At 32.9% G+C, this 63,321-nt stretch overlaps 1 protein-coding gene across 1 annotated transcript; it reads right to left on the bottom strand.

Annotated features, from left to right (window-relative positions):
* Positions 1-7,150: 7,150 nt before the first annotated feature.
* LOC128558040 (uncharacterized) lies at positions 7,151-44,901 on the bottom strand. Its single transcript, XM_053546812.1, has 11 exons — positions 44,743-44,901; positions 43,844-43,998; positions 43,298-43,380; positions 42,895-43,107; positions 40,230-40,400; positions 39,691-39,820; positions 30,913-31,091; positions 27,804-27,935; positions 15,744-15,800; positions 8,632-8,653; positions 7,151-7,298 (listed from the first exon to the last, which is right to left on the bottom strand). Exons 1-11 carry the CDS (start codon positions 44,899-44,901, stop codon positions 7,151-7,153), a joined length of 1,449 nt encoding a protein of 482 aa, XP_053402787.1.
* Between the last annotated feature and the right edge of the window lie 18,420 nt (positions 44,902-63,321).

Raw genomic sequence — 63,321 nt, 5'->3', positions numbered from 1 at the left:
TTTCATGCTAGGGGATTGCTTTTATTTTTAATTTTTTAACATTTTTTCATATCCTTTTAAAAGTATTTTAGAAAGGTCAGATTATGGAAGTTGGTAATATGTAGTTTAAAGGGGTTTTTTTAAGACGCTGAGGATGCGGGAAAATTTTCGGAAGAATACTTTTTTTAAAAATAGTGATGTCATTCCCAATAGCCCGGGGCTTTGGGGATTAGGTCCCACATATTGGTTTTTTCTCTGTTTTCAAAAGAAAATTTTGGGTTTTTTTATAGAAAAAACATGGTCAAACAAAAAATTAAAGGGAAAGGAAAAGTAAAAAAAACACTGTAACTTTGGGCCCTTTAAAAATGACTCCCAAGAAGAAAAAGTTTTTTTAAAACCCTCATACCCCCAAAAAAATTTACAAAAAAGTACTTTTAGCGACTTTTTAAATTAGATTTTTGATATCATTTTCAGCGGGCGCTTATTTCTAAAAAACCCAAAGGGTTCGAGATTTTTTTAAAACGAAAGGCCCCTTCCCAAAAAAACGTATAAAAAAAAAAACGGGCATGAAAAAGCATTAAAACAATGTTATTTTTTAAAACCCACTTTTAAAAAAAGGAAAAAAAAAAGGCACACTAGAAATTTAATTTTTTAAAAAAAGCAAAATCACATTTTTAATGGAATAGAAAACCAAGTACACTTTTAAAAATGCAACTGTGAAATCATTAAAAAGTCGGTTGGGGAATGACGTCCCCAGAAACGTGGGGTGAAATCAAACCACGAAATTTTAAACCCAAACAAAATTTAAAAGTTTCCCCTTCATTTCATGTTGACGTTTCCCTTTTAACAAATTTTTTTTCCCCCAAATGAAATGAGCCGGCCATAAAAACCCAAACCCTAGTGGGTTTGCGACCAGCCCGGGTCCAACCAAACCTGTGCACCGCGCAGGGCTGGGGCAGGGCCATGGTTCCCCTTTCCCAAAACCTACCCGCAAAACAGAAACCATTAGCAAAAAAGCAGGATCCTGACCAGATTGCGGGGGATTTTTTTCAGACTGGGCGGGGCCAGCTGGTCGCAAACCAAATATGTTTTGGTTTTTCCCCCTGGGACGGCTCAAATAGCCTTTTTTTTTGCAAAACCCCACGAACTCAAATTTAAATTCCGCCGGATAAAAAAATAAAATATTTTGGGCTAAATTTTTAAAAGAAAAACAAAAAATCAAATAAAAAAAGAATTTTGATACAAATTAAAAAAAACCGAAAAAAATTTAAAAAGTTAGTTCAAATTTTTTAAGGTTAAAGGGGGGGTTATGTTTTTTTTTCTTCCTTTCGATGGCCCCAAACATCCCGAGCATCATTCTTTTGATCGACGTCCTTTTTTTTGTTTCCCTTCTTTTCCGGGAAAAAACAAAGCTTTTAAATCCCAAAAACAAATTTTTTGGTTTCGGGGAAATTTCCCATTTTCACTGGTGACTCATGCGGGGTTATCGGTTTGGCTTTGGGACGCAACTCGGAAAAGAAATTTCCTTAAAAAAATTTTAAAAGAAATTCAAACAAAAAAAAGCTGACGTGGTACACAAAATTTTAGTATAGTAAACAAAGGGAAAAAAAACCCCGTTTTTAAATTGAAAAAATTTTAAAGCAAAGATTTGAATTTTGCCTTCCTTAAAAAAGGGTTTTTCCCTCTGTCAAAAAAAAACATATTTAATATTTACTTTGATAAAAAATTTTCCCCATTTAAAAGGCCTTTTTAAAGGTTTAAAAACTATATCTTTCAATAAATTAAATTTCCCGACTTTTTAGTGGGAGAAATACTTCAACGCAAGTTTTTGGGACCGACAACATATCCCACGTGTGGAAGAAATTCCCCTGTCTGGGGCCAAACCCCTTGGAATTGCCCCCCATCTCGGGTTGGTTTTTTAAAACAAAAATTCCCTCCAAAATTTTTGGCCCAAATTAACGGGGTTTGGCTGGTTTTTCAATTTTAAGGGTCCCTTGATCGTACAAATTTTTTTACTTTTTTTGCCTCTTCAACCTCTGAAAAAAACCAAAAAATTGGGCGAGGGATTTTTTTAAAAAAATTTTTTTAAATTTCTATGTGGCTGAAATTTTTGCCATTTCGCGTTTTCGCTCCGCGAAACCCCCGCCGAGAGAAAACCGAGAAATAACAATTAAAATGGTGGGGACCCCGGGGGAAAAATCCCCTTTTTAGGGGGGGCGGGAGCGAAAACACGATTTAAAACGGGGCGCGGGGCGAAAAGTGGGCATTTTGTAACTCTAAAGGCGTTGGGCTGAGCGAAAACCCCGCGGTTTTAAGAACGTAATTATCATGTTTTTCGGGGGTTTTATTTAAAAAATCTCGCCTTTGCGCCCCCCCCGACAAAAAGCGGGTTTTCCCTCCCCCGACCCCCCCCCAAATTTTAATGCTTAAAATTTTTCTTTTTCCGCCCCGCAAACCCCACAAAAACGGGGTTTTTCCCCGCAAAACCCCGCCGTTTTATTTCGCTAATTTCTACTTTTCGCAGCGCGATATTTTGTATTTTCGTTTAGTAAGTGTTACATCTTGCAATTATCTATGTCACTGACTTGTGCCTTTTTGCCCCACGACCTCGCCGAGCGAAAGCACGGGGGGTTAAGATGGTTAAAATGCCGGGCCGCAAGGCGAAAACCCCCGCTATTTTTTGCATGGGGTGGGGGCGAAAACACGATAAATACTGGCCCCCGGGGGGGCGAAAAATCGAGAAAATTTTTTAAATGGAAAAAATCAGGGGCAAGTGCGAAAAAAAGTTTAAGCCCGCTAATTAAAAAGCGGTTTCCCCCTGCGCGCCCCCCCCTAATAGCAAACGTAAAAAAAGAGGGAAAAATTCCCCGAACTTTATTTAACTGTTTCAAAAATTGAGCAAAGGTTTTTTTTTTGGCTGAAAATCGGGAAATTATTTCAACCATTTGGCCAAATTAAAAATTTCCTTCATTTTAAAAAAAAAATCAGAGCGGGGGCAGTAATAAAAATCTTTTTTGTGGGTTTTTGAAACATCAGTTTTTCCCTTTTGACGGGGACCCTTTTTTCTTAAAAAAATTATCTTTTGTCAATGCGGTGTTTTATTGAAGTAATTAAAAAAATCTTCAAAAAAGGGTTTTAAAAATTTGAAGCGGATATACGAATGGGCCCTTTTTTACCTTTGAAACCCAAAGACCCTTTGAAACCTTTAACATTTTAATGCTGCTTTACTTGTTGTGCGGAACAAACGTGCCAAGTCACTTTCAATTTTTTTAGTCACGGGGGTTTAAAAAAATAGAAGCGACGTGCACAAAGTAAGGGCCCATTTGACCTAACAAAATTTTTGGGACCTTGGTCTTTAAAATTTTTTTGTCTTAAAGTTTTCTGCTCTAAAGTAGTCTACTAAAGATTTTCATTTGTAACATCCCATGGAAAAAAAAAAAGAAAGGAACGAAAAACAATTGTGTGACCTCCGATTGAAAAAAAAGAAAAAGGACAGCAGACAAAGACAGACCGGCTAGACCGAATATGTCCCCCCCAGAATTTAGGGGGGACGCAAATTCATTTTAATAACTTTTTTATAAACCTTAGTACTTTGAACGTTTTTGTAAGTAGTAAGTAGCTGAAATATGCACCAGTGTCCAAGTTGAAATAAGTTAACAATCTAGATACTATGCTTTACATTTTCAAAAATAATCGACTTTTAAAATATGACGAAAAGCCCCAGTTTTTGACACTAAAGAACGGCACATTTTTTAACAAAATTGTACAGACTAGGGGAATGGCCGTTCAAAGAATTTTAAACCCTTTAGCCGCTGGGGGAAATGATTTTTGCCTTTTCACCAATGAAGGCCCGATCAGGTCCCGCAAAAGTTTCGCTATTCAGTCAGTAAATTTTCAGTGAACAAAACCCTGATTAAAAACGTGATACGGGCCAAATTCATTTTTGAAAAAAAAGCTGGGAAGGGTTTAATAAAACAATATGACAATAACAAAAAAACCTGGGAAAAAAACCCTTTTTTTGCTTCGCAAAAATTCTTCTTTAACTGGGAATGTTAAAAAATACGGAAAAATTTTAGAAATCGTGTGGAATACAGTTTCGTGTAAATTTTAAAAGCCCGTTCGAACAAAAGGCGAACTAAAACCCAAATAGATCTTTACTGAAAAGAAAACGAGTTCTTTTTTGTAAAGTTCACTTTATCACTTATTCATGTTACTTAATAATATATGACAAAGCGTTCTCTAAGGAACTTTTGAGACGACATACATTACCTTTTCGCCTATACTTAAAAGAGAACAAAGATGACAATGTGTACAACCCACGGATTTTGGGGGGGGGCCCCGAAATTAAGGGGGTAGGAAACAAAAAAGCAACCCAACCCCGGCATAAAAAAACCCCCAATGGGTTTAAAAACAATTCCGACATTGCAAAAAAAGGTCCTGAAATGAAATTTTTTTTAAAGGGGAAAAAAACACCCTTATTGAAAGCATAAGATATCACAACCGCTATAAACTTCTCATTCCTTTTTTTTTTCCAAAGGTTAAGTTAAAGAAAGATTAAAAAAAGGCAACTAAAAGTTAGGCAGCGGAAAATATTCATATAAAAGAAACATAGAATCATTGCATATTTTAATTAAGATTAATATTTCATGTTTTTAACCGATCCCCGGGAAAAAATAAACATTTTAAACTGGGAAATTTAAAAATTTTCCCCCCGAAAGCCCAAAAAAGGGAAAACCCGCATAGGAAGTTTGTCATAACAACCAACGACAACTTTCTGGCTATAGCTACATCGTCACGCTGTTTCCCCTTTTAAAGGCAAGATGAACTTTGTGTATTCTCCCGAAATTAAAAGTATGGAAAAAAAATTTTTAAAATTCTTTTAAAATTCCTTTTCACCTTAAAGGTATACCTGGGACCTAACAAAATCGTGAAACAATCCTTTAGAATTTCAACCAAGCAAAACAATAGCAGACCTCGGTTTGATTAAGTTTGTTTATGCGAGGGAATTTCCCCCCTCAAATATTTTCACAAAAAACAATCCCCCAGTATAGCAAAGGAAAATTAAAACTATTTTTTCAAGCAATTTGTACAATATTTAAGATGTTTCCAAAGTTATAGAAATTAAATATACGCGAGGGTAAAGACATATTACCTGAAGATAAGGAACTGTCCAACTGCGATGAACATAAACATAAAGAAGTTTTTAAGAAGACAAAAATAGCAGTAGCATATTTCCCATCCACCCCTGCTTGTTGTGGAAAAGCGTTAGCAAAGGGACCCCCCTCCCGACTAAAACGTTTGGGAAAGAAAACTCCCCATAAAAATCGCCCAAAATTTTTATTAGTTGTAAACGGGAAAATAATCTAATATTTTTGGTAAAAAAAAATAACCTTTACTTTGGGAATCAGTAAAGGACATACTAAAGTTTTCCCAAAAATTTTAAGAGATTTAATATTTTTTTTTTCCAAATTTTATGCTAATAAAGGGGGAAAATCGGGGGTAAAAATAAATTTAGTTGGGCGGAATAAAAAATTTTTTTCTGACTTTCTTTTTACTTATTTCTTAAAATTTCCCCCATCTTTTTTTTGGGGAAAAAAAAACTACAAAAGACTTTTGCCAACGATTCTTTTTAGATGAGATTTATCAGGTATGTGGGGACCTCACAAAAAAGGAATAAAATTTTTACCGGAATCCCTCAAGGAAACCCAAAACGTTTTTTTTCCAGGACTTTAGGTTTTTGCCCTAATGCATCAGGAAAGGAATTTATTGAATTTTAATTTTTTTGAGGAAACGATTATCTATTTTCTGAAACAAACAGCGGTATGAAACCCGTATCATTTTTAAAACCCCGGGCTTAACGTTTTCTTGGTAATTTTTCAAACTGGGGGTTTAGATAAAAAACTTCACTTCCCCACGAATTTAAAAAGTTTAAATCTACGAATAAAGGCTGAAGCCTTTGACCCTTTTTTTTTTTTCTTTTGACGCGCCCCCTAAAAGTTCCCAAATTTATAAAAACCCGTAACCTAATATTCTCTTTCTATCCCTCATCAAAAATTACAAGAAAAAGCAATAAAATTTAAAAAATATATCATATTTATGTCGTTTTTTATATGTAAATTTAAAATAGAAAGACCTCGTAAAAGATTTTCGTACACAAACCCCTACACAACCCTGAACCATTTTTACATATTAATTTTGTCCCGCCACTCAAACAACCCTTTTTTAAAACATCCCCTTTTTACTTTTATAAAAAACCCTTTGTCCCAAATACGGGTTTTTACCAATGGTACCACTGCCAAAAAATAAAAAAACAAAACCCCGAATATAAAGCAAGTCAAAAAAGCGCCCTTTTTAGTAAATCCCCCTTCTTTGTAACGTATAACCGGGTCGTCACGAACCTGTCAAAATTTTTAACAAACACAAGAATACCCCGAAAACTTCACAAAATAAAAATGAAAGGAAACCGAAATAAAGAAAAAAGAAGAAGAAAGCAAGGGCCCCAAAGGGTTTAAGTGTAAAAAGAACCAAATTTGTTTTTTCCCATACGACCATTGTGGGAAAAACCTAATAAACCCGTACCCAACCTGTGAGAACATTCGTTTCCTTTTGCACCCCACACCTCACTGTGATCAAAAATATCATAGGGGCGCTGGTTTTAAAAAAAAGGGGTAAACAAAGTTATTTATAGACGCTATTTTTTCAAGGATAAACAAAAAAAATTTTTTGTTATCATAGACGCTAGGTTTAAAAAAGGGGGAAACAAAATTTCATAGACGCAGTTTTAAACAAAAAGAAAAAAAAGTTATCTAGACCTAGTTAAAACAAGGGGTAAACAAAGAAACCCAAGAAAGCTTGTTAAGCAAGATAAAAAAAAGTTATCATAAACGCTAGTTTAAAAAAAGGGGGAAACAAAGTTGTCATAACCTAGTTAAAAGGGGGTTCAAGGGGCATTTTTTTAAAAGAGATCTCCATTTTGGGATGTCACAAGGGTTTTTTGTTAGATATTCCTCTATTTTTTATCAGAATTTCAAATCTGTTTTTTTTTTTTGTTTTGCATATATTTTTTATGTTCCCGTTGTTGGAATTTTCAAAGGGAAAACCCCCCCTCTAAATTTTTTTGTTAACAGCTTTTTCTTTTTTTGTGGGGCCCACTTTTTCGATGTATTTGGGTCTAATTTCCGTGTTTTGGGGGCTCCGGGGCTTCCGGGAAAACTCCCTTAACCTTTACCTTTTTTCCCTTTACAAACTTTGGGTTACAACGAGCAATTTTCTCCAACATAAAAGGCATATCTTTTTTTGGAAAATTTGGTGTATACGTACTGACAAAATAAAAATGGTTCAGTTTATGAAAGTAACCTTTGGTGGCAACTTATTGACATATGCATTTATTATAGATTGATGTCAACTTATTAAAAACTTTATTTAGTGAAAGAAGCCTTTGGTGTGAACTTATTTAAACCCTTTATTTTGAAAGAAAACCCCTTTTGGGTGAAAATTTTGGAAAATTTTTTTAGTGAAAGAAGCCTTTTTGGGGTGAAAATTTTTGACATTTATTTAGTGAAAGAAAAAACCTTTTTTGTGAACTTTAAGGGAAATTTATTTATGAAAGAAGTTTTTGGGGTGAACTTATTGACATTCATTTAGTGAACGAAGCCTTTGGTGTGAACTTATTGACATTCATCTAGTGAAAAAAAGCGTTTTGGTGCCAACTCATTGACAAAATCCTTTTGTGTCAAATAATTGATTTATTCTCTTTGTGACAGTGGCATTTGGCGTTAAATTACTAATACATTTCTTTTGTGAAGTTTTTGTGTCAACTTATTGATATTGACATGTTCTATTTGAAAAATAGCTTTTGGGTTTTCTTTTTCTGGCATACGGGTTTTTGTGAATTTAAATCTTTGTTGTCAATTTAATTTTCTGATCCTTTTGTGAAGCTTACCCGAAAATACTATTTTTTTTGAAAAATAGGGGTTTAAATTCCAAAATTTTTACATATTCGTTTTTTGGGGAAAAATTTTACTTTGGGGTCCCCAAAGCATTGACCCTATCCTATTTAAAAGAGAAATTCCCTTTTTGTCATTTTTTTTTTGATATAAATCAATTTTGAAAATTTTTGGGTCACAAATTTTTAAATATTCATTTAATTAAAACGCCGTAATTGGGGGGTCCCAAATTACCGAATATACTTGCCCGAAACGCGATTAAACAAATTCGAAAGGGAAAAAATGACCCTTTTAAAAAGAAAAACACAAAACCAAAATTGAACTTAAAACATATGATATCACTCCACTTATTATATTATTTCTCACATTTACTAAAACACCATTTAGATGAAAACATGTCCTACTAAAGTTGTGACTGTATAATTAACACTGAACAAAATAATAGTACAAGGAAAACCTTACAACTTTATCTAGTGTCCCAATGTTTTGTTTAAAACAATTTTTTTACCTGAAGAGTTTTTTCTTCTTTTGGGAAAAAAACATAGAAACCCACCGGGAAGTTTTCACATCACCCATTTCCCCCCAAAGCATATCATTCCCATTTATACTTTTCCCCCTAAAATTGAATCGGCACTTCCGATAATTATCATATACACGCCCATCAGGAAATCTGCTACGCATAAATTTGTCAGAAGAACTCCATTACCCGTCTTGAAGCTCGTTCTTTCCTGTAAAAAAAAAGTAAAACAAAGCCAAAGCATCCCAAAAAGACAATAAATCCAATTAACCCCAAAAAAAAACCGCCCTGAAAAACTTCATTTCTCAAAGAGGGGCAAACACATGACGAGAACTCCTTTTTAGGGGGAAAACAAAATTTATACTGGAACCGAACTTGGTTTTTAAAAACAGCATAAAAGATTTAAAAATCGGATATCAGGAGTTCCCTGAGTCGAGTCCCCGCAAACACAAATTTTTGGAAAATTTAGTATTTCATTTCCCCCCAAGATCAAATTTTTTCAATTTTAGCAACCCCGAAAATCTTTTTTCTTTTAATGGGTTTAAATGAGATTGGTTTTAAAGATTTTAAAGTTTTTTAGGGCACCAGACCTTCAAAAATTCCCCGTAAAACCACAGAAATCTTCCCAAAAATTTTTTTAAATTCTAATTCTTCTAGTGAAACTAGACCATTAAAGGTCCCTTTATCTATTCCACTGATATCTGTGTTTCCATCAAAATTGACCGACCTTAGTCGGGACAAATTTGTAAACAGATTTCTTCCTAAATCTTTGAGGTCGTTGTTACTTAGGTCAAGCACAAGCAAAATTTTTTAAGCCCTTTTGGGAAAAAATTTTCCTCCAAAAAGTTGTAATCCCTTTCGAAATAATTTAATGTTGCAAGAAATGGAAAATTTTCAAAAGAAAAGTCCCCCAATCTAAATGTCCCCCTACGGGCAAATGATCTAATATTTCCGTGGGGGTTTTCCCCCAAAAAAATTCCGTCATTTAAAAAGGACCAAATTTTTTGTTCCATCGCATATGTTTAAACCCGGGGCGACGCATATTGTTGAGTTTCTACAACGGAGGAACCACACAAAAGTGTTTTTTTCTGAAAAAAATTTAAATTTCAGTCGAGGGCTGTTTTTTAAAAGACCGACTTTGGGAAGCCCGCGAAAAAGGGCACATAAAAAGGAAAACCCCGGGGGTCTCCCTTTAAAAAAGCCCCCACTTAACAGGGTGAAAAATGGTTTTTAAAATTTTTTTTTTTTCCAATTTTAAAATACATGAATATAGATTTCTTTTATATTGGCCCTTTTAAAGGGAAGGGGGTGGAAAATATTAAATTTCTATTTCTTTAAAATTTCAAATTGATAAAATAAAAATTTCAAATAATTTTCACATTCGTATGATTTGAAAAAAACAAATTTTAAACCATGATCTGGCCCAAAAAAATAAAGGGGGGCAGTAAAAAATAAATGTTTTCCCTTTTAACTATTTACACACGAGGTTTTTGATATTTAAAATTTTTTTTTCAAATTTACAATTTTTTTTTTTCCCATTATTGACTGCATCTTTTTTTTCTGTGTTTCGTCGTTTTCCCCTGTTAAAAAACCGCCAAAAATTTTTGTTTTCAAACCCGGGAAAAAAGTTTAAATTTTTGCACCGAAATTTCCCAAATTTTTAAAGACTTTAATAAACCCTGGGTTTTTTTCCCAATCGAGCAATTCCCAAATGCCTTTAAAACGCTGTTTTTAATGTCAAAACATTCTTTTTTTTTTGTTTTCATCCCATTTTTTTTAAACAAATTTTCTCGTCCCCAAACAACCACGCGAGAAAAAAAAACGGTAACTCTATCGTGTAAAATCTTTCGAGGGGCGCCCCCAAAATCCCTGAAAAAAAGGTCCCAAATAAACGTTTCGGGAGCCTGATTTTCACAATTCCCCTTCGCGTAAGGGCAGGGGGTTGCTTAAAATTTAGACTCTTTTAAAAGGTAAATTGCGTCCGGAGCATAAAAAAGGGCGATATGACAAAGGGGGTCCTAAAATTTAGGGGTCGTTAAGGCAGTCCGACCCGGGAAAAAATTTACTATAGAAATTTTTTAAAAAAAGGAAGTAATACCATTTGCCCGTTTAAAGGACAGCAATAATAACAATATTTAAATCAAAGGGCGGGGTGACAATTTTAAAAGGGCGCCATAAGTTCGAAAAAGCCTGGTGGCACAAAAACTAAAAATGCAAAGGGTCCCCTTTGGAAGCTTAGAACATTAAAAAAAATAATTTTTGTAGACAGTTTAAAACGAGTTTGGGTTTTTGAAGTTAAAGGGAAAAATGCAACCCAAATTCCTAGCACCCCGGGTAAAACAGAACCCTGTTTTTAAAAGCACAGAAAAAAAGGCCTATTTGGAAAAAGGCCACAATTAAAAACACGATGTCAAACCCCGACATAAAACCCACAATTTGGGGTAAAAAATGGACGTGGTAATATCGACATTTACCCCAAAAATAGTCAATAAGGACAAAACAAAACCCAAAATTTTTTAAAAAAATAATTTATACCTTGTAAAGTAATTAATTAAAAAAAAGGATCTGATAATTTTTGGGAAAAGGGAATATTGTTTCTTAAATAAAAAAAACTAAACTGAAATAGAAACAAAGAAACAATAATATCAAGAAAATTATCGGGAAAAAAAATTAGATTTAAAAAAGGATAACATGGGGGAAACAGAAAAACCCTTTCGGTACAAAAGTTAGTTTTGGGTTAAAAAGGATTTTGGAAAAAAATAGATAAAACTTTTTCGGGACAAAAGCTAGTTAGATTAAATAAAGATATCGTGGAGGAAATAGATAAAACTTATCGGTACAAAAGTTAGTTAGATTAAATAAGGATATCGTGGAGGAAATAGATGAAACTTATCGGAAAAAAAGTTTTGTTTTTGATTAAAAAAGAAAATCGGGAGGAAAAAAAATAAAAAGGGGGGTTTTGGGGGCAAGAAACTGTCTTATTGCCCTCGACCTCTAATGAAACCCAATGTTACAGCATAGAAACTTTAAACGGCATGGAAATACCAACAATAAAATAAAAAAGAAATGGCAACTCCACAGACCGCCAAACATGTTGAAATGAAAATGTTTCAAATACAGTAAGGACAGGAAAATGTATTAACCCTTTTAAATAAAGGGCGTTAAACCCTTTCCCTATTGGACCCAACAGATTTCTGCCTTTGCGGGCCCGTGTAAATTTTATGAAACTGCACATATTCGCCCTTCAGTTTTTTCTTTTTTATAAGCCCCCCCATTTAACAGTTTAAAGGTAAATTTTCCCAAAAATTTAAAGAAAGGGCAAGTTTTATTAAGGAATTTTGCAGGGGAAGGGGGTTTAAACATTGACCTAGAAAGGGGAAATTAAAAAAATTTTTACAAGCAAATATCATTTTTACCATTACAGTCCAGTTCGTCTTTAAAAAACTTTGCAATCAGAAAAAACCATTAAAATATATAAAGCTGTGGAATGCAAAAGCCTACTTGCCCTTTTAAAAACCGGTAGCACATTTAAATTTTCTACAAAAGAGGGCTACATAGATCTCTAACAAAAAAATATTATAAAACTTAAACACTCATGCATTTTTGTGGGGGTTAATCCAAAATTTTTTCAAAACCAGGGAAAAAAAGATATCGATTGAGGGCCTATCCCGTGTCTGGTAAGATTTTTTTACAGGTCGACAAATCCCGAAATATCGACCGACCCTAGAAAGAAACAATTGTTTTGTTATAAAATATAATAATAATAAAAAACAAAAACCAAAAAAAAAAAAAAAAAAAAAAACACGACTGGACGAATAATTAAGAAAAGGGTAATACAATCGAAATGTTTTCAGTAGTTTGTCATTTTCACCGGTGGTCTGGTTTAAAATTGTCATATTTGTTGACGTCATTTAGGCCTATGCAATGACGTCACTGCTGAAAGTCAATATTTGTTGTTGGCCCCGAGTCAGTGCCACTTTTTGTTGTGATTTATGTGACTGTGTTTAAGTCACTGGAAAGGATTTTAATTTTTTATTAAACAATAAATCTACATGTGGCGTAGAATTGTTTTATTAAAGGTAGATCTATGAATATCAACATGGCTGGACAAAGCCACATGACTATAGATCTATATGCCAGAAATATCAGTTAATCAAATGCATGCAGCTATTTAAAATGAAAATATAGAGCTAGATCTATACGAAATGAAAAATATTTCCGGCTGTCGTTTGAAAACTATTATTTCACAGTATTACCTATGTTACAAAGGGAAGGTACCATGGTAACGCTTCTCGAAAATCAGTTAATCCAGACAGGGCAAAAATAGATCTTTATAAATAACACATTGGCAGTGAGGGTGTTATTGATATTGTCAACCCGAAAAATAGGCGAGGGTGTTAATACATTTTCAAATCAACAATTTTTATAAATTATTTAATTAAAACGTATATTTTTTTTTTTAAAACAACTTTTAAAATTTAAAATCAACAATTTTTATTAAGTATATTTTTTTAAACAATAATTTAAAACCTATTAAAATAATTTATAATTGTTTGTTCGTTTGCTCTTTGATTGTTAACTTTTAGTATTCTGTATAATAAATCGTACAACGGTACTTTGTCTTGTAACATTTTAATGAAAAATAAACAATAGTAACCACAGAGCGCACTTGTTTTGTCTCGATATTGTATATTATTATATTTTATGTTTGGAATGTAATTAATTACTTCTTTTGGTGGAGGAAGCCCAAACTGGTCAAAGTACAAATTATTCAAGTAACAAACCCAATGTGTTCCAGATCCAACAGAGTCGTCTAAATTTATAAATCCACACTCATTGTTTGTTTTTAATTTTAATAAATTATTTCTACTAAATACACCTCTGAAATTTTTAATACCGAGCTGTGTAACCCATTGTTCAATTTCAAAGTTAGAAATTGGTTTGTTTATAAATTTTATTTTTTTTTACTATAGGAATTCGTCTGTAAGGTCTTCTCTGAGAATCAATCTGTATACCCTGACCATGTCCCTTACCACTTAACAAAGATGTAATCAAAGGTATTCCTAGACTAGCAGCCAGCATACCCAAAAAGCCACCATTTTGCATTTGTTTTTGTGTTAATTTAATCACTCCATAGCCTAATAGTTGCCTTTTTTGATTAGGTGTAATATATGGTATTATCATATTTCTCTTATCATTAGCTACTGAAATCATACCATTTCCAAGTAACTTACTAACACCAGTACTGGCCAGCCCAGAAAGGGCTCCAATACCCAGAGGGGCTAATATTTTTGGGGCTATTTTTGCTGCCATTGGAAGAATTGTTTTTCCTAACAAACCAGCCAAAGCTCCTAAAAATCCACCATTTTGACCTTGACTGGACATTTATTTTTTTGAAATTGTAATTTCTTATCCCTTCTTATTTGTAACAGCTTTTTTAATTTGATTAATTTGTGTTTTTGTTAAAAGTAAAGGGAAGTTTCCACGTAATTGTTCATGTTTTAATCTAAAATTATATGGAGTTTTATTATTATAAGCTTGTGCTAAATTTTTCTTTTGTCCATCTGTTAGGTTAACTTTATATTCAATATAATTTGATGACATTATATACTTTATATTTATTTTAATTTAATTTTATTTTATTTAAACAGTAACAAGTTCATTTCCAATAGTATTTATTTCAACTGTTTCTTTATACAATACAATTGCGTAAACACGATATCATGCAGTGGGAAGTGTATTTAAACGAAAGTGTAATGTAATATGCTTAGGATCTTCCGTTATTACTTCCTTTTTATATTCCAAGTTAAAATGAACAAATCCAAACAAACTTTGAAAATTAAATCTATTTAAGAGACTTCCAGTAGTTTTGTTATTTTGTTTATAATAATAATTAATTACATCATCATATATTCTTGATATACTTGTGTATTCTGTTTCTGGATAAAAAACACCATTACCAACTTCAAGACGACAGGAGCTTAAAGTGCAATCATTATTTGCTGCATTAATTTTAAATGTATCTAATAAATGTGGATTATGTTCTTGTGAATTACTTTTGTCAGGTCGTTGTAAATAAACAAATACATGTTGTGGTTTTGTTACACCAGCCGTTATTCTAAAAGTTGTATTAATTTGTTGTGTATCAGTTGATTGTGTTATCATTTCCCGAAGGTATGACCATCTTGCTTTTGTAAATCTTTCAGAAATTAGATTAAGTCCAAATTCATTGAAAATTAAACGTGGAACCCATAGAATTAATTTTGTTACAATTACCCTACCTGGGTCTCCGCCAGCTCTAAAAATTAATTCATCATCATTTGTCAGCTGTAATATTATTTGAATTTGACTTGGAGGTAAAATATTAGTTTCTAAACCCTGAAAAAATGAATAATTATTTAGTGGAATTTTAACATTTACCTCATTAACACCTTGGATTAATACCTTTCTAAAAGCAAAACCTTTATTATCATCAGCGGCAGCAGTAGCAGTAGTATCTAAATAAATATATTCGTTTGTTCCAGTTGATTCTGCATAATCATTAGATAGTTCAACCAGATTCTTTACATTTACTACCTTATATAAATTATCACAATCATATACAATTTTCCCATTTTGTTTAACCATTAACTGATAAATTAATGAAGCTGCATTATTAATTAAAGCAATTTGATCTCCACCAGCATAAGGATTACCATCACCAAGTTTATTAACTTTAAAACTTACCTCAAAATAACCATTAAACCAATCAAAATATGAGCTTCTATTATTAATTGTAAATTGATATCCGTTTTTTGTTGCTTAACATTATTTCCCAAGACAGATATTAAAGCTTTATCTAATTGAATAGGAGTTAGTTCATATCTTTCACAATATTGTTTTGTTCTAAACATGTATATATTATATATAATTTTATTTTTTTATAAATTAATCTATTGATACGTTTTTGTCGAGCTGAAGCTGCCGCAGGTGGACGTGAGTCCCGGAGTTAAAACTCCGCGACAGGGAACTAAAGTTCGCTCCCGATCCTGACAATAATCTATTCAATCTTATATTAATATCCTCCTTATTATTTTTAATGTTATTCTTTTCTTGTAATTCCTTAGCAATTAAATTGCCAACTGCCGGAGCAGGTTTCTTTTTAAATTTTTCAACAATTTTATTAGCAGCTAAATTTCCAACTTCCATTCCAACCTTTTTTGTTCCACGTTCTAACGCAGCTTTTCCTGCTGTTTCCAGAGCTTTTTTTCCAGCAGATGCAACTCCACTTGAAAACAATTTCGTTAAAGTGTCAAAGATACCTGTACCAAGGACTGCGTCCTCGGAGACCCCAGGTTTACCACATATAATTTCTTCTCCTGTAAGAGCATTAACATAAACAAATATTCCTTTATTTTTATCATAAACTTTTTTCCTCATTATATAAAAATAAAATTTAATTAAATTTCTTTTAAAATTAATGTAAAACTTGTTTCAATTTTATTTAAATTAATTATTCTACCAAATATGTCTGTAATATATATTCTTATTGAATTTATCATAGTTTTATTAACTTCAGAATATCCAATTATCCGAGGTTCTTTTGTAAATGGATAAGCTCTTGTTAAATCTGCAGTACTTAAAGCATAGATAATATCACTGAAATTACCATCAACAAGTGAATTATCAATAAGATCACAATGAATATAAATTGTATCCAAAGAGTTAGTTATATCTGGTGTTGTAGTTCCCCATTCAGTATTTCTCAATGCTTTTTTCTCAAATCCAAGCAATGTATGAAAATTTGACATTCTTAAATCCAACATAAAATTATCTTTAATTGAAATCAAAATCTTAAAATTACTTAAATCAAATTCCAAACTTATTGGAGCAATGTCTGATTTATCAAATTCATAATCATCATTACTTATTAATGTTTCCCTTATGTAATTATTAATATCAGTGTAACTGTAAGAACCATTTGTTCATCTCATCTTTCCATTCTTTACCATTATTATAATGAATTCTTTTATTGTCATATTCATCACTAATATTATGCCAAGAATAGGTCATAGTGTTAATACTATCCAAACCGACAACATAAGTTTTATTTTTATCTAAAATTAAAGAACGACCAAATCTGATTGTAAAATCACTAGGGGTATTATTTTCGTAATTTTTAACTGTTTCAGAACTTTACACATTTTTTTGTTCCATTTATATAATTATTAAACATATTATTAAATAAAAGTGTAAATTCAAGAAAAATATTTTTTATATAACATTTCATGTTGTTCTGGTAAGAGTGAATTCATTTTTAATAATTCATCAATTATTCTAATACCTTCATTTTTTAGTTCTTCATTATTATTTCCAGCATCAATCGAACCACAAATTAACTCTAAGTCATTAACCAATTCTTCTGGATTACATGGACAAACGTCATAACCCTGTCCTCTAATTACTTTTTTAAATTTCATAGATCTTTTATTGATAGGCAATCCTGATTTTTCTGTTAATTCTTTAAATATTTTTCTTGAATGAATTGAATGTTTTTTATTTTTATTGTTATATCTTTTATTAATCAGATCAATCAAATCATTATCTACTTTAGAGTTAATTACTTCCTTTCCAGTTATTCTATCCTTAGCAATTAATTTGTTTTGACTATAAAGTTTATTTAAGTTAATAATTAAATTACCATAATGTCCATTTGGTGAAACTTTATATGGACTATGATGTTTTATTCCTTGTCCATATGTAGAAGACATACCAAGAATATGATTTAACCGGTCTTTATACTTTAATAATTCGCCTTGGGCATGTTTTAATTTTTTTGCTTCTTTTTTTTTTATTTAGATCTTTTGAACTTGATTTGCCTGCTATTGGACCATTTAATTTTTTGATATTCGTAGTAACATCATCTACTGTACTTTTAAGTACGTCTTTATCTATTTTATCTGGATTAGATTCATCTGCAGTAAAAAAGTCAAACATTTCAGACGGTTTGTAATATTTATATTCTTCTAAAACATTATCATCCAGAGAAGCATCTAAATATACTTTAAGTATTTTCTATTCTTTTGGTCTTGCCCCCAACTCTTCTGATTTTTTAGTTGTATCATCAGTTGTTTCAGTTATTCCCATCTTTTTTCTTCCATAATATTCTAATCTCTTAAATTCATCTCGAGGAACCCATCCAGCAGGTTCATCTCCCCAATCTATCGGTATATAAGAAGCTGATTTTAAAGCTTGTTCTTTTTCATAATCTTCCAGTGTTTTTTCAACTTCTTCTTCAGTAGGTTCTTTGTTTATTTCCCTGTAATTTTTATATTCCCTCGCCAGTTCTTCAGGAGACCATGTAATTGGCGGTTCTTGGAATAGCTGCGGTAAACCTTGATATGTTTGTATGTCTTTCATTTCATCACCTAGTAACGCTAATTGCTCTTTAATTCCAGGTAATGCTTTTAACTGACTTAATAATTGTTCTTTTTGACTTTCTATTCCTTCAGTAATTGGCATATAAATTTCAGTGTACATATCCCGATTTGTAGCTGTTCTAATTTTTTCTTTCATTATTTCTTCTCTAAGAGCCCTCATCTTTTGCCCGACTAAGTTTTTTCTTTTTCTTATTTCATTAAGTTTTGATTGCATTTATATAATAATGTAAGATAATGTAAAATAATGTAATAATATTATATAATGGAAATTCCAAATTATGATACAAAAAGTAATACCAAGCATAATAACTTTAAACAACATTATCCTTTTATGCCGGATTCATGTTTTAGAATGTTAATATGTGGGTCTTCTGGATCTGGAAAAACAAATACATTAATGCATATACTTCGAAAACCTCTGATATATTATGATAAATTATACCTATATGCTAAAAACTTAGAACAATCTAAATATCAGGATTTAATTAAACTTTTAAATGGAATTGCAGAAAAATATAATAAATCCAAATGAAATACTTGAATATTCAGCTGATCCCAACCAAATTGAACCCTGTGAAAATCTTGAAGCAGAAAACCAAAAAGTAGTAATATTTGATGATTTTGTATGTGAAGATAAAAAGGTTCAGAATGAAATAACAAAATACTTCATTCAAGGACGTCACAAAAACTGTTGTGCTATTTATTTAAGTCTTACTATAAAACACCAAAAAATATTCGAATTAACTGTTCACATTATATTTTATTTGAAAGTCCAAGTAAACGAGAAAATGATATGATTTGTAATGAACAAAATATTAACCCTAACTCTTTTGCTAATGCAACAAATCAAAAATATGATTTTTTATATATTGACAAACCAAGGATGTTTTTAAGAAAAAACTTTACTGGTAATATATAGATGGGAATTTTTAATGATGTAAAAGAAAGAAGTAAACCTGACAGTATAAGTAAAGTTAAATTTGATATTGATTTAAGTGATTATGCTACTAAAAAACAATTCAAAAAACTTAAAAAGGAATTGGAATCATATCTTCACAGAAATAAGGAACTTGATAACACAATGAACAGAGCATTGGATATGGGAGGTAATGAAATAATCAATCTAAAAGTTCAAAGTGTAATAGATGACTATGATCTTGGAGATGTTAAAAGTATAAAACAAACACTAGAAGCAGAAGTAAAGAATATTGAAGAATTAACAAAAGATTTTAAAAAGAATTCGTTATTAATAGTTGAAATACAAGATAAAATTGAAAAAGAAATGAAAGCTATGGTTGATTCTATTAAAGAGCTTGAAGAGAAATCTGATTTGACAGACGAAAACATAAAAAAAGTATTTAGAACCAATTTTGAAAAGTTATAGAATCAAGTTCAAGAATTAAAAGATAGTATGATTAAACATGAAGAACTAAAGGACAAGATTATTGAAGCTGAGAAAAAGTTACAAAATATGTATCAGTTAGAAATCAGAACAGAAATAAATAAACTAAATACTGAAACTGAAAATAAGCATAAAGATTTATTAGAATTAATTTCAAATAAACTTGCAGAATATAAATCTGAACTGGAAAAGGCAGCTTCACAAAGAGGTGATGATCACGACACAGCATTAGATAACCTTAAAGAAGAGCTTAATTCTAAAATAGATGAGTTTAAAAAACAAATTCGAATTTGGATTAGTACTGTTGACAACCGTCATAATTTAAAGTATGCAGACTTAAGTAATATTACAAAAAATTACAAGAAGATATAACGCAGTTTAATGTTAAAGTTGAAGAACATAAAAATGAACTGGACCTTGTAGTTGAAAAATCAGTTAAGCAAGGAGAAGCAATTAATATAATTAATGATCGGCTAGAAAATTTAAAGAAACAACTCCGGATCTTGATTAGTACTGTTGACACACGTCATAATTTAAAGTACGCGGAATTAAGTACACTTACAGAAATATTACAAAAAGATATCAACGAGTTTAATGATAAAATTAAAAAAAATAATAAATGATCTGGACTCTGTAGTTGAAAAATCAACTAAACAAGGAGAATCAATTACTGCTAATACCCAAGCAATTTCTACTAATGCTCAATCAATTTCTACCAATACTGAAGCAATTAATATAATTAATGATCAGCTGGATGCATATGATAAACAAGGCGTTGTTTTTGAAAAAAGAATAGACAATATATATCATAAAAATAAAAGTTCTGGAGAAGCTACAACAAAACGAGTTGATGATTTAGCTAAAGTAATTCTTGAACATGAAAATAAATTTACAGAATATAAATCTGAACTGGAAAAAGTAAAAAAACGTGAAGTGTTTCTTTTTGAATATAACAGTGGTCTTAATTTTGGAGAACCAGTACATTCATATATAAAAATGAAAAAGTATTTTGATCGCCACGGTGTCTGGATATATTCATTATATGAAAATGTAATTAATAATGATGCGGGCTATTTTGGCGCATTTAATTTGAATCCTAGTAATGACGTAGATTATAAAGATTTTATAAACACAAGCCAAGAATATAAACTAGCTGTACCGGATGTGTTATTAAAAAATGTGTTTTCAGTCAAAAAGGCTGGAATTTATATAATAGATATTAGGTTTTATTTAATGTCGTTTGGTCAGGTGGAAGAATGTCAAATATCACATTTTCTTTTTAGGTGGTGGCAAGATGGTTTTACAGGTAAATTTCCCGGTGGGAGTGTAAACATAACACGCGAGACAGTTAGAAGAAATCCACCACCCTAGGCATTTTATGTAGATATCAAAAAAAAAAATTAAAATTTATTTATCAGAAAATACAATGTTTGACATTCATCCTTATGACGATTCATCATCTACAGAAGTATCATTTGTTCTTATGAAGGAGAGTCATGTCAAATTCTACATATTGGAGGAATATGTAAATTATAAAGAAAGTAAACTTTTGAATTAAATACTTTAATTACTGTATTTTTTATTTAACTGGAATAATTAATATAATGGGAATATTTAATAATATAAATGAAAAAGTAAGTAAAATAGAAAGACAAATAATAAGAAAACCTCCATTGTTCTTAACATGTTATACCGAAGATACTGATAGTGGATTATTTCAATGGAAAACTGTAAATGCAAGTCCTGGTTTAGTTCAAAATGGTAATAATGTAACAATTAATTTTAATTCTATTTTAATTATTCTTGTTGGTGCAATTAAATTAGATAAAGGAGAAGCTAAATTACAACTAAAAAATAAAGAAAATTTAATTCTTCAAAGTTACGATGCAAACACAAAGAGAAAAAATGAATCTATTTCAATTAATTATGCTAATAAATTTAACATGAATGATGTTATTTATATAAATTCTTTGAACGTTAAAAATATTCAATTAACAATTTATGGTTCTATTATCTAAGTAGAAACTTATGTTTCTCCTAAAACAATTATAAAAAATCACATCATAAAGGTGTTTTAAAAATAAGAAACTATGTTCTTTCTAAAATTAAAATTAAATTATAAAAATGCTTAAAAAATCAAAAATCACATCATAAAGATGCTTAAAAAATAAGAAACTATGTTCTTTCTAAAATCACATCATAAAGATGTTTAAAAAAAATCAAAAATCACATCAAAAAGATGCTTAAAAAATCAAAAAGATGCTTAAAAAATAAGAAATTATGTTCTATCTAAAATCACATCATAAAGATGCTTAAAAAATTACATCGTAATGATGTATAAATCTTTTTTATTTGTAGGCTTGGGTAGTAATCCCATCCTTAAGAATAAATCTTTTATCGTCATAACATGATAACGACGTTTTATTTATAACATAACTAGAAACATTATGTTTTTTTCGGTCTTTATAACTTTAAATTTATGCATACTTTGTGTTGAGTTAAACAAAGTGTCTTTATAATTTTTATGCGTTATTGTCTTTTTGACAACGCTTTTTTTTATTCCTTTACATTTTTTAGTATTAATGTTTGCTTCATTTTCTAGCAAATAAGAATACATTTTGCTCCGTAATCCAACAAATTCAGTTATCAGATTACCGGCAGTTTCATCTTTAAATTTTCCAATTACTTTTTTATTTTCTTTAAAATAAAATTTTGAATTAATGTTGTAATCGCTATTATCAAATAGCTCTTTATCTTTATAGAAGTCTTTATAGGCGTCTTTTGTTTTGATTTCATAACACAATGAGTCTGTGTCAGTAAATAATAACTTTGCTGAATCTCCATATTTTTCTTTCATATAATTGTAATGAAAATCGTACATTAAATACTTTGATAAATCTAATATAGTCATTCCAACATAAGAAGGTCTATTTAACAATAAACTTTCTTTTATTCTATGAATCCCAAAAAGATTCTCGTTAAATTTTGTTGCACTAACAAATGATGGTTTGGCAAAATGTTTAAATAAAATATTTTCGTCATGAGTCAATTTAATATTAACTCTTTTTCTTAAATTCTCCATCGTTTTACCAAAGACGGAGTTATTCATTAATTTAAAGAAATCCTTTTCAAAGGAATTCCTTGACTCAGATCTTTTCTGAGTATTGAAGTCTATGTATTCTTTTAACCAAGGACTTTCATCAAAGGTCAGAATTCTGTGTATTTTTTTATTTTCAATCCTAACTGATTATACAGTTCAAGATTTCTATAATGTAATACATATTTTTCTTTTTTTCTTAAAGTTGGAACCAACTTCTTTACATTGCTTTTTCCTATTTCAAATTTTTCTTTAATATTTTTACTGTAATTAGATAACCATTCATATTCTTATTCCTCCTCTCAGTCCTTTTTCAATAAATAAATACATATCGATATCAGGTATTAAATCTAACTGAATTCCGGTCATTTTAAGCATTGCATCCCAGGCTAACCCAGGACTACTAAAATAATGGCACGGATCTAATTTATAATACGATAAGCATAATTTTCTGAAATTTTCAAAGACGTCTGTTAGAAGCAGCACGTCTGTTTTTAGATATAAATCATGGTATTCGCCCATTGTTTTTATTTTGAATTTTTTCCAAATATTTTGGGCATGCTCATATTCTTTATCTGATATATGCGTTTCATTTAACGCAGAATAAAACTCCTTTTTTGGAGGCAACTTTTTTTCTTTAAATTTATCAAATGAATCCATATAATCATATGGATAAACACCTTTTGTTTTTAATAATTCTATTTTCCTTTTAGGAAATTCTTGGGATAAATATTTAAAATTAGGGATATTTTTTACTAAGTTATCCAATGACTGGGACATAAATTGAAATGAATCAATAAATATTAGGTCGCTAATCATAAACGCCTTGTATTTTTCCAAATTGTTTGGAATGACGTTTATTTCTTTTTTGAATTTACCAATTTGTTGCATTATAAAATGAGAGTCATAACCTCTCAAATTATGAAATACAACAGGGATTTTATGTGTTAATCTAAAATTAATATTACACTCTGAGTGAGCGCTTCCTCTAAATTTTCCTGTTATATGACAATGGTCCCGGACTTTTATTGAATCTTTTGTATATTCTTTTTGGCATATATGACAAGATTTCTGCTTTTTAAATACAATTTCGTCTTTTTTAGACATTCTTAATTCTTTGTTAAAGTGCTCTTTAAATATTTCTTTACAATATTCCTCTTCTTCGAGCATTTTTTCTATAAATTTATAAACCGCGTTGGGTCCTCTGTAAACCTGTGTTGGTTTAGTATATTTGTCGTCATAACAACAAACAACTTTGTAACCATAACCACAATCTATGTGTTTTTGGTATTCTTCTGTAAAGGAAGAATCCGGATTCGGTTGACTGCTGGACACCTTTTCTGTTAATGCCTCAAAATCGGCATATATTACAAAAGCTGCTTCTAATTGTTTTTGAAAATTTTTAAATTCAATTTTACTACCTTCAGGTGGCATTTTAATACCTTGAACACTATTAATAGCTAAACAGTTTTCGATATGTTCTTTTAATATTCTTTCATTTGTAAAATTCTGTAAACATGATTTGCAAAAATGTTTTTTATTCTTCGTAACCAAATACATTAAATGAAATTTTATTTAAAACTTCTATTTTCGGTATTTGGTTTAATGTAACAGGAAACTTTATTCCTGTGTAATCAAGATCATTTATATACTTTTTATATTTTGAAACTCTTTCGGGATTTTGTTTTATAGGAAATTTATATGCCAAATGGCACCATCTAAAACATTCATTATCATTATTTTTTATATTTATCAATCCTTTCTTCGGATGTTGTAATAATTTTGGTAACTCTAGATAACTAGAAGCGGCTAATGGCTCATATTTATATCTGTTTATATAATGAAAATCAACTGACTCTATCCTCCAACCACTTCCTTCTGAAATCCAGTTGCCAATTCTATTTATTATTTCATCAAAAGCTTGACGTAAAGTTTTTTTTTATTTCGTTTTTGTTAATAACTTCTAAAGCTTTTGATTGGAAATAGGCTGATTTATATATTGTATCAGCCTTATCCATTTTTGAAAAGGTTATTTTTAAAACAACGTTTATTTTTATACCTTTTGATTTTTTTAGCTCATTTTTAAGTATTTCATAAGAGTCGTTTATAATTAAATATAATTGATTCTTTGGATCTTGTTTATATTCAATTTTAATTTCAAATTTCTTATAATATCCTTTTGTGGATCTCTCGATTTCCATCTATATATTATATTTAGAAAATAAATCTTTGGATAAAACGCACACATGGTAAAAACTTATATATATTTCAATTTATATTTTTCTCCATCGTTTTTTGATCTTCCAAATTTTGCCCTACCTCTGCCTTCACAACAATTTGATATCGTTCTAGAATTAATATTAAGAATTTTAGATGTTTGATAAATAGTTTTATATATTTTTTCCTCGTTTGTACTACAATTTATTGCAATAACTTTTTTAGGATTGTTTCGATAATTTTTTGGTCTGGGGCAATCACATAACCTTTCAGTATTTTCTTCTTCGGTTAATAGACAACCACATTTCCATTCAAATAATTTTTTTTTTCTGATAGATAAGGATCAATAACATTTTGTAATTTATCAATGACATGATTTTTATATTCATCGTTAACTATTTGATTAAGTTTTGATTTAATAACATTTCTTCTTTTAAGAACTTTTTTATATGAATTTTTATCTGGATTAATTATTTCTCCTAAAGCGCTAGATAATTTTGGCATAATCATTCTATCTATCTTTCTATTAACCATTTATATAATACTTATAGAAACAAAATCTTTACACAAAAACGCACATTGAAAACATATTATTCCTCTTTGCCTTTATATCCGTTAAGTTTAAATTCTTTCATATATCTTTCAAAGGGTATTAAATAATTTTTTTCTTTCTGCATTTCTAACAGTATTGAAAAAATATCTTGAATAACTTTTTTCTCTTCTTCTTTTCTAGGATCATAAGGGTTATGAACAGCTAAAGCCGCAATCCGTGCTTTTGTTATTAGTTGTTTTATTTTGTGGTGATGCAATTTTAAAATAGCTTTCTTGTCGTTAAGTTTTAGTCTATTAATAAATATGGTAATTATTGATGGAACAACACCGACAGCTGCTACAAATACAGGAATAGCTGGAACAAGCGCTAATGCAGCTGAACAACTAAAGATATTTGTTGTAATATATAACCCAGTACTTACTCTCCCACAAAATTTATCACTTTTTCTGTAAGCAGCAGCTAGTTTAGTTAGGTGAATAATTAATTGATCTATTGTTTCTATTCCATTATTAGAAATTAAATTTTTATTACTCATTTATATAATATATTTTTCAATTTAAATTTCTTCCAATTCACTAAATGGAACCCAGCTATTAAATTTTTCATTGTAACCTTTCCATTTTACTAAAGCTTGTTTTTTCTTATAGTCTCGTCTGATAACTTTTTCTATTCTAAAAACTTCTTGTGTAGTAGGTAAAAGTTCTTGTTCATAAAATGAACCTTGAATTATTTCATCATTTAAATCTTTAATAGAGTATGTTCTTGGATTTGTATTATTAATTTTATAAATTATAAATATTTCCTCTGTCCAGTTTGGTGTATATCCTTTTCAAAATGTCTTTTAAGTTTGCTTAAACGAACTCGATCACCAATTTTAAATTTTGCTTTACTCTTTGGTATCTTTAAATTACCATATAAATTAAAGTAAACAGTACCTTTATTTAAGTTTTTACTGGCTTTGGTTGGTGTCATTTTTATACTAGAGTGTTTTGTTTTGTTATACTTATCAACCATATCCTGCAAATTATCTAAATAAGTATAAGTTTTATTTGCTGTAAAATATTTCCACATTATTCTTTTTAAACTTCTATTAAATCTTTCTATTACTACAGCCTTACCTTCATTAAATGTATGGCACATGTTAATTTTATATTTATTCAAAAATGATTCAAACTTTTTATTATAAAATTCTTTTCCTTCATCTACCCATAAATTTGTTGGAATTCTTGCAGTCTTCGAGGACTTTCGTCCCTGAGTTCTACCTTCTGAAACTATTTTATTAAATGCTTCAGTAACAGATTCTCCAGTTTTATTCTTTAATGGAATAACCCAAGCATATTTACTGAATATATCAATAACGGTTAACAAGTACTTTACTCCTTTATTGTATTTTGAAAAAGCTTGCATATCAACTAAATCAGCTGACCATGTATCATCAATATCATTAACTATCACTCTTCGTTTCCTAAATTTTCTTTTAATTGGTTTGTGTAATTCTTCTGCTAATTCATCACTCCAATTTATTCCGGGGGTAGAGTATACCCCCTTTTCCCGTTTTTTGACTTTCGTTTTTGTCTGGGCGTTAAGCCCATAGGGAACTGTTGTTCCTGTCCGAGACCAAGTTTGTATTTCGTTTTAATTATAGGTTTCACAACTAAATGTTTTGCAATCTTTTCCCCAAATGTTTTTGATTTAGTGTTATTTAAGTTGGAAAGCATTTGTTTGTCACATATACCCTTTTTTACACCGCTATCATAGCAAAAGTCGTGGGTCTTACATACTGCGTCCAGTTCGTTGACAGGAGGTCCATTATCTAAAGAATTTCCTGGTCCACAATAATTATATCCTGGGAGTGTTAAACCTTTCTTAGGTAATAAAGGTAACATTGCTTTATGGATGTCTAAATTACCTGCTGTCATAGTAGTTTTAACAAACTTTGATTTCATTCTTCCACAAGACGCACAAGTAGCCATTATCATTTTTCTCCCGTTTTTTGTTGTAACATAATGAGGATTTATATTATCAGTAAATCTTCTTTCTTTCAAACAATATATTTTATTTTGTAAACATCTATATTATATGTATTTTAATTTAAACTATACAATTTCAAGACAAAACAAGTGCGCTCTGTGGTTACTATTGTTTATTTTTCATTAAAATGTTACAAGACAAAGTACCGTTGTACGATTTATTATACAGAATACTAAAAGTTAACAATCAAAGAGCAAACGAACAAACAATTATAAATTATTTTAATAGGTTTTAAATTGTTGTTTAAAAAAATATACTTAACAAAAATTGTTGATCTTAAATTAAAAAAGTTGTTTTTAAAAAAATATAATTTATAAAAATTGTTGATCTTAAATTAAAAAGTTGTTTTAAAAAAAATATACGTTTTAATTAAATAATTTATAAAAATTGTTGATTTTTATAAATTATTTTTTTTAATTAAATTTAAAAATTGCACCATACACCTTATTTACGTTTTAATTAAATAATTTATAAAAACTGTTGATTTTTATAAATTATACTTTTTTTTTAATTAAATTTAAAAATTGCACCAAACACCTTATTACTTATACTACTCAAACGCATTATGTTGGTTTTCTCATGACGCGGCTCATTTATTAAAGTTCTTAATCTTCGCATAATGACTGTATTTCAAACATTTACCACAGTCTGTTATATGCGAGAAGTCCCGACACCCTGATGGTGCGCCGTACAAATCATACTCGAGTACACAGTGAAATGCTGGGTCGTATTGTTCACCGCTGTTACATGTAAGCCTTTCATCCGATGTGATACCTAAACAATAGTTCGGTAGAAATAACAAATTATTTAATCACTATTCATCGACTTTTTGTTAACCTTTAGCCTGGGGCGGCAAGTGATTTTGCCTCTGCGACCAGTTGCAGACCAAGATCCACCTTCATGTCCGTGCAGGCTGATCATGGTCTGCAGTCAGTACTTTTTCATTGAACATCCCTTTGAATAATAAGTGGTACCGACAAAATTGAATGATGGACCAGTCCATTTGAGATATTTAGCAGGGTAAAGGTTAAACTAACATGAGTCAAAATTGAGAGTGTAATAGTAAAAACCTCTCAGTTGAAACCCGGTATCTCGAATTATAAGAGATCGAACGTTTTATTTCGAGATAACAGAAATTCGACTTAAAAGCGGAAATAGCCGAAGCATGTCGTCTGCGTTCCTCGCTAAATTATCCAATATTGATCTGTTTATTCAGCTTAGACGGTGGAAGAAAGACAACTGTGTATAGCGTTGATCTTAATAAACAAGGGAAGATAATACAGTCGAGACTGCCTTAACGACCCCCTGAATTTAGCGACTCCCTGTCATATGCGACCCTATTTTATGCTCCGGACGCAATTTACTATTAAAAGAGTCTGAATTAAGCAACCCCCTGCCTTACGCGACAAGCGACTGTGAAATCAGGCTCCCGAATCGATATTTAGACCGTTTTCAGCGACTTTGAGACGCTCCCTCGCAAGATTTTACACGATAGAGTTACCGTTCTTTATCTCGCGTGAAGTTGTTTGAGACGAGAACTTATTTGTTTACAAAAAATGGCTGATGAAAAACATAAAAAAGAACTGTTTTGACATTAGAACAGCGTGTTAAGGCACTTGAATTGCTCGATTAGGGAAAACCAGCGTATAAAGTCGCTGAAGAATTCGGAGTCGGTGCATAAATTAACTTTATTCCTGGTGAAACAAAAATATGGCGGTATTTAACAGGAAACGACGAAACACAGATAAAAGATGCAGTCAATAATCGAATAAATGTCAATGAACAAAAATATAAATATCATAAACCTCAGTGTGTAAATAGTTCAAATGGAACATTTATATTTTACTGCTCCCCTTTATTTTCTTGCCAGATCATGAGCTTAAATTTGTTTTATCAACATCATACGAATGATGCAAATTATTTGAAATTTATATTTTATCAATATGCAATTAAAGAAATAGTAATTAATCATTTTCCACTCCTACCTTAAAAGAGGCCAATATATAAGTATCTGATATTCATGTACTTTAATTGGAAAAATATATGAAACCAGCATCATCCTGTTAAGTGAGACTGTTTTAAGAGACTCCCTGTCATATGTGACCTTTTTCGCTGCTTCCCAAAGTCGGTCTCTTAAAACAGTCTCGACTGTAGTATCAATTTTTATCCAATTCTTCAGTATGATGATATTTTGTGCACGTGCTTTCGGGACGGCTATTGAAAAATTCGTACTTTTGAGATTTGCAAGTTCGAGATATTGAGTTTCAGCTGTATTTCAGTTACGTAACTAATAAGGACAGCATTATTTAGAACATTGAGTTTTATTTTCAAACATTCATTTTTGACGAGTATGCCGAAGCTGAAAATGTTCAAAGGCTGTATAGACATCAAATTATCAACAACAATATTTCTAACAGAACTCGGGTTATTTCTAACATATTGTCATCGGTTTGTCAGAATTCTTCACTCTGCCAAGATGAATGAAGGAGGGATTGACTGCCGCACGGCAAAGGGCATCTGAAGGATAATTTACTCAATCTCTGTACAAACAACTTAAGGACGCTCGCTACAGTTTCGTTTTTTTTTTCTTAAAAATAGATTTTGATGAAATGTTTTGTAGTAAAAGATCATGCTATGATGTATTGAAAAATGAAATAAAAAAACTAGGGCACCAGCTTTGTTTCAATTTAATTTGCCCCTAGATATGGTGCTAGTTTAAACATTTTTCAAAATTTTATATTTCAGTAAAGTACAATAATCAGCATAAATTTGATTATCTAATCATTTTTATAACGGAAAACAATATATCTATTTGAAAAATGCTCACCCAATGGCTATTTTTGCATATTTTTGTCAGTTTTAAGTTGGTACTTCTGCTATTTTATCGAGTTTCACATAATAGAATTTATCAAACTCTGCACATACCTTTGGTTATGTCTACCTAATCTAAAACAAAAAGAAAATTGACAGGTCACCATATTAGATTTCGCTTAAATCAAATTACAACGAGGTGTGGTGTGGCGGGCATTTATACAACGCAGGTTGGTATGAAATACTCTTTCAGTGTTTGAGCAAATGACCTAGAAATATATATATATAGAATTATCAAACGACAGATTTCTTAATAATCGGATTTTAAGGTAGGTGTTTCTGAAGCATTTTTATGGCATAGAACGATGAAAGTTTCCGCCCTTTTTTTTAACTAACCTATAGTTTACGAATGTACGGTAAGGGATTAGAAACAGCTGTGACTCAATGCAGAGTTGAAGCGCTGGTATAAATAACAGACTCCAGTATATGTCGGATTGAAGCAATTTGAACTAAAAGTACTTTAAATGTATATATTTTTAACCATGGTGATACTTACCCTAAACTTTAGTCAGTATATTATACAGTTTGTCCATTAAATGCATGCGAACATACAATAATTTGCGAATTTTTGCCGTACGCGACATTAGATAATCACTTCAGGACATGCGCAGAAGACCGCACCAACTCTGCAGTGAGCTACATCGATTAGAAAAACTACCAAATTGGCACGGTGTTGGGGTAAATATCGACCCGTCCGGAAAAACTGTAGCGAGTGCCTTTAAAACATCTAACATTGACTAAGGTCAAACAAATGATTTAATACAAGTATGGTATTGCTTGTGCCTTAATGCAAACAACAGCAAAAAACATTTAAAAAAAACAACAACAAAAAACAAAAACAATAACAACAACAACAAAAACAACAACAACAACAACATACTTTCAAAGCATTCAAGAGGATGAAGACGAAATCTGAATTTTGTTGGCGGAGGTCTCCTGAGACTAAACTTGATGTTCCTTATAGGCAGCATGTCCATATCAGTGATGTATATTTCATCTGTCAGGTATTCCGCAAACCTTACGGTAGCCCAGTATAGGTTACCACGCTTACACTTGCACCTTAAAGAAATTGAGCGTTACTTATTTAATATTTACATTCGCCCTATTCGTTTCCATTAAACATTATGCCGTTCATTTTGTATGAACAGCAAAAGCAAAAGGAAAGGCGTCATAGTTACGACAACGCTGCACAATGATAACGTGTCGCTGTTTTGACGACGTCAGGGTATATTCCGGAAGAACGTTCCTTAGATGACGTCGCAGTTGTTCCGTCTGGTGAACAGAATGACCGGCAAGCTATACATATTAGACGAGATTCATGTTTGAAACTATGAACAATCACTTCTTCGTGTTTACATAAAGATGAAATTAAAAAGTTTTTGTGTATAAACAGTAATGTTCATGTACAGAGTTTAAAAAAGTACACATCTAATAAATGTAAAGCTAAGCATGGTATAAATGTAAACCTCCACCTAAAACTGTTTTTTAAAAAAAATACATGTCTGTTATATACGGTGTTCCGTTAGGGCCATCATGGTTTCGCACTGTCGTGCTAAGGGCGAAATCGCGAAAACACGATGCATCTACGCGAAAACACGATATGATAAAGCAAACATACGATGCCAAAAATATCGCGTTTTCAAGCTATCAATATCGTGTTTTCGCGTTTTCGCCCTCGATCTCCCATCATGTTTTCATGATTTCGCCTTCAAGGTCAGTAGGGTGAAAACGCGAAAACGCGAAAACACGATATTTTAATATCGCACTTTCGCCTCTTGGTTGGACATGCGTAAACATGGAAGACGAATTAGACTCGCGTGTCAGGGAGTATTTTTCAGCCGGTTATGTCGTGTTTTCTTCAAGAGATCTTGAGACGTTATTTGAAACGTATAGACAGAGAAGATCTGGTTTCCGTGAGTGAATATGGAATATATCTCAACGAGAAGTGAGACAATCTTCATATTTTCACGAGCGCTTCTCACTCAAAAAAACCAAATATCCTCTATTTATTTTATGCTAACAATTTAAAAAAGGGTTTAAAACTTTTCCGGGGGCGATACGAAAAGTGTAGACACAGTACGCCGCTGCCATGCGGATGATTCGATAAATTTGATTGACAGGTGCGTGATTCGGTTTTAATACACAACGGCCCCCATATTGATTTTTTAAATCGAAGCGAGGAAAAATCTCTGCGGGTTTTATCGACTTTATTCAGATTGTAGACAATAACAGAGGTATATACATATCCGAAATGGTAATAATAAACAAGAAATTAAAGAGGTAAGTTCAACAGTTTTTGTATCTTGTGCGATAATTTGAACTAAATTGGAGTCTAAGTGTGTCGCCACGGCCACTCTACTCTAGATATCCTGGCTAGCTCTAATCAGACTACTGTCACTGAAAATATTAACACTAGTAATTGAACAAAAACAACTGGGAAAAAACGTTTCAACTGATTTTTAACTGGAGTCATCGCTGCTGTCTGATATGCATTTTATTCTCTTCCATCTCATTGGCTCTAGGGAGGAAGAACACGACCTTTCGTGTGCCTGTGACTGTGCACAGACTGCAGTTTGAGTAATATGGGTGACAGTTTTTGAGTTTGAAGATGTATCAAACTGAAAAGTAACTGGGCCATTAAATGTACTGCCCATGAACATGGAAAAGGGATTCCATGGATTTGTTCCCTCACAGGCTGACATGTTTACTGGTGTCTGCGGGGATATTGGTTTGGGAATGGGTAGTTTACAGCATGAGGGAATAAGGGAGGTACATTATGGACTACTGCAAATTGTGGCCTGGGTGCAACAGTCTGAGAAACAGACACAGGTGTTTGTTGTGAATCACCAGTTTCAGCAGGGGATTTGCCAGTTACTAAGATATTTGAGATCTTTTTACTTGGTTCCGGATTCAGTTTACTGTAATTATTTAGAGAGTTTATGTTTTTATGCCCAGAAACTTTCACAATCTGGTGAGCTGGTATACCACTGTCATTGAGCTTCTGTAGAAACCGTTTTCGTGCACTGAAACAAGAAAAATATGAACATTTCTTACTGATATATTATGATTTTCATATTTTTGCGGGTCACACAACTAACCAAAATACCGGAATACTACTGAAATACCGGAATACCGTCAAAATAGCCATGAAAAGCATGAGTACACTGTATTTCATATTCAAATCTTAAAAATTATGGACGAGAAATAAATGTGACACTATGTCTATGAACCTTTGAATATTATTTATCTCACTATCTGTCGGCTGATAATTATTTTAAACAAATGATTAATAAATGCTATCAAAATCTTTCGAGGAAAAATATAAAAATTGTGGCCTAACTACATTTTATTATTAGATAACGTTTAAGATTAATGTAAGTTTTGTTTATCATGAATGGTTCATAGTGCTCCATTTATGTTCTGTGTGTGTCTTTTTTATTTTGACTAAGCAATATATCAGAAATTACAGAAATGCAGTGTACCCGTTTTTCCTTGCTATTTCAAGGGTATTTCGGTAGTATTCTGGTATTTTGGTAATAGTCGTGTGATAGTTTTTTGCTTTTATTTTCAGATACAGTAGACATTACCGAAAAAACAACAACACCGTTTTATCGAAGAATTGGACCATGATGAAAATATTATGCTAATTGTGGGAGATACAAGTAAATTCAACATGTTTGTGAAGTCAGTGCTGTCCTTCATTGATGTTGGGTAGCTCTTTACATTCAATATTGGTAAGTAACATTAATTATTCTATATTCTAACGCACTTCTGTTCTAGCGTTGGTTCCGAATGGTTGCATAATTTAGATTTGTTACTATTAAATTTATAACGTATATAATAGATGTACATATTTATTATTATAGTCTAAATTTTTTAATCTTTAGATTTATGCCTAAATAGCAAAGCGTGCATTAGAATAAGGTTAATATCTTGTAATTTTGATATTTGCGACTGTTACAATACCTGTATTTTATTATGATAAATGTCTGGTACCTGTACGGTGTAATTCTTTCCTCAGCTGGTATCCCTGAATCAGCCTTCATGATGGCATATAACTTGTTTATGCCGATAGCCTGTCTTTTATACCAATCTTGTCCCGGTTTTGGTGCCTGATTTGCTGCCGACAGAAAGAAGGGGCTGTCCAGGTCCATCATGTCTACTGGGCGCTTTTCAGCGTAAGTTTTGTATAGATGGTCTGGGTCACATTTTAGAGCATCAGAACTTGCATAAGCCTTTGGTTTCGTAGTTCTTTAAAAAGAAAAATTCAATCAGCTGAAAACTAATATTATACAGTTGAACTTCAATGGCTCGAACTCGGATCTTTCGAACACCCGGGATCGCTCGAACTCTTCTCCCGGTCCCGAATTTATTCCTTCTTCATTCTATATAGTTCTACCTCGGATCGCTCGAACTTCGAAAATTCGAACTCTCGAACTCATTTGGTGGTCCCCTCGGCTTAAATACAGTGATAATTACACCTATTCAGTCGAACAGACAATTTGTCGCCGGAATGGCTTGTGTTTACAAAGTTGTTCACACCTCTGCCTGACATGCGGCAAGCTTCCCCTTTAACCGGTGCGTGCGTAATTTTCACACGCTTATGTAATTAGCGTCGGTATACGGCATACAAATTAAATAAAGTGACTTTCGTTCGCTGTAATGCATCAATGGGCTTTGATTTATACGAATAGAATTATTTAAAATAATTGAGCAATGACTGTCTTGATTTTTTCTGCATAAGAACGGGAGATCCGATGTCATCTTTCGTACTGCTTTAGCATGGCTGAGCAACTTAGAAAAGGACCCGGAAACGGGGGCATATCTAAGTCGGCTACTTGAAAGCAATATATTTGATAATATTTGCACTGGACTATGATTCATAAAGGTTTGCTTTTCATTTGATGCTGTCTTCACCAAATTCTTATAATCATATCAGTGTTTTATATGTGTGTGTGTTTTTTTTTCGTATCTATGTCATGTTTGAAAATTAATAATAAAGCATATTTCAGCGTTCGATTTTTATTCATCATCGTATCATACACACATTTAGGTAAAATGTGACAATATATTACGATGTAAGGTTTGTAACACATTATGCCCTCGAATTCCCAAATTCAAAATGGCCGCCATTTGGATGGCTCGAACAACGGAAAACTCGAACTAATTTCCACGGGACCCTCGAGTTCGAGCCATCGAAGTTCGACTGTATGTTGAAATGTATCGATGAATAGGTTAAATGCTGTATATTAAGTATTTCTTAACTTGCACTAATTATATTATTCATTTTGCGAAATGTCTGACACTTAAAGTTTTATCTTGCAGGATGTCAACACCCAGTTGCAGACAACCACCGGTATCACACGCATGCGACAGTGCATTATCTTTTGGGATTGATAGCTTTGCTCGACACACCAGTGACTGGGTGCACCTGCATCAAAAGTTGGAAAATAATTCAGTTGGAAAATATTGTTAGGCTACTCGGTAACAAAGTCGCTCAAATATAGAAAGAAGCAGTGAAGTTGACAATATCGAAACTAAACCAAGTGGAAAAGAAGTTGCATGACAGCTACAGAAAGACATACGGGATTGCTGTAGTGGCTCAGCAGTACTGGGCTTGTTTCGTGCAAAGAAGTATAAATTACACAGAATGGCAACTGGCTGTAATCTCGTGATCTCGTGTCAGAGCGTGAATCGGCGTTATCTTAGTAAAAGCAAACATCGGCGAGCATGGAGTTACAAATTGTACCTTTAAAACTACATTTAAAATACATGTTAGCTTCTAAAACAACATTAGTTTAATGTGAAATAAGACACAAAGTACACGTTTCTTACCATCAAAAGAAGCGTGGTCATACGGTGATAATTAATTTACCGATGAATAATTGCTTTCGCATATAAAATGGCGCGTGGAGAACATGTCACTTCCGGTAAACGAGATCTCATTCAGTTGTCACGTTTTTTTTGGGCGAGATTTGCTCTTTATGCCTTTAAGTTGCCGATCTATTTATTTTATAGCTATTTTTATAGCTCTTTGTTTCGTGTGCCTAAAAATTGACAATACTTAGAATAAAACAAAAATTATGCTTGAGGGACATTTAGAAAATTGAGAGAAAAAAAAAACGAACAGAAGTGCAAAAACTGGTGATAAGGGTGTGCCAAAAAATGTGTGTTTTCGGGAGTGGTCTCCCGACCTGCAGTCGCCATCAAACTTATTTGAAAATAAAAAATAAAAATAATTATTAGATTAAAAAATAAAATAATTAAATTAAATTAAAAAATTAAATTAAATTAAATTAATTATATTTTTAAAAAAATACTGACCTTTATCTTAATTGTTTTACCTAGGAGACCAGAAACACAAATTGTTTGGCCTAGTATAAAATATTGCACTAATTGCTACATTGCAAAATATACCTTATCTGGGGGGTTCGTTTTGAGGAGGCTGCGCTTTTGGTGCGTGGCATTCCCTGTTTGATATGTTTCTTTGTTTTTATATTCCGTATGTTTGCCCCTGTCCTTATTTTCGTTTGCCTCTCCGTGTCGTATAACAGATACTCCCCAAGTACTGCGTCCTCTCGATACTGGATGTCACCCCATCGCAGGTTGTGAACTTCTTGGCCCGTTCTCATACCAAAATTAATGGTACAGACTAGCCACAAAGAATGGATAAGGGCAGACGGACTAGCATTACCTAAAGTTCCTGATTCTAGCATTTTATCAATGTGATTTTGCTCCAGTGGCTCTGCAGCTTTGAGCTTGTTACCCTTGCCCAAACTCTTCAATTGTTTCTGCTTCATTTGAAGTACTGACCTAGTTTTGGTCAACTCAGTACTGTCCTTTACTAGTATTGGGTAACATTTTGCCCGGAGATATCTGTCGACAGACGACATAAAACTCTGTAGCGTTGATGGTTCATGCTCGCCACAATCACGTTTCTTGACAGAAAGGATGTAGGCGGCCAAATATTCATTAAGCTCAGTGGGCGGTATGTATTCAATGTTACGCTGCTCATTTTTGTGGAGAGGAATGCTTGGACAACTTGAATGTCTGCCTTTTTTTCTTTTTTCTTTTTTGATTTTCATTCTCATCCAGAAATTCAATAACAGAAATGCATCAGATGATACTTCAGCAAACCTTTTGTTTCTATTTTCAATCAGTTCAAATGTCCCAGCTGGATTTGCAGTGTATTCAGCACCAGGGAAGTCAGGTTCATTATTTTGGTCATTTTGTTCAGTTTAAGGTGGAAAATATAAATCTCTTGAGTTTATTTGAGTTGCTGTGTCTTCATCAATTTCTTCCCAAAAATCATCAATGATTTGTTCCATTTTGTATCATTTTCCCTTTTTTTTTGTTGTTAAAGTTAGGTTTAAGTTAAGTTTAGGTTAAGTTTAAGTTAACTTTTACTGTTTTGTTGAAAAAAGCAGACGGATTATGGCGGTTATGAGAGGGGAAGAACTCTTATCAGAAATTTCAGTAAATAACAACAACAACAAGTGAATAGAATAGAATAGAATCAAACTTAACTTAACTTAACTGCAGGGTTCAATTAAGTGTATTTTACTGTTCCAGTTGTTTTACTTAGAGTGTTATTTTATTACATAAATTATATGCTTTGAATCTAAATATCATGGGAAAAGTAGACTGCATTTTGTTGGCATGTAGAGTGGGAGAAGGCATGTGTGATGAGTCATGTTCACTGATTTTTATAGTATTTGTACAGAATTAAAATACTGATTAAATTTATTATTGATTTTTGTGTAGTTTTATGTATATGCACAAGATAGACCCATTGTATATGTACATGCACCACTGAAAAAAGTAGTTCCGAGGGGACGGAGCTATATCTCTCACAGTGTGAAAATATAGATTTCATATTTTCACGTTGTGAGTGATGAGATATAAAAAATACTTAACTGATAGAATACAGTATTTCATTAGTTAGCATAAAATAAAACAGTATATGCATACGTCAAAACACTGGCGCACATGTATGGATTTAGCAGAGCAATGATAAATTTTAATTAGGAAATTAAGAAATTTTAGTTCATTAAATCTGTAAACCGGACCCCGTTTGTCTTCTGTCTAGAAATACTAGTATCACCTGATTAAGATCAATCATCAAATATTTTCCTCCTGTATTTGACTGGACTTAATTCCAGAATATGGGATCACATGATTAAAATGCACAGATACAGATACCGAAATACACAGAGGTAAAAGTCGTATTTTTGTTGCTTTGCGATTTTGATTTCTTTCAGACATGTCCCAGTCTGGAGCTATTTTATGCTGTTTCTGACCATATATCTCTTTTTCACTAAAACTTTCTACTTCGTTCAAACACTTGAGGTGTTTGGACTAAGTAGGACGTTTAAGCTAAAAAGCGATATACCTAAAGAAACAGCACAAAACAGCTCCAGACTTCGGTTTATCTAAAAGAACAAACGCCAAGCAATAAATAAACAAGAGGACCAACTGGTCCTGCGCTCACCTGGGTAAATGCAGCTTACTGCATTTAAATAAAAAGAAGACAAGTTTTCTAATATAAGCATCTGTAGCACTAAGTGACTCCTGGGTGAGATCAATATGACCCTGGAGCCATGATTTGAATATCGTTCGTAATTGTCTAGTAGACAATGATGAACACACTCAGGTGACCTATAAAACACGAGTTTTTAGCTCAGTGTATTTCGGTATCAGTATATCTGTATCCATGTATGGTATCCAAATTCTGTCATTGCATAATCACGAGATCCCATACCCTGAATTGTTCGCATATCAAGGATTGAGTGGTACAATGTGCCAAATGATATGTATCAAAAGAAGGTATGTATCTTTTAACTAAGGTTCGACAGTACGTGATTCCTATTATCATACTCAAGCATACAATGGGACTTACACTATAGATTGAAAACAATAGGGCCATAATTCCTACTACCTACGATAAATCGGCAATCACTCTGCATATCAGACCATACCTTTAGGATGCCTGTAAAGTTCTAACATATATATTAAAACATCGTGTTTTCGCGGTTTTGCCTTCGCGGTTGACAGGGCGAAAACGCGAGAACACGATACAAGATCACGAAAACACGATGCGAAAAATATGTATCGCTTTTAATATCGTGTTTTCACCCTATTGACCGTGAAGGCGAAAACACGAAAGCTCGATGGGAGATCGAGGGCGAAAATACGATATTAATAGCGCGAAAACGCGATATTTTTGGCATCGTGTTTTCGCTTTATCGCATCGCGTTTTCGTTTTATCACATCGTGATTTCGCGTCAATGTATTCTGTTTTCGCGATTTCGCCCTTAGCACGACAGCGAGAAACCACGATGGCCCTAACGGAACACTGTAGTTATATATGACATTTAATCTTGAATATATCTCTACAAACACATTTAGTTAATGTTATTTAGTCAAGTAAATTGTATTCATGTGGACGCCTTAAAGCTAGTTTATAAAATAAACTACTCTAGGTGATAGGTGCGCACTGGATATTAAAAAATGTCTGCTGACTGAACTATTACCTTATTCTCCTAATTAGGTAGATCTACATTTTGTAACACTGTTCCGAAATAAATGGTTCATGATGTTATTTTCTGCTCTTTGAATCATTACAATACATTCGTCTGTTTACTTTGTTTTTACTTACTCTTCTGTTTTGCAATAACTTGTAAACTGCTGAAATGATTTGCCGTTGTTACCTCTGAACTTTACTGCTTTGCCTAGATCACCGGATGAAGTAAATATGCACTCGACTTCTAGTCTTTGTAAACAGAAATCTGAGAATAAACAGACGGTATGATTCTTTTGACAGCATAATTTATTATAAGAACTTTTATATATACATGTATCATTTACATTTTAAATTCGGTATCTCCAAATGTAAGGGATTGAGCGTTTTACTTTGAAATTAGACATACAATGATATTCATGCACTTGTTTTCGGGACTGGTCTAGAAAATATCTTCGTGATAGCCGTAATTTTGAGACAAGCGAGTTTGAAATGTCGTGTTTCAACTGTATATCGAATTCTAGAATGACATTTTGTATCTCTGTTTGCTAATGTTTTCATTTAGAATATAATAATAATGGAGGTAAATATTTTGTAAAGGGCACTGAATAACAATAAGAAAAGTTCAAAAAAAAAATCCAGTGCAATATGCGCATCATAAATAAAATACGGCTGACCTGAATTCTGTTTTAGTATATCTATTCCCTGGTCATCAATGTCGTATGCAGCAGTAAGATCCAAATCACTTGTAACATTTTGCAAATATCCAAAATTACTGTGAATTTTTGAAACCACTTCACCGCTTGACTTACCATCCCGGAATGAGCAATGGATTTCGTATGGCTTATCTAATAACGATACACAAAAAAATCTTTTATAATCAAATGCGACAAAAGCAAAAAAGATTTTACTTTCAATGCAATCATACCGTTTTATTTAGAAGTTATTACAATCACAGTATCCACTGAAGTCTAAAAACATCATAGTTTTAGTACTGATGAGTAATATCTGGCATAATCTCTCTCTTAAAATATCCTTATAGGTACATACAAATTCCACCAAACCATATTACCTGATGTCCCCCGCGCCGAGTGACGTGTCTACCATAGAGTTACAAAATCACTAACACCATGTAGTGATGTTTTTTGAGCTTCATTTTTTTCCTTTCGAATTTCCATTAAGATATCATAGTGAATACACACATGAAAATGCTTCAAGACGCGCCACAAAGTAACTGTATTGTTTTGTATTTCCATGATGGTAATTATACATGTTTTGCATGAAGAAAATGAGAAATAACAAGTATCTAGTTACAAACTGACAGTAGCATATATAAGGCCAAGACAATGTGTTTAATGTCTAAATATATTGTTAAGTTAAAGTAGTAGTATGCACAGTATTTGATGTATTAAGGTGAGTTTAGACCACACTTTGTTTCTATAGTGTAAAATAGTATTATTCTATGTTTATAAAACTGTACTGAAAAGAGAATGACTGAATTGTGAAAGCACATTAATTCAGGATGGTCCTAAATTGTCCACCTGTCATTTTGTAGAATAGTTGTAGGCCCTATCATACAAGTATTATCAGAATGATTTGCCCAAAGTTCATGTAGGAGGAAAAAGCAGGTCACTATATATGTCGTGATGGGTCTTTAAACATATAATACAATTAATTTGATCGCTATCTTTGTGAAATAAAGAAGAATTCAACTGTTTATATTGGACGTTTATTAAAAATGATACAAAATTTGTATTCAACGGCTCAATTCACAATTTACAATAAACTTTGAACATGTTTGCCTCACACTTCAAACGATCAACTATTCTGGGAAAATCCTGACAAGTTTCAAGTCTGTCCGTACTTCAACACTGACGCTCTGGACCTCCAAAGTGACCAGAGTACTGTATAACCATGTATGATAAACTTTACCGCAATGTTGTCCACCAAGCCCGCCGAGGAGTCAAAATACATGATACCGTTTACGATGGAGGAAAATGTGATGCAAAAAACTTTGAAGTTTGGCTGTTTGTTTCGCTTTTTAGACCTGTAAGTTCATGGAATTAATTTTAGTATGCATTGCTTATACCTACGTTTGATGCGGAAGGGCGTTTCCTAATATCGAGTGCATCTATGACAGTGATTATCAGTCTAGTTTGTATTCGATGTATTTACATCCAATTTTCCTCCGTCTAAAACGGCATCCTATATTTCGCGTCCTGAGCGATGTGGACAACATTTAAAAAATTCCTTTGCGGTAAAGTTTATCATACATGTCCATAACCGGGACACTTTGGAGGACAAGAGCGCCGTTGTAGAAGTACGGCCAGACTTGAAACTTGTCAGGATTATCCTAAGATGGCTGATCGTTTGACATGTAAGTTAAAATGTTCAAACTTTATTGTAAGCACTTTGAAATGGACCGTTGAATTCAAATTCCGTATCATTTTCAATAACCGTCCAATATAAACGTTTGAATTCTTCTTTATTTCACAAAGACAGCAATAAGGATTAATTGTATGTTACGTTTAGGCATTTACACATGTGCATGCACTGGAATACTCGTAATGGGAAGTTGAAATGAAGAATTAAAGCTAATAAAACTAACATCATTACTCAGCGTTATTGATTTTGTAACTCTGTGATAGACGTATCACTCGGCGTGGATGATATAGGTTAATAGGGTGTGCCCACTTTCATTCTAAAATGAAACTTTGTGTTATTATTATGTGTTCATCATTACGCTATGTTATTAACATTAATAAAGGTAGCGGGTGCGTATAATGACACTCGGCAATTTGCGAACGAATACGTATTCTCGTTAGACATTTCGGCTGTCTTCAGACGTGACTGTCAAAATCGCAAACGTCAATGCCTAGTGACCCAAGGATTTTTTGGTATCATTTGAAAGAATGGTGTCTGCTGAACAAGAATTGGTAAGTAAGATAACCATAATAACATGCACGAATCAATACAGTCATGTTTTGTGACTGCAAAATGATCAATATTACACTGTAATAACTGGATTTCTAATGAAAACTATAAAGTAAAACAATAAAAATTCTATAACATATTTTTTCATATAGTGTATATTTTCTTTTTCAGTAGACAATGCACTTTAAAATGATGACAAAATTATATGAGCTTACCAGGCATCAATATTTATATTCATAATGTCACTGTTATGTTATATAGAACTTGCTTATTTGTGGAGCGGATACCTTAATCGAAAGGTGAAACGAAACAGAAGAGAGACTTGTCCCGTTCTCATTCCTTGAAATAATCTGGCATGTTTTGATTCATAACTAAAATAATGTTAGTTGAATGAATTGCAATACATACCATTATTCCTAAACAAAATATTGTAATAATCTTCCCTCGAATTGGAGTCAACGAGTACTTCCAGACAAGACCTTCGTAAATTTCTTGGTGAGCAGATTAAAGGTTCATCTTCGTGGAAAGGACCATGACAGTGTACTGAATGGTCGCAGTACAAGCTTTTTGGGATGCAATAACCGTCCAAGCACTGGAACATGTTCTCCGAGCAGCTTCGTTCTTTAATATTAAAATAACTTTTCAATGTCTTATGCAAGATCAAATAGCCACAATGATTTAATTAAGATTTATAATGACGTATTAACACTTAACAGTGTTTTATTCTATTAGTTCGTAAAGTAAGTTATCTCGTTATAACCTAGTTATGTTACAATATCAATTACGCAGATTATAAAAAAAAGAGACTCACTGTTTACATAGTATGGTTGTACGCTTCCTTTTGCAGGTAGAGATACACCAAGCTGAGAGTCAGCAACCTCATTTCTGATCCAGCTAAAAATACCAATCACAAGATCAAACACAAATCGTATTTAAATTCATTTTGCGGTAATTGTAAATCTGCCAGTGAATTTCTATTTTACTCAACACTTTTCATTTAAGTGTATTGAAATGTAATGTTTATTATGCTTGATAATTTCACATTAAATGTAATTACACTGGAATTGCACTTGAACGCGGAAAATCACGAATGTTAAATGATCTGAATTTACTAAAAAAAAAAACAGATATTCATCAGTAAAGACGTAGATAACTTCAATTACTTACAAGAACGCGCAATATACGCCATTTTCATCTAAAATCCTTGTAGGGCTATTTTTTCTTAAAAAATATGTTTCGCACGTAAACATCTGATTGCACACTTTTGTTTTGTTGGATTTTACAAATAGCATTCTAGCATTTTCTAGACTGACAGATATACGGACGACCGGATCAAGGGAGACACTTTTAGTACTACCTTTTGACAACAAATGTCGTGGATTGGTTAGACTCAGACGTTTGAACTGCTACATCCTCCAGGTACCACATGTCATAAAGATAAGTACCAAAATGATACAGCATGACCATTGTTATGTTTCCAATGTCAACAGTTTCGTATGTGAACTCATCGACCTAAATGAAAGAAAAGACTGAACGTATTAACCGTTTTTTATCATTTTTATAAAGACGGTCCAAATAAGATATTTGCTATGCAGTTAAAATCAAAAGATTATAAACACATGATTCTATTTGTCCCCCTAACTTCGACTGAAGATAAAATAATTGCTGTATCACAGTCACTTTGACAATTGGTAAAAATGAGAATTACATTCACCATCAACTGACCCCCCCCCCCCCCCACCCCCTCCTCACCCACTACTCAGCCAACTCTATTGTTTTAGAAGTTGATTTCTTCCTGCATTAAAAAGATAAAACTAAGGTAATTAAAGCAGTCACTTAACGATTGACAAAAAGATGTGTAACTGTGAAATTATCAATGTTCATGGGATGGAGATTTCATGATCGTGCAACTCCAAGAATTTAAATCCAAACGAACAATTAACATCCCAATTAAATTTTAAATGGGATATCAGTCAGTCAGTCAGTGTTAAAGTTTGATAACAGTCCATTGTGTCTGAAAGGGCGAATGGACTGTTATTAAACTTAAAAACTGACTGACCGAGTAAAATCTCACTTAAAATTATTTTATGAAAGTAAAAATCACGGATTTATCCCCACGAAATGACTTCACAGTATTCGTCAATATGTCTGATATTTTACTTACTTGAAAGAAATTTTTAACATGTTTGTTAATATTTACACGTTTCTTTACTTTTAAAGTTTTAACATTTTATTGATTTTTTAGAGAGCACTAACATGTCCTGTTTGAAAAGGTTGCTTGTCATATCCAGATGGTCGTTTTAATTCAATAATTCCGGTGTCTGATGTTTCACCGTATATTGCTATGTACACTCTGTTTGCTGTTCCCGAATCTTGGTCCACGCCTGTTCTCACTCGTATGCTATAGGTGGTCATACCTGCAAAGGGTATTTCGAAAACGGCCAAATACGTCCATTAATGATAAAACTTACTGTAAATACAAGTTATTAATGTTAAGAGGAAATGTTGGTGCTTGAAAATCTTGCCGTTGAGGGTCTGTAGTTTTTATTTAGACAATGAATATGTCCTAGATTTCTTAACTTTGAGTTGCACTTTACTCTCATTAAGTGTATATGCCAAAATATTTCAGACAAATAATGAGTTATAGGTAGCTTGTTCTAGTACCAGTCTTGAAAATACGTAGAAAAAACAGCTATACGACAAGTTAAATGGCCTTTTGTATTTTGTTTTCAAATTAGAAGGTATTTTTTATTTAATTGTTACTGCAACATAATTCAACAAATTGTCGAAAATTGGTTGGTCGCAATGCGTAAATAAAATGTCAGTAGTAGAAATGTAACCGTTCTGCTTATCATACTCATATACATGTATATTATCAAATAAAATCATATTAATTTATGTCTTTTGATCACTTAAAGATTTGGTATCATGATGCTGTTACAACAAAAGTGAACTCGTAAACCATTCTCAGAATATTGCATTTTCACTGGTCCTTCAAAATTTTACAGTCACATGCTAGAATTTTGAGAATAGTTTTGTTTTTTTTTAAACTTGAACCCTCAGACTTTTAAAATAGTGTATGCAATTAATTTACTGTAACATTATGCATATATAAACACGACATTATGAGTTAGCTATACCTAACAAAGGTAGTAAATTATCTGGGCTGTTCACTGAAATGTCCCGGAATGGTATCCAGGTATTGACAAAGTCAGGAATAGTACAACTACAGTCAAAGGTGAAGGTACCATGTTCTTCATTGGACAGTGTTACCTAGAAAAGAAGTATAGAAAAACAGCCTTAAACTCATAATACGAATGTAAGCTGGAATAAGTTTATTTGATTTGTATATATTTTAAGCATATCATTTTTAACGTTTCACCAGACATACATTGTGTAACTACTTTGATGAATGCCCCGTGTATTGAAATTGTCTCTAACTGTCATCTGAGCCGCGTCATGAGAAAACCAACATACTGCGTTTGCGACCACATCTGCGCAGTCTGGTCAGGATCCATGCTGTTCGCTTTCAAAGCCTATTGCAATTAGAGAAACTGTTAGCGACCAGCATGGATCCTGACTGGTCTGGATCCATGCTGGTCGCAAATGCACTATGTTGGTTTTCTCAATGGTTCTATATTTAAAATTTTGGAAATGCAAGCAATTTTTAAGATAAGTAATTTCTTGCAAGAAAATGAATTGTTGAACTGTTGTACGCCATTAAGCTACTACAGATGGGAGAGATAACAATCCGGAATCTTTGGATGTATACGTATAAGTAACTTATTCCTTTCATCTTTAAACTACCTGGTTGTTAAGTGGACGTTATTTTTTTTTAATTCACTTGGGTTTAAATTACAAATACACTCTCGAAAACTAAAACTGAAATAGATAGATAATCAACAATGATGTACTTCATATAAACGTCATCGTAGTTCATAAATTTGACAAATTAAATATTGCTATTTGCCGCTTTTTTAAAATCTGAAATAAACTAATGCCGTTATGTCACAGATTTTGGCACTTGGCTTTTGAGTACAGATAATGTAGTGAACCCGTAAACAGCATTCGGCAATTAACGAGCGATTACGTTATATCTAAACTCTACTTTATTATTCTAGCTCAAACAAACATCATGCAGTCGGGAAATACTTAAATCGCACGAGAAAGTCTGTAATCAAACAGATATTGCCGATTTGAATTACGTTTCTACTGCCTTGAGCACAATAAGGTTATTATCAAAATCGCAACACGTATATAGGAACTTGGCAATTTAACGCAATATTGTCCAATGATTTCTTATCCTGGTTTTGTGGCAGGTGGGAATATTTCAGCTCTACAAGCAGTACTTACCCTATCTAAATACCACTGAGAGCGGCCGTCCGGATCAAAGTGGCTTACTCTAATCTTGAACGGGGTTGTCATGTTAATCACTGTTTCTGTCGATATCATGAATCCATCTACATGATACGTATCTCTATCTAAATAAATGTTTTGGGAACGACCAGTTTCTGAATACACTTGAATAAAGTCGTCGGATAAGGTGTCTTCATCAGCTGCTACAACAGCACTATTTTGAATGACAACACGCCATCTAAATCCTAAAAAAATAATATGCACGCTGTTATATGTATCATTTGTTGTGGGGTTGTGGGGGCTGGGCTGTAGGCATTCCATATGTTTAAGGTGTTGCAAATTGACACTGCGTAGATGTGACATACCGATACTTGTGAAAAGTTTTAGCCAAAATGTACGCGTGCCCCATCTCCCCGTGTAATCCATTACGACAGATTTTTTTTCGTACGGTGAATTCGAGCGAATCCACGAAGTCATCGCCGGGGACTGTATGAAACATTAAATTAAACCATTTAAAGAAACTGGTGAGCAATGTGCCGAGGAAAAACGTTCAAAACTGTTTATAATTGTAATGTTGGTCATCTTACATGTAATAGGAAATACGTTCAAATTCTTGTTACTGCTGTAATTCACAACATTCAGGAAGGACTTGAGAATGCATTGACCAATAAGAATATGTTGCTGGTATGTTTGTTCAATAATTAAGAAAAAATTGCATAGGTTACGGATTTTCAGGATGCCGACCTCACGCGCCGAAAGAAGACCGTATTACGAAATAGGAACATGTTTTAATGTTAAGATACAGTTGTAATATGCACCGAAACGAGGTACTGGAGTCACATTAGGTCATCGTGTTAAGGAATACGAAATCAGTTATAGCTACTTTGCAGAAGGGTGAAATGTGTTGATAATCTTAATTTTTAGGACTTTTCAGGTGTACGAAATTAGGCTCGGATCCTTGTTTCTGCTGTAATTTAACGTATTTAGGAGCTTTTGATAATGAAAATAACCATCTGGATATATTGCTGGTATGTCTGTTAAAAGGTAGTCAATATTACAGTACCGACAAATTTTTACAATACCGAAGGCATACGTCCAAAAAAGGCCTCATTACGAAATTGGAAAATGCTTTAGTACTTAAATACTGCTGTATTCTGCTATTCTGCGTGGCCTCATTACGAAATTGGAACATGTTTTGGTGTTCAAATACTGCTGTATTTTGCGCCGCAACGATGAATTCGACCAAAGATTTGGTCACCTTGGTAGTCATTGGAATCTTTATGACATGCAATATGAAATCAGTTTAAGCAGTTTATGCACTATGTACCGACGAATAACGGTGAAATGTGTTGAAAATCGTAATGCGGAGTACTTTTCAGGTGTCCGAAAATGGACTCAAATCCATGTAACTGATTTGATTCACAGCGTTCAGCAAAGTTTTTCAATGCACTAAATCATGTAGACGTATTGCTGGTACATTTGTCCAAAAATAGTACGCATGACGTTACCAACGGATTTGCAGGATGCCGACGGCATTTGTCCAATTAAGGCCTCATTATGAAATTGGAACATGTTTAATACTGCTGTATTCTACGCAGAAACGATGGTGTCAAGCCAAGATTTAGCCACCTTAGGTAACCTTTGACTACAATTTGAAAACAGTTTTAGCAAATTATGCATTATGTGTCAACGAAGAATGGTTAAATCTTCGAAAATCGTCATTTTGGGAAGGTTTCAGGTGTCCAGAAATGGGATCGGAAGAACTTATTGCTGAAACTGATCTCACTGCTCATACAGTCGCCTAATGATGACCTAAGGTTATCAGTCTATTGCTTGAGTCCATCATTTTGGTACATAATACAGAAGTAACTGACCACCCAAACATGTTCAATTTTAGTAATGAGGTCTTATTTGACTTATGCATCTGGCATCCTGAAATTTCATACATACCAGTAATATATCAACATGATTCAAAACATTGAAAAGCCCCTGTAAACGGTAGTAACAAGGATTCGAGTATAATTCCTCTCACATGAAAAAACTGACCAAAATGACAATTTTAAGTATTTTGTACTTTTGAGTCTCCGCATAACGTATTACTTTCTTGAAAAGATTTCATAATATATGTTATACAGACCCTAACAATGACTTATTGGACCAAATCTTCGCTCGAATTCATGGTTTCGGTACAAAATACACCAGTAGTTGAGCACCCAAACATGTTCAATCGTCGTAATAAGGTCTTCTTCGAATGTATGCCACCGGTATCAGAAAATCCACCGGCAATATAACGTCTACTGTATTTTTAACAATGATACCATCGATATATCGATATGGTGCAATGCACCCACAATCCCTCCCAAACGCTGAGTATAACAGCAGTAAGAAAGATTCGAGCCCATTTCCGGACACATGAAAAATGACAAAAAGAAATATTTTAAATAGATTTGAACGTATTTCGTCGGAACATAATGCATTGATTGTTAAAATAGATTTGAAATAATTTCATTATGCTTTTCGTAAAATCTGATGTTAGTACTGTTACTGCTCTACTGCTAACTTAACGTTGGTGTTGAACCAAATACACGTTGAGTATCTTACAGAAACTAATTTTGTATAGTATGTAAGGTAATAATCTGAGCATGAAAATAAAAATTGGATGTGTCCTCAAAGATTTATTCTGAAATATTCATATCAAAATCCACTAAGATATCCTTTGATGCTCGGCTCATCCTATGTACAAGTTTTCCTATTTTACGGTACGCTGTCAATTTCTTTTAACTATTCAGTTATGTTATTTTCATGTCATTTAACCCAAGAATGATCTTTCATTAAACTTCCGTCATATACATTAATTTTGTCTTTGATTTACTCAAGAATATGACTGTTCACTACGCTTCCATCATGTACATTTACTTTGTCTTTGATTTGCACTTGAAATAGAAGCAAAATTATTGTATTTCCGAATCTAATAAAATCCCTATAATGGTGAAAACGGCATTTATATACCTGTTTTATCAGATGAGCCGCACCATGAGAAAACCAACATAGTGCGTTTTCCGCACAGTCTGGTCAGAATCCATGTTGTACGCTTTCAAATATTATTGTAATTAGAGAAACAATTAATTTAAAGTATCTGTTGTTATCTCTCCCGTGAAAAAATAAGTTTGGGCTATAACTAAAATATTTGCCTGTTTTGTATGGTTTTCTTTTACGGCGAATAACTGTGACGTTTGACGCTAGGACGTAATGGTTGTGACGTACAAACAATGATTTTTTTTCATAATAAAACACAATTTCCAGTTTTCTTTATCTAACAGGAAATAAAATCGTGTCGTGTTAGGATAAATTCTAAGTAGGAAAATTTTGTCCGTCAACGGCTATAAATTATATGTTAATTGAAGCGTGTAATGTTAAGTTCTTTCAAGAACACAGTAAATTAACACATTACTGCGTTATATTAAAGATAATCGAGTAGTTCTCGTGATCATGTGTGAACCTCTGTTTACATCGGTGGAAACAACAGTACATACTGTTTAAAAATAAGAAAGCACAAAAGTAAAAAAAGAAATATATAATAAAACAACATTAAGCTTTTTAATATGGCCTTTTCTGAGATTTTCCGACTGACGGCTTTTGAAAGAACTAGATGAATGAACTACTAATGCCGTTTATACAAAGACACTCTCTTTCTAATGGAAATTACTTAAAACTTCGATAGTAATCTATAAAATATGATAAAAATATGATAAACATGTTTCACAGATTATAATGTATATTTTCAGTATTCTAAACGTAAGACGGTTTACTGTTCAAGTATTTGCCGAAAATATCACCCCGAGGACGCTGAACATATATCTGATTTATCATGGCCTAACATATTGGCCACACCCACTTCTATATAAGTATCAAAGTGCGCGCACTACTCTCTATAGAACAGATGAACTTGTAAGATGCAAAACCTTTCTTGTCATTTGCGGATGAAGTGAATACGTACTCATAAAAAATGGATATAAATGAAAATGGAAACGAGTCATCTATAAACTGGACAACAAACGCTACAATGAATCAAAGACAAGATATCATTTATTCGATCAGCACTGTTTCTCAAATAATAAATGTTGCCATAACTTTTCTGACAGTTAGTCTTAACTGTACTATGATAAGAGTTTTACAAACAAATCATTCCCAAATTCCGGAAGTGATTTACCTGCAACTGTTGAGTCTAAGTGTATGTGATGTCCTTGCCGGTCTTACACCTGCTACGGAGTGTTTAACTTTGATAGAAAGTGTTAACAGAGACAGTAAAGCTTGTGCCGCTATTTTCGGAATGTTCGCTACCGCACAATATGCAGTCTTTTTGAACCTATGTGTTCTGTCATTGAGACGATGGATCGTGCTACGAAAAGCAGCCCAACCGGCTACAAGGACAGAACTAAGTGCATTCCGTGTAATACTTTACACATTGTGCACGTGGTTAGTAAGTTTTCTCTTTCATCTACTGGTTACTGTTGGAGCGGTTACTCGAAAGTCTTCAGTGGATGGTTGCATGGTACCTGACCTCTACGAGAACTCTCTAAATATTTTTAGGTTAGCAGGTGTCATATACTTTGGCACTCTACTCTTTCTAAATGCATTCACCATCCTTTCAGCGATAACTATAAAGCGTTTGAATCAGCGGAACAGCACCACTTCAACAGCCGCATGCAAAATTTGCAGCAACGAGCTTTTAAGCAGTTAATCGCAGTTTTGTTGGTCGCAAACATCACGAACGTGCCTATTATGATACTTTCTGTACCGTTTTCAACTGACCAAGAAATTGTATTTGCAACAACCCAACTTCAGGCTCTCAATTCGTTGATCAATCCTATCCTTTATACAGCATATATTAACGAGATCCGAGCTGCGATTAAAGCAAGATTAGTTTCGTTCTTAAGGAGAAATCGAAATGCTCCCGCAAGAAACGAAACGGAGGGGAACCCTGGCGCTGATATTGCTATATGTGTAATAACCACATAAAGAGAAATTATCACTGTTTAGTGTCCAGTTGCAATGTACTGACCAAAGTAAAATTATAAACAAATGAAGTAGCTTTTACAAATTTCTCTTTACAGGACAGATCCGAGTATATGATACTGGAAAACTTTACAACGCTTTTTTTCCAAAATCAAACAAACCTTTATGGGTATTAACGTCTCAAATCCATTTAGGCAGGCATTGTTAAAACTTGGATAAGATTTACAGATGCAAAAGCACGTCGTTAAGCAGGTCACAAACATGCACAACTTAGCTGAACCGGACTGATTCAATCAATTCATAAGAGAAAATAAAATTTGCAACGTCATTCATCTTATCTTTTTATGAAATCAGAATTCTTTTCCATGTGTTCGTGCTTAAATTAACATTTAAGACAATACATTTAAATCCGCTGGATTGAATTAAAAGTTTCCAGGTAACTAAAGGTTGGTTATGCAATAAGCTGAGAAAAATGACATTACAGTCGTCATTTTAATATTTCGTTCTTTCATATTTTATTCTACAAAGACTGGAAAAGCTATCTATTCATGGCGCCGTTGCCGTTGCGGAGAACGAGACAGTAACAGGATGACGAGAGAAAAACGGTATTAAGAAGTAGACATCTCCGAATCGAACTATACCAACGTATTTAATGAAGTTATGAGTTATCCATAGAAGCGCGAGTGTGTCAACAAGTGTTAATCTTTATACAACAAAGCTAAACTGAGACATTCAGTTTACTGTATAATGTATGTACAGTTTATCAGACCTTACCGAATGTAGCTGAACTAAACAGTTTCTGGTAACTATGACTTTATGTTGAAGTTTTATTATGTTACAGGTATTGTTTAAAAATAACATTGTTATGTAATGAATTTACTTTACTGATATTGTATATAAAAGTGATAATAAAATGTTGCTGATCATCAGTTGCCAGCAAGTGATCAATTCATTAGAAATATATATCAGAATAATAGTACCAGTACTTGGCATAATTTCACATTACCTTGATTTCAATTTGAAAAGGTATTAACATTTTGGGTAATTAGTCTGAAACAGCCTAACTGTGAACGTTTAAATTACAAACTTTGCTGTTAGCTCGTTGTGGTTTTAGACAAAAACAGGCGGTTTGAGTTTAAGACTTGTTAATCAAAACTAGGTCGAGTTCATCATAATATATATTTCCTGTATGCCGAGCACTAGTTTCTTTCCTGCCTGTGAACAAAAGATTTACTCGTTCAAATACGTCTGTATGCCTAAAATTTCATTTGCTACCAATGTTATGTTGTGTTATGGGTAGGTTATTAAAGCATTCAAAGACAATCCTTTGTTTGTATATTTACGCGTAAGATGATAAAAACTGCCAAATCTGATTTCATATTGTATCTCAAAAGACTCCAATGGTTACCTAAGTCTAAGGTAAATAAATCTTAGCTTAAGTTGATCATTTCGGTGCAGAAGACAGTAGTAACATGTTCAATTTTCGCAATGTGGTCTCATTTGGACGTATGCTGCCAGCATTCTAAAATAATCCGCCGGTTATGAAATATGTACTATGTTTTGGACATGCATTCTAGCATTATATCCAGATGGTAAATGGCATACTCAAGCTTTCCTGAGCGCTATGGATTACAGTCGGGGCCCATTTCGGACACTTGAAAATGCTCAGATGATCACGATTTTCAACATACTCCATCGTTCTTCGTCAACGAATATTGCATAAATAGCTAATAAAATCTGTCAAAAGATTCTTTGGAAGCAATAAGAGAATAATAGCAGACTCGGTTTGATTGAGTCTGTTCATGAGAAGTAATGAAATGTGCAACACCTCTCACGCCCCCTAGCACCGGCTTAAGCGGAACTCTATTACACATATGTTGAATGGACTCCATGATTTCAAAGGACCAGAAAATATAACAACACTGAATCCAAGTACGAGGAGACTTTCTTTCTACAACCGCCACACGGCACTTAAAGATTGCTGTTGTGATAGTTAATAAAATCTGTATAAAATAATATTTGATATTGTATCTCATAATGACTCCGACAATGGCCGAATGTGAACAAACCTTGTTTCGAATCTATCGTTTCGGTGCATAGTACAGCTATATCTAAGCACTAAAACATGTTTCAATTTCGAAATGTAGCCTTCTGTTGACGTATGTAGCCGATTTCCTGAAAATCCGTTGGCTATGTAATAAGTACTATTTATTAAACAAACATACCAGCAATATATCGAATTATCGATCCGACCTGAACGTTGTGAATTACAGCAGAAACAGAGGCTGGAAAATAATTCCTATTATAAAAAAAATGACCAAAATTACAATTTAAAAAATAAAAATAAAAGTTTTTCCTCGGTACATATTGCATTTGTTTTTTTTTTCAAACAATTTCATAAAATGTTTCAAACAGTCCCCGATGATGATTTAAGTGGACAAAATGTTCGCTAGAATTCACGATGTTGGTGCAGATTACAACAGTATCTGATCTTTAAATCATGTTCAAATCATGTTGTTATTAGGCCTTCTTTGAAAATATGTCACCGGCGTCTAGAAAATACGTGGACGCTGAACGTCTACTTTATTCATAACAATAATGCAAGCATATATCGACATCGTTCAATGCATCGTCAAACCTATTTGAACATTGTGAATTACAGCAGTAGCGCTAGCCTATTTTCTGACATATAAAAACAAAAACAAATACTATTTTAAACAGATATGAACACACATAATGCATTAATTTCTTAGACTGATTTCATGATTTCTCTCGTTCAACTTCTGGCCAACTACTGGTTTTATTACTACTGACAACAGAAACGGCAGTAATAATACTGTTACTGCTATAACTGTCAAGAGTAAATACTTTTTAACTTCTGAAGAGCAGTCCTGAACCATGTGACTGCGCCACATGACTTTAACGTTGTTTTTTTTTTTTTGCAATAATACGAACATTTTTATATTGAACATTACTGTACTAAAATTCTCGTAAAAATGACTATCGGAACATAATTATTCCTTAACATTTACATGTGATAAAAAACATTTTTAAATTAACATTTGCATACATCGTGTCCTAGCGATTAAGGGTTCTACCTCGGGGATGAGCGTTTGAACGTCACAGGCTAGATGTACAATGAATACCGATAACTCTTCTGACTGCTGCCTGGCATTAGAAGACAGGATTTGAGAGGTAAATGTAATAACTAAGCGAATGTGTTTCATAAGTTGAAATGACAAGTTGTTTCAAAGCGGGGCGAGACTATGACAAACCAAACACTATACGGTATTGATATTTTGTATACGCACATGTTACACAGTTTTTTTGTGTGTACTTTTTGGTTTCTGCAGGATGAGTCCTAGAATTCTAATGAAGCAATACTCATTGAATTTAGCACCTGGCCTTTGGTTTGAAGTGTACATAGAAGCTTTAAAGGCATATAAAAAAGAACAGCTATATTCGGCAGAAAATTTATAAAATCGTTGCAACGCTAAAACACCATAACTTGGAAGCCCATTTCCGAAATATAAATACGAACCTCGTTTATGCACAGATATACAACATACTTTGTATACTTAAGGGGAGATACACTTGCATTTGAATGATAATAGGTATGATTCATTGACAAAGTATCGACTATATACTGAGTTCAATCCTTAGTGTGTAATGAAATTTTTCCCTTTTATGATTTAGGATCTTTAACAAGAAAAAGCCATCACCAAATTTACGTTGTAAAACAACCCTAGTAGACCATGCAAACCAATAGCCATGCATGTATTGAACTCAACTGAGAAAGGGCGAAACGTACATGAAGTACATGTAGCAATATTTAGTTTTTAAACATTTGAAATTAGCAGACAACAATTTAATATGATGCTTAGTTTTTCCACATTTTCAAGCCGTTGTTAATGTTTCCGTTTCAACCGTCTCATGAAACGCTTTTTTAAAACATTTTTGAGTGCAATAAATGATCTGAACTGTTTATTATTACCTCCACATGTTCATATTTTAAAATATCAACTATTGTGATAATTTGTAGAGTATCTTAACAAATGCTGTTTTAAAAAGCCAAGAGGATCCTCAATTAAGTCTTACCAATCCTTCTGCGTGGACAGTGTTGCATTTCCACTATTGCTCATGAACAGACTCAATCAAACCGAGTCTACAATTTTAACTGTTTGCCTTGTTCTCGGTTCTTCAGATTTTATTTACCAATCCTTCAAAACAAAATGTAGAGCGCAGATCACACAAAATAATAAAATATTAGTACCTTCAGGTAACTCGTCAGACTTGTCTGCACAGTCGAAGACGTTATTGTTCCAAGATGATTTTGGAATACATTGTCCGTTCTGGCACCTCCAATGATCGTCTTCACAAGTCGGAAACACTGCAATACATACAGTTAAGCAATTTGTTTACGTACTTTCCTTTTTTTCAAATGTTTTATAAATATGACGTTATTGTACAAGTCATTGATACCTTTCTAATAAATTATGTTTTGATGGTGGAGGGGGACACCAGGTACACTTTGGAAGAAACAACAACTTTTCGTACACCAGTGGGATGGCTTCGTCACATACCAAAGGAGGTTTCGAAACAACAGCGGCCAGTGGCTAGTGACCTAAAACCAGCAACCCTAACAACTCGCGGCCAAAGGGGACCTCCTACGGACTAGAACTTTGATGTAGTTACATGGAAACACATATACTGATAACCAAAACCTAATACCCTTATTGGCCAATACCTGCTATATAAACATATAGCAAACTGTTTAGAGAGCACAGAACATTAATTATACATTGGTGTGTTAGAAGTTATGAATATAGCGGTATTATGTACGATTACTGTTTTCTGTCAGACATTTCGAATGAAAGAGCTCATTATTCCGTGTATTTCCATGTATATAATATATACTTAAACTCGACGTCAGTTACTGGTATGGACCTGTAATCAGATGCTGGTACATAGACACTAGAAATTAACCCTTTCATACCAGGGAAACAGTTTAATTGTAAAGGTACTTACTTGTTTCTTTACCGGAAGGGTCCAAATGTACGATCAATACGGCACTATTTCTAGACGAGATAAAATATATATTTGCACGACAAAGACGCTAACTCTCAAACTTGAGTGCAGTCTTAGATACTGAAACAAATTACCTAGCAGGCCGGGTCAGATCTATCTATAAACATTGGCAAATTTCGCCTGTATTCATAAAACTGATTTAGCACACATTTGGCTTCATGGGAGTAGAATACTATTTTAGACGTTGGTCAAATTGACTTGGTCTATAACATGTGAGAAGAAATTTTGATGTTTCAACAGGAAAAGGTAACACTGAATTTTTAAAGCTTGTTGAATGAAATTGATAAATTGCTCGACAAAGCCTCACATTTTATCATTTTATTCAACTCGATTAATAAATTCAGTATGTAGTATCCTACATGTATATCCACACGAATGAACTGATTAAGAATCAGATCAGCATAGTTGCAAATAACGCAATAAAATCAGTTACTGCAGACATTTTAGAGATATTTCGACATGGGTGAGTGGAGGGTTTCTTTTCTCATTCGAGACGGTTGCCGTCTGTCAGTTCTAATGTACAGTTGAACTCATGCTCGAAATCGGTTTCGAACACCGGATTCGCTCATCTTATCTCCGGTCCAATTATTCCTTTTCATCATATTGTTCTAACCTCGTCGCTCAACTCGAAAATCGAACTTTCGACCCCATTGGTGGTCCCCTCGGCTAAATACAGTGATTAATTACACCTGTTCAGTCAAGCAAAATTTGTGGCCGGAATCTGTGTTACAAAGTTGTTCACAACTCTGCCTACATCGCAAGCTGTCCACTTAAACGTGCTGCGTAATTTCTCACACCTTATGTAATTGAGCGTCGTACACGCATTACTAATAAGTAAAGTGACTTCGTTCGCTGTAATGCATCCTCGGGCTTTGATTTTTACGATAGAAATATTTTGAAATAATTAGCAATGACTGTCTTGATTTTTCTGCAAAAGTACGGAGATCCGATGTCATCTTTCGTAACTGCTTTACATGCTGACAACTTTAAAAAGGACCCGAAAAGGACAAATCAAAGTCGGCTACTTGAAAGCAATATATTTGATAATATTTGCACTGGGCTATGATTCATAAAGGTTTGCTTTTCATTTGATGCTGTCTTCACCAAATTCTTATAATCATATCAGTGTTTTATATGTGTGTGTGTTTTTTTTTCGTATCTATGTCATGTTTGAAAATTAATAATAAAGCATATTTCAGCGTTCGATTTTTATTCATCATCGTATCATACACACATTTAGGTAAAATGTGACAATATATTACGATGTAAGGTTTGTAACACATTATGCCCTCGAATTCCCAAATTCAAAATGGCCGCCATTTGGATGGCTCGAACAACGGAAAACTCGAACTAATTTCCACGGGACCCTCGAGTTCGAGCCATCGAAGTTCGACTGTATATCTAACTACATGCAGTGATGTTTGGACATGTGTTGTTCTTTATCTCGGTTATTTTGATGTTTGTAAGATTTGTTAAACTTGTGTTCTAACATACCACAGTCAACTTCGTCTGCCCCATTATGACAGTCTCTGTAAAAATCACACGTAAGGTTGACATTTATACAACGTGGTTCGTCATCACCGCAATAAAACTTGTCTGTGTGGCACACAGTATAATCTGCCAAGTAGAAAAGATATGAAATTTTCTAAAAATATGATACAAAGTATAAGTAAATAAAGTCTAAATGCGGCTATATTGTATTCTAACACAACCCTGTTTATTTTCAAATCATACGAAGCGTCCTGCCCGCTTAGCTCAGTAGGTAAGAGCGTTGGTCTACGGATCTCGGGGTCGCGAGTTCGATCCTCGGGCGGGGCGTATTTTCTCCGTGACTATTTGATAAACGACATTGTGTCTGAAATCATTAGTCCTCCACCTCTGATTCATGTGGGGAAGTTGGCAGTTACTTGCGGAGAACAGGTTTGTACTGGTACAGAATCCAGGAATACTGGTTAGGTTAACTGCCCGCCGTTACATGACTGAAATACTGTTGAAAAAACGGCGTTAAACCCAAAACAAACAAACAAACAAACAAATCATACGAAGCAGAAGACTGAACCTGTGTGTTATTGTGAAATGAAATCACAATATGTACGTCACAATTATTTTGTCATACAGCTAAACGTCATAGCAGCGCGCTGGAAAAGAAAACCAGATAAAACAAGCAAATATTTGGTGGATGTCGTCAAGGAATGTCGTAACGGAATAATATCTTTCAAACTGAATAAAATCATTGTCGTTCAGGTGCGTATCATCATATCACTCGGGTTATATTCTTGTGATACGATTCCTTCGTATCTGAACGAAAAAGAATGATTTTGTTCAAAGACAGGTCGCTGCCTGGACTATATTATGTCTTAAGTAAAGGGTGATAAAAATACTCTGTGAGGCAGATGACAAAGTAAATGCAATGTCAGTGGTGGACAGTATCACCTATATAATAGAATATAGTAGCCTAAACTTGTAGTTTATGCATTATAGTTTTCCGAAATAGGAATGTGAAATACGAAAATGGTTTAGGCTCTTTTAGGCTAATTCAACTAATTGTATGGTTTTATGCACATATGGCGATACTAAAAACATATCTAATATCTATTTGGCGTGAAAGTACTCATATGATCAGAGATACAGTTAACAAGATGATATCACATCAAAACGTGTATTCAAAGTATGTGATAAAGTTAGTTGTATTCTGAATCAAGTAGGTCCTGCTTACTAGTAACTTCAGTCTAGACACCGCGTCCGAATGAACATGAACACCCGATACGCTTAAATAGTTGGGCACGATTCAAGTCACAATGGGATATCTCGACCACTAGATCGGTATTCCGCAATGAACTCGCGAGGTTTCGGTCAGACTATTTGGCATGTCCTGCAGTTGCACCGAACTGATGCACGCGTAACTAGCCCGACTAAAACGAGTGCAAACCGGGCCAAATAGGTGTACCGTGCGAAAAGGAGGATATGAAGTCCTAATATGAAGTCAACCGTAAGGCAACTATTATATGCAAACACATTTGACACTGCTTTCACATTTTGCGTAAAATGTCAAATCATAATATGTCCAAATTAACGTAACAATATTTACCGCATTTGAATTCATCGGAAGCATCTAAACAATTTGACTCCATATCACATCGTAGTTCATGCAGTATGTATTCTCCGTTATTACACCGGAAAAGGTTGTCTCCTGTCATAGATAATCCACTTCTATTCATGTTGAAGTCTACTTCATTTGATACTTCAAGTGATACAATCATATGAAAATAAATTATAAAATAAAGTTGGTTTGAGGGGGCTTTGTGTGTTGAACTTAACTTTAATTAACCATAATTTAGAAAAAGTTTGCAAACTATGACGCAAATAATGTGTACATAATTATTTATCTGAACAAATATAAGATAGATCTACAGCGCTGAAAGAATGAAAATAAAATTACCATCCCATGGTAACTGCATTGGTTTTTCGCATATCACTAAAGCATCATATTTTTCGTTACAGTTAACATCCGCCCATTTTGAATTTATAGAAGATCCGGTTGATTGCAATAGGTCTCTTAGCATAATACAGTTGTTCAAATCATATCCATTTGGTTCTACTGACATGACACTGTCGTCAAATCCCCTGAAACAGCAGTTTTACAGGTAGTGATATAAAACATAATTTTATGTATAGGCGTTCAAATCAAATCCATTTGGTTCTACTGACATGACACTGGAAACAGCAGTATCACAGGTATAAATATATTATATAAGTGTTCAAATCATATCCATTTGGTTCTACTGACATGATACTGTCAGTACATACATTTTCAAATTTTGGGAACTATATACGTATAAAATTATACAAACAGTCCTTAAATTTTCTTTTATATAATTAAAAATTTATGGAGATTCTTAGGTTTACAGAACTCAATGAATCATTTTATTTTTAGTTCGTATTTACAATACTAATTACTATATACAAATTTTAAAATGATTTACATATAGTTCAGGGTAATACTATTAAACTTACCAGTTCATATACAAATACGTATTGTTATCAGCGTCGTATAGTCGTCCATTAGAGTGATTTCGCTGCAGTCCTGAGAACAACATATTGAAAATTTCTGTAGACAATCTGTTATTTCCTACCGTATCGAATTACACAATTTAAAAAGGAGTGAGTAAAATTTAATGACTTCTGAATCGGCAAAAGAAAATAAAAATGAAAGATTGAGAAAGAATATACTTGGTATGTTTCTAACTGTGTCCGTTCTAAAAGATGGAAACATGTTTTGCAGATAACCTGTTCATATTCTGAATTTCGCTGACTTTAAAGGGGCTCGTCTCGAGACGGACGTCAGAATATCGTAACTTTAAGAATGTATGAGCGAGTATTGTGTGCGTTATTATTTAACGCACTAGACCCGTCAAGGTAATAGACAATTCACGCGTAATCTGTATGCAATTTCGGCATTCTCCGTTCATACAGACACTTACATGCGCGTTGAGTTATATTTACGTTCAGCAGTATTTAATCACACGGAAATTGCCAAGTTTAAAGTCTTCGAACTTAAATTGATACCTGATGATATCATCATACCTGATGAGTATGGCGTAGAATTCAGTAATAACATTGCTTTTAATCAAGTCATATTTAACGTCAAGAAATGAAATAAAGCCATTACATAAATTTTACGTCGTTGAAGTATAGGAGAGACTGGGCGAATTAACTTGGTTTGAAATAGATATAAAAAAAGAAGGAGCAGTAAAAGCTTACATCTGATAAAAAAGAGAATATTACATTTATGTCTTCCACATTAAATATTTTCATTTTTCATTATCATTTTATTCAACTCGTTTAATAAGCTAAATATGAAAAGACAGTCATATAATATCGTCTATATATTGAATATAGAGGATATTACATGAGTGTCTTTTCATATTGAATTTATTAAACGAGTTGAATAAAATAATAAAAGGCGAGGCTCTGCCGAGCATTTTATCAATTTTATTCAACCAGTTTAATAAATTCAATGTGGGAAGTCACTAATGTAATATTCTTTTTATCACATGTTAGCCATTCCTGTCGAAACACCAAACATTCTACTTTCTTTTACTATATAAATAATCCAATTTGACCAACGTCTCCTATATTATAAACGGTCAAAGCTTTATTACACTAGTGTATCATCATTTTTATTCAAATGCTTCATTACACTCCCGCGACGTCAAACATGTGATAAAAAATAATTTTCTGCGCGTTTAATGTTTTAGAATGTTTTTACTTACATTACACCATTTGACATTTTGCAAATAAAAATGCTTAGAACTAACTGAATCTGTTTGATTTTAACTTTTTATTAACAATTTATCACAAATGAGAGTTCTCTCTGAATGTCGACAAAAATGCCACAAATCTATAACTATGCCCCTTCAAGGACAGGGACTGTAGTCAAACTTCACCACCGACGAGATTCGAAACAATGACATTCGGGCTGTTTTTAGTTAAGTTGAACTCACGGATCGTCCCGGTTACGAGTGGAGAAAAAAAATAGAAATAGGTACCAATATATATATGGTTCACGATGTAATGTTCAGTCAGGAAACGTATGATATCATCTTCTTGTACATTTGAAATTGTCGCCAATTTTCCGCCAAACTGAAAAAAATGTTAAAGGTGATGGGCCGGTTTTCTAACAAATCTTGTTTTGTTCAATTCAGTACTTTACTGAAGGTATTTAAACCGCAAAACTGTAACGGCATTTTTAAAAAAAAAACAATTCCCATATTGTAAGTAAGAAATAAATTAACTGGCTTTATATCACATATTAATTCATAATTACTCATGGGAGACATCAACACATACATATAACGTGGTTAATGGTCATAACGTTACCCAAACTCCAACGCAGTGATCTCCCTTGCCGATGAGCGAAGCGGCAAGGGAGATTTGAACGTTACCGTGTTTATTTTTCAGATAAAATTTTATACTATAACATATATATTTGTGTACAACCTAGATATTTTGAATGGTATGAATATATTTGTACTCAAGTCTTTCACAAAAAAATCTATTAATATAAGTAAAGAAAGTATATAAAATATGGTGTTTTTTTTCAGATATGACCAAGATGACATGCGAAGTATAAATTTCTATTTAGCCCGCAAAATCATTCCTCATTCCCCATCCCCTATTTTGTAATACGTGGAATCACTTTTGAATTTACCTCTTCACATTTTTTTCTCGCTTCGTTCCAAGTGGCCGGCTCAATATAGTATTTAAAGTCAAAATAATTAAGGTAACATTTATATGGATAATCCTGGTATAATCTGTAGCCGTCCTTTTCCTTGCCATCCTTTTCCTTACCACAGAAATGGAACGATGCTAAAA

This window comes from Mercenaria mercenaria, chromosome 6 (assembly GCF_021730395.1).
Source record: "Mercenaria mercenaria strain notata chromosome 6, MADL_Memer_1, whole genome shotgun sequence".
Classification (NCBI taxonomy): Eukaryota; Metazoa; Mollusca; class Bivalvia; order Venerida; family Veneridae; genus Mercenaria; species Mercenaria mercenaria.
This window is presented reverse-complemented; position numbering and strand designations above follow the sequence as displayed.

Coding starts and splice junctions, on each gene's coding strand:
- LOC128558040 (XM_053546812.1), bottom strand. CDS start 44,901: ATGACCACCTATAGCATACGAGTGAGAACAGGCGTGGACCAAGATTCG. Junction 31,092..39,690: donor AGTTATTGCAAAACAGAAGA/GTAAGTAAAAAC, acceptor AATTTCTTTAAG/GTGCAAGTGTAAGCGTGGTA. Junction 27,936..30,912: donor TCCTCTTGAATGCTTTGAAA/GTATGTTGTTGT, acceptor ACTATTGTTTAG/GTATCACATCGGATGAAAGG.